This window comes from Carya illinoinensis, chromosome 1 (assembly GCF_018687715.1).
Source record: "Carya illinoinensis cultivar Pawnee chromosome 1, C.illinoinensisPawnee_v1, whole genome shotgun sequence".
NCBI classification, from domain to species: domain Eukaryota; kingdom Viridiplantae; phylum Streptophyta; class Magnoliopsida; order Fagales; family Juglandaceae; genus Carya; species Carya illinoinensis.
Window position 1 is genome coordinate 25,718,650 of NC_056752.1, and position 72,089 is coordinate 25,790,738.

At 37.5% G+C, this 72,089-nt stretch overlaps 1 protein-coding gene and 4 long non-coding RNA genes across 6 annotated transcripts; 1 reads left to right on the forward strand and 4 right to left on the reverse strand.

Annotated features, from left to right (window-relative positions):
• Window positions 1–7,285: 7,285 nt before the first annotated feature.
• Window positions 7,286–27,096, reverse strand: LOC122313957. Of its 2 annotated transcripts, XR_006243558.1 has the most exons (4): window positions 26,718–27,096; window positions 26,273–26,359; window positions 8,099–9,048; window positions 7,286–7,993 (listed from the first exon to the last, which is right to left on the reverse strand). XR_006243558.1 is itself a non-coding variant. In XM_043129305.1 (3 exons), exon 3 carries the CDS (start codon window positions 24,793–24,795, stop codon window positions 24,082–24,084), a length of 714 nt encoding a protein of 237 aa, XP_042985239.1. In that variant the 5' UTR covers window positions 24,796–24,821; window positions 26,273–26,359; window positions 26,718–27,095; the 3' UTR covers window positions 24,001–24,081. The 2 variants fall into 2 exon arrangements, 1 of the variants encoding a protein (XP_042985239.1); XM_043129305.1 differs by lacking the exons at window positions 7,286–7,993; window positions 8,099–9,048 and adding an exon at window positions 24,001–24,821 and having other exon boundaries at window positions 26,718–27,095.
• Window positions 27,097–28,698: 1,602 nt separating this feature from the next.
• On the reverse strand, window positions 28,699–30,848 carry LOC122302242. The gene is made up of 3 exons (XR_006240419.1): window positions 30,697–30,848; window positions 30,291–30,320; window positions 28,699–29,027 (listed from the first exon to the last, which is right to left on the reverse strand). It is a non-coding gene; the product is annotated as an uncharacterized LOC122302242 (long non-coding RNA).
• Window positions 30,849–44,985: 14,137 nt separating this feature from the next.
• On the forward strand, window positions 44,986–46,351 carry LOC122302244. The gene is made up of 2 exons (XR_006240422.1): window positions 44,986–45,073; window positions 45,946–46,351. It is a non-coding gene; the product is annotated as an uncharacterized LOC122302244 (long non-coding RNA).
• Window positions 46,352–54,401: 8,050 nt separating this feature from the next.
• LOC122313968 lies at window positions 54,402–54,929 on the reverse strand. The gene is made up of 3 exons (XR_006243562.1): window positions 54,879–54,929; window positions 54,634–54,711; window positions 54,402–54,496 (listed from the first exon to the last, which is right to left on the reverse strand). It is a non-coding gene; the product is annotated as an uncharacterized LOC122313968 (long non-coding RNA).
• An 8,608-nt stretch (window positions 54,930–63,537) lies between these two features.
• LOC122313973 lies at window positions 63,538–69,015 on the reverse strand. Its single transcript, XR_006243563.1, has 5 exons — window positions 68,715–69,015; window positions 68,267–68,353; window positions 64,501–64,593; window positions 64,324–64,419; window positions 63,538–64,228 (listed from the first exon to the last, which is right to left on the reverse strand). It is a non-coding gene; the product is annotated as an uncharacterized LOC122313973 (long non-coding RNA).
• Window positions 69,016–72,089: the final 3,074 nt, after the last annotated feature.

Consider the following 72,089-nt stretch of genomic DNA (forward strand, 5'->3'; position numbering starts at 1 on the left):
AATATTGAGCAATCCACAGCAACAATCATAACACGTTTACAATTGATGTCCAAAATAACAAAGTACACCATCCCAACAAAAATACTATATTAAATACACCATCGTTTTTGAAATAACACCATCAATTTCCCCCTAGCTTCCCAAATAGAAATGGCAATCTCATCTCTAATCGCAGCCATAGCTTGGCTTGCTTCAGTGGTCATGTCTACATTACAAGATGAGGATGCCTAGCCACCAACCTCAGGCTCAATAACTGGTAGTTTCAACCTATCACAATTTCTAAATATCCAGTCAGCAAGAGTCACCGTTCTAGTAAAGATGTGCAGTGCACAACACACTATAATAATTAATCCTTGCTGCCCATGCATTACCTCGAATAATAACGTTCTTTTATAATACCAAAAGTTCGTTCTATAATATTACGAATCGTTGAGTAATAGTAATTGAAATAATCTTTAGACCCCTGAAATTCCAGCTGGTTGTGCCGATCACTCGTGATATCATTCTCTTGGATATGGTAGCAATCCCGTAGTGCATGGGTAAGCTAAATCCACCAAATAATACTGACTTGAGAGTCCATTTAAATTCAAATCACACAATTCAATTAATATTGCGTGAAAAACAAATCAGCTCCAACTTTATAATATTTGAAAAAGTAAAAAAAAAAAAAAATGTTTACCCTTGGTTGGCCATGGAAAACAGGCTCATGAATCACGGCACGCATGGTGAAAGACACGGGCGTCATGTGCTAATCCCTCGGTTGTACCGTCTATCGCACCAATGCAACCCTATCAAGAAATAAATCCGTATATAATAAACTACCTCTTAGATGAAGTTAACATACATATTATTTTGTAAAGGAAGTTTGAAGACTATTTCTTACCTTAAACCAAGGATAACTGTGACGGTTGCTTGAAATATACGAGTACATGTTGTCCCTGTGTGTTAGCACAATCAAATGTCTCCTAACCTCACATAATGCTTTCATCACTAGTCTAACATATTTATTAATTGTTTGTGTGGAATGTTGAAACCAGTCCCCAACAACTCGCTAGACATTTCCGTGACCCACAAGAAGGCAAAACATACATAGAGATTCCTCCACCGTCACTTCTCTTCTAGAATCATGTAACAAGTCATGATTATGTAACACTCTAAACAAGGCGCGGAATGTGCATCCGTCCAACTAAAATATATCCTTGCAATTTTGTGGATGTCCATTTAAAATTCCTAAAATATATTCATGCCCGCGGATGCCTACATTATGTTGTGGCATTGGGTGATTCCTTCTCCGTCGACGGGACAGTATCCTAATTACATTCATGACATCAATTAGCTCCAAGGGTTCACACTATCACTCCCTTCAATCCAAAGATTGTTATCATCCATTCTCTAACATTGGAAGATGAACTGTACTAATAACTCATGAATACCAGACACTGATTAGATGTGGTCTCAAATGTGTTTACGACAACAATTTTTTTCTAGGATTTTTAGACAATTACTTCAAAAATAAATGTGAAGACCCTTTAAGCTTTCAAATTTTGTGGATTGGGAGGGGATAATATGTAATATGGTTTCATAGGAGAAAAGTTTCATGCTTCCAAAACCGTATATGGAATTAGGTAATGCTAATAAGAAATCTTGGTAGAACTTGGATTTGCTGGAACTCATAGGCTTTGAAAGTATCGTATTCATCAACAACATGAGCAAGCTCCTAAAGTAATGAGGTAGTCTTTGCTCAAGGTAAGCCAAGATTGATATTGGTTCTGGTTGTTTGTGTGTTTGTGGTTGGCTATACTAAGGAATTGGAAAGGTGATGATCCTCTTCTATTGTGCAGAAGAGGATGCACGCGAAAGGGCAACATGAGAGAGATGGAATCGAAATCAAAGAAAGATGGGGTCGAAAGGAGGAGGATGGAGGAAGATTCGCACGGTTCAGATGATAGTGTTGAGAAATAGGGTGTTCTGCCGAAAAGGCAACATAAGAGAGACGAGAGAGATGTGAGAGAAGATTCTGTGAGTAGGTTTCAACCTCAATGAACAGTATTGAAGTAAGTCAAGATCAAGTGAGATGAAAACAACTAGACCAAAACTGTGTTTGTTTTTACAAAACATCTAACCGTAAGAAAACTTTCAGACATTTTCAAAGTTTGTGTTTTATCCCTGAAAACAAAAGAGGCCTAATAGTTGAGGTGTGATCATCAATCTATCTATCTTTATGAGGCTGAGTTTTGGACTTTTAGACTCTAGCCATAAATGTTTTTTTTTTCTTTTCATTATAAGTTATACAAGCAGACCTGTATATTTTTAAAACAATAATGACACCCATTGAACATTCGTACAGGGAAAACAAATGCCATTTGACCTATAGGTCATGGATACTAAACTTTCTAGTTTTTAGCTAGTTTAAACTCCTCACGTTGTTTATCAAAATGTTTTTAAGCAACATAACAGAACCTAGAAAACAATCAAGGTGGGTAACTCAGTAAAACATGCAAGGGCCAACTACGTGAAATGTCCCATAGCGTGTGGAAATCTCCAACTTTGTGCAACAACTTCACAAATTCATATCCTCCAGGAAAAATGGCAGCACTTTCTTCAAGCATTAATGAAATTCACTTACAGTATAGAAGGTAAAGAAACGGGGCCATAAATTCTTCAAGAAAAAGCTTCTAATTCAGCAAAAACAAGCAATATTTGGTGAATTAAAATTATCTAATACCCATAACTGGTTGAGCAACTCAAACACGAGGCAGATACACAACATTAAACCTCAAATAGATGAACATGCACATCAGTTTCACAGCGGAAAAAAAATTATTGTATGGTCGATCATAGTGGACTGCCTAAAATATTAACTTTGCATCGAAATGGATGAACAAAATTGAAATTTGTAAGGAAAGCCAGAAGCGTAGGGCCTAGCTTCCCAAAAAGAGACAATATTCAAGTAGAGATAATGCGTTGTGCAAACTAGTGTAGCCGATTGTGGGATCTGAAGTTCTGTAAAATTGGTGAACCAAGAATGGAATGGAGAAGGCCGGTGTGGGGAAATGGGACTTAGAAAATGGGCCAAAGCTCACGATGAAGGAGTTGACACTGTGCGAGAACACTGGGAAGGAGCTTGAAGGCGACGAAAATGGAGTCTGTTGGTGTAATGGGTCGAAGTTAAGGGTGCTCATGCGTCAAAGTGGGCAAACATGGGGGAAAATAAGTTGGGGGGAAATTAAAGGCATGATGTGCTTTTGGCGCCCCTATGATGAAATCCCAACGAAAATCACATCGTCAAATTTTTTTTTTTTTTATCTGGCAACACAAAATCGTCATGAAAACCACATTAAATCGCCACAAAACACATTTCAATGAAAACCCAGTGTGCCATTTTAGACACCCGCAGCGAGTATGAAATCGACAAAAGCCTTTTTGCGTCGATTTTTTTTGCAGCGATTTTGTAATCCCTGGAAAATGCCTGATTTCTTGTAGTGAAGTTTTTTCGTGAATACAATTTCTAATGCAAATGTTCATGATGTTCAGTGTACAACATGGAGGTCATGAGGATGCAATCAGTGCATTTGGTGGAGCCCGTTCTAGAGCCTCTTATTTGTAAAGTGGTAAGTTTATCTTCTTTGCTAAGCTTATCTGTGCTAATGGGCTAGACAGTTATATATTCAATATAAAAAAATTGTGTTAGAAAACAATTTATCTCTATCCATGCCAAAAAGTGGTTGATTGTTTGTTAATTGATGCTTGTTGCTTATAATTTCGTGCTTGTAGGGATTCATTGCATTCTGATTTCTGTTTCTTTTTCCTAGTTTTGTTGTACCCGTTAACATGTTCCCTTTTGCAATGTAGAATGGCAGGCTCTGTATACCACACAAGTAACTCAAAAAGCCAAAAAGTATCACGATGGCTTCTTACAACTTGTAACATGTCCAGGGAGGCAGGTTGGCTTTGCCATATCTTTTTAATTTCTTCTTTAGAAGACAATCATCTTGTTTGGTAGAATGAGAAATATTTTAGGCATCATGCAGGATTTACAAGTTGATGGATATTGATTTTTGATATAATGCATTGAATTAGAAAATATTTTTTTGTTTCGAAGCAAATATGAAGTAATACATTAGTAAACGTATGTTTATAAATTAGGTTCTATAATATCTTTTTTATAGATCCGATGCTTCTTTAGTAAAGTTGGAGATCATACTATTTAATTCTTCTATTAATTTTTGCTAAGATATTTTCATATAAATAAATATATATATATATATATATATATATATATTCAAATTTCAGAAAGTAGAAAGGGTAAGCTGAATCAAAAAGTTCAAATCCTCAAACCCGTTTAATTGCATAAAAATAGTTCAAAGGTGAAAAATATAAAAAGGAATTGTTATTGCCTACGCCTCAGCAAATATACTACCTTCTCCAAAATAAATAAAATGGTGACCATATATGCGAATATTTGATACAGATCCTTGCGTATTCCCTATTTTCTTGGTAATCTGATGGTGACTCAACAGAAGCAACTGTCATCTTCCAACAAAACAATTCAAGTGGCTTCTAAGGGCAGGTTTGGGGGGTGAGATGAGATGAGAATTTTGAGATTTTCGTGAATAGTGTTAAAATCTTTGAGTTGAAAATTTTGAGTTTGATTTTTTTTAAAATCTTGTGGGGCCCATATAGATGTGTTTGGAAGTAAAGTAAAGATGAAAATTTCCATCTTGGAAAAAGAGACCGACTGATGTGGCCCCACCAGTCTTTAGGTCCCGAGGCTAGGCATTCATGGCAAACCCATTCTGATCTCCCTTTCTCTTTCTCTTCCCCCTTCCTCATCCCCCGCCCCCCCTCTTCGCTGCAATATTTTCACCGAAGGCCACGACAACTGGATTTTTGCATCAAGCGGCTTCCAACGAGAACGACAATCAGTAAGTTCTGATTTTCCTTTTTTGGTTTGAAATCTCCATTTATTAGGGTTATACACCAACTATCTCCATTTATTGACCGTTTCGCAATCATGGGTTCTCTCGGTCTCTCTCTGACGAATCTCACTCTCTCTCCCTACGACGTTACATGTGCGTAGATCAATTGGTTTCCCGTGTTTTTGGTTCGCAAGTTACATCTTTTCACAGTTTGCTTCTGAAACCGAATCGCTTCGAATGAAGACCGCGCTTCTCAAGGGTTGCGAAAGCGGCCTCTCTTGAGTCTCAAGGTCTCTTTCACTAGTCTTCTTCTTTCCGTTTCTCATAACATTTCTTATGGTTTTGCAAAGACATTCCCAGCAACATTGTTGCAAAGCATTATACAATCGAATTCTTCCACTTTCAGGGGAACCCTTTTTTTCCAATATTTGCAAGTTATTTGGGGATCCCAGATTTTACAATTACCTTCTTCCTTTGAAATTTTATAGAAAGCACTGCCAGTGAGATTAGTTTTCGCAATTAAGATTAGCTTTTAGGGTTTGAATAATGTTGTTTTTTTCCTACTTGGAGTCTCATAATCCAAGCTGATTTTCATATCCCGCAGCATGGTTATCATTCCCATTTTTGTCTATGAATTACTGGAATGGAATATTATCCAACTCTTGAGTAATGGGCGTTGATCTATTCAATATTTGTTTATGGTGGGATTTAAACATTGATGTGCGATAATTTCCAATATTATGCATACCAAACATGTTAATAGATTATACGTTCCACCTTATTGAGTCTTTGGCACGTTTTCTAGCAAATCTGATGGAATTTACCTTTATATTTTTGTTGGTGTATTTTACCTGTTTGGTTGGATTTGAACATAGTTCGTGAATGCTGTTTTCAAGCTAATTTAGAGATAGCATGAGTATCTGGACTTATGGACGTGAAAGCATAGTACAGAAAAATAAAACTAATATTGTGGTTTTGATTGAACATGTTTTCAATAAGAACAAGGGTACATGGATTACTATTTTATTATGGATCTTTCTTAACTAATTGTGCCGGGAACAATTCCGTTGGCAAACTGTGGTGCATGGGTTTAATAAGACCATGTTATGAAAATTAAGGTAATGTGGAAAGATGCGATTGATACATGTGGATTGAAAGGTTGTTGGAATATTGGTTTCGTTCGAATCATTTTTCATGTCCACCAATAATATGTGGTGTGAAATAATTCTTTTATGTATTCTTCTTGGAGGCCACTAAAACACCCCACATTGTGTATGGAGCTAGGAACATGTGTAGCACTGCATCACTGCATATAAGAATGTCTCAGGTTGGCTGTTTGAATTGTTGGCTGTTTGGGACATCCTAATTGGTTTAGCCATGAATTATTTGCAGTTTGGATCTATGTTGGCTAGTTGGTTGTTTCGGGTTTATATGTTGGCTGGTTGGTTGGCTGTTCAGTTGATGTTCATTGTTGTGGGTTTATATGTTGCTGTTTTGAAAAATATTTCGAGCCGTGTGTGCTGTATGTTCTGCCACTACCTTGCCAGCTTTGTTCTCTTTATTTTTATTTTTTCTATCATTTTTCTTCTGCAAGTGGCTTTTCCATTCTTCCCCCCTTTTATGAGGTGTATTTACTTCTTAGTTTGGTTTTTTTGCAAGAAATATGGGAAGTAGTAGCAGTGTATCCATAAACAGTTCATATCCAACTAGGGCAGAAGATGACATCATTTTGGGTCGAAGGCCTTTATGTTATTGTGGCCTTCTCGCCAAATTGCGGACCTCTGGCAACCCCAAAAGTTTTGGTCGATGATTTTTGAATTGTCGATATTATAAGGGTCTAAACCAGTGCGCATTTTTTGAATGGGTTGATCTTGCAATGTCACAATCGGAATGTTGTAAGCGCACCTTAGAATTAGCTGAACGAAGAAATGAAAGGATAGTGGATGAACGCACAAGAATATCAAATGCAAAAATTCGAGCACTCAAGAGGAAGTACAAATGCTGCTTGCTTGCATCTTGGGTTTTATTTTTTGTCTTATTAGTTAGTTTCAAACTTTCTAAAGTTAATGATAATGTAAATCCTTTAATGTTATATTAATATTTTACTTATAAATGTGTAAGTAGTTTAATGCTAGAAAGTCAGTTTTACTTATATGTGTAAAAGGTACATTAGTAATGGTCTTGCTGTCACCAAATCCCCCAATTTCTAAAATGCTATATTTTGTATACTCTATTTGTAGCGTTCTCTGATAGACAAGACCATTGTTTATCTCGAGTATTTCGATTATCAACCTTGAACATTTATTTTGGCGGTTAAACATGCCCTTACATGACTCTAATTTTGCTATTCTTTTCAATTCTTTAAATAGACATTGAGGAAAGATAAATTACTCCAAATATAAAAATATGTCTCGTACATAATAAATTTGAATGGAACATTGTTCCTTCCATTTTTACAACATAATAGCACAAGTATAAAAAAGAGAATAAATTACTCCAAATATACCAATATGTCATCCCATATTGGTATTTCGAGGAACATTGTTCCTTCCATTTTTACAACATAATAGCACAAGCATACAAAAGAGAATAAATAGTTAACTAAAGTATGTACTCATTGCCCATTCCTATGTGCCCACATTGGAATGGCAATCTCATCCCTCTGTGCAGCAATAGCTCCAGCTGACTCATGAGACATGTCAACCACTTTAGACGTCTCGCCCGCATCTTCTTCTCCAATAGAACCATCTCCATTTAGTTGCATTGTCAATGCATGCTGAATGAACTCATTATATGGCGTCACCGTTTTAATAAGATTATGTAGGATACAACATTCGGTAACGAGCATCCCTTGCCTGGTTGGGCGATAACGAGGCATCGCGCTCAATATTTGAAATCGATTCTTCAATAATGCAAATGTGTGTTCAATAATGTTCCGCAGCGATGAATGACGAAAATTGAAGTAATCTCTATAACCTCAGAAATTACGTCCACTAACACGGTCAGACCGATGATACCTCTCTCGTGCATAAGGCGGCATAAACTTCTCAATGCATGGAAACGCGGAGTCCATCCTGCACACATATTGATAAAATTGTATGCTCAACTTTTTAAGTATGGTCTAGAAAAATAAATACACAAAAATAATAACTCAACCATATTGGTGAGATTAACTTTACCTTGCGGGGGCCATGGAAAGCGATTCCGACCGCGGCTCAAAGCATCCAAGAAAACTCGTGCATCATGGACTGTTCCCTCCCATCCAGTATACACATACGTGAACTTCATATCAAAGTCACATAAGCACAAAACATTTTGTGCAATTCGATTATATCGATTTCTATATGCGTTGCTGAGACGAGATGGTGCAGCAGTTGAAATCATTGTTCTGTCCATAGCACCAAGACATTTCTACAGTTCCATTATTATATAACACACCCAATCATTATATAGATATTAAATGCATTGATTTATAAGAAAATTTAGAAGTAATGAACGACCTTTCCGGCAATTTAGGAAAATCATTATCTGAAACCATGGATAACAGTGGGGGTTTTCAGCAATGTAAGGATGGACGCCCTCTGTGTGTGTTGGTCTAATCACACTTCTCCCTGGTTGATGTAGAGCTCGCATAACTGTCTTTACATGTTGATTGATAGTTTCACTTGAATGTTGGAACCGGTCCCCAATGAGTCGTTGACCTTGTGCATGCCCAACCACAAGGCAAAAGATGCCTAGCGATTCCTCCACTGAGATTTGCTCTGTAGGGTTCATAATTAACGCGTGTTGTAGTAGGTTGCATACATGGCGAAAAGCGAGAACTTCCATTCGAAACATGTCACGGCAATTACAGGGATTCCCATTCAATATTTCTTGAATATATTGTTCTCCTCCTAGACCAATATTATGTTGAGGAATTGTTGACCGACCTCTTGGAAATCGAGCTGCCATCCACATCATATAAATTAGTTGACAATCCTGAGTCTCCGCTTCATCGCCAGACCCATTTAATGTCATCATCATATCGTCTAGGTCACTGTTATGTGACCTACCTGAAGAGACTGATGTGCCAAGTTCGCTGGTCGTCTCTATTGATAATGCTTCGTCCGAACTATTATCATCGTCCATTCTGAATATAAGAACATTTTTGGAGTTAAAAAAATGTTATAAAAGTGGCTGCACAATTCTACTGTGATATTTATGGAAATATGCCAACGATTGAATTATACGTTTTTAATTAGTTTAGTAGCCGTGACATTTTAAATAGTATATTACCCGAACCGTCTATGTTAGCAGGAAACAACAAATTGCCGTGACATGTCTCATACTGTAATGCATAGATTGAAAACTAAAATGATAAGAGGTGTCCGAGGAAAATTGGCTATCCCTTCAACTGATAGCCATAAATTCGAAGACTCAAGGAATTGCTGGTCCCCCATGGAAATTCTTTCAATGCTTGGTCGATCACTTCAAACTCCAAGCCCACTTACTTCTGCGATCCTCAGAGATAGACCCAAACGACCTTTAAACTTTTGTCAGCAACAATCGGTCGAAGGCCTTGTTAAATTGCTTAGTAGACAGGGGAGGAAGTACCTCTTCCAACAACTTCATGCAATGCATTTGGAGATCAAACGCTCCATCAGACTCCATGCTATGCTCTCCTTTACTGCGCTTCCTAGATCTGCTAGACTCCATCACCTCCATCGCAGCCTCCCGCCTAGCTTCCGCACTACGGCGAATCTCCTCAAATGTATCAATCATTTGCGCTTGAAGGCCTTTGTCCATCGTGAGACCTCCCATTTGGCATCTACGAGATCCACTTGCATATGAGGCGGAAAATGGTGTTACTAACTGTCTTGGAATACGTGACGATGGCCCTCTGTTATCATCAGTAACTGGCCGCCCTCAATTTAACATCTCCTCATCAAGCAACCGCTAATCGTCAGAGCTTGAGGTCGGATTAGTTGAAGCATGATGCATTGTCCCAGTTGCAACTGCACAACCGAAGATTGCGCAGAGCTCTTCATACCTTGGGCATCCCCAAGTCTTGAAATTCTTCCAAGTCTCAAATATTACAAGTCTCAAATATCGTTTCAAAACCAAATTACAAGACATATAAACTAGTAGAGATAATTTTTAACATAAAAACTCCAAATCAAAACTCTAGCAGAGCTGCCTCCTCGGACTCAGCCTCCTCCTCCTCCTCAACATCTGCATCAAAATCTACGGTACCAAAATGGTGCCGCAGGTAAGTAATAATCCAAACGCCACAAGATAAAAATATATTAAACTCAACAATATGCATGAAAGAATGCCAAATGCACATGTCCCATAAATCCACATTTTTTCCACGCACGCCAAAAATTCCATTTTGGCCCAAAACATATCCTTTAAAACCAGACATTGCCATTATCCCAGATAATGGTCTAAACCAAGAAAACCATCATTTTCCCAGAAAATGGATCACAATATCCTCATACAAAATCTCGCCATTTTCCTAGAAAATGGGCCATATCCAATATCCAAAATCCGTTCAAATTTATTGCATGCACCATGATCTCCCCTAGGGATCATCCGCACACTCTGCATCTCAGTCGTTTGTATCTTTCACTTTTACTCGGATATGTAATCTGGTTACGGGACCCTTGCCAAAATCATTAGTAGTGACTCTACCAAATGGTGAAGTGGTGTGGTGTTCCAAAGTTGCATTGGGTTGCCCTTTGAATTTTGGTGGAAGGTTTCTAGATGCAGATTTGGTTGAATTTAAGCTGCTGGGATTTGATATTATCCTTGGGATGGATTGGCTATATCGATATTCTGCTAGTATTAATTGTAGAAGTCGAGTAATTAGCTTTCAGCTCCCAAATGGTGATTATTTGGAATTTGCGGGAAGTAAGCTAAAAGAAAAGCATGTAGTTATATCGGCAATTCAAGCGAAAAGAGAGATTGCTTGTGGAGCGGATGCCTTTTTAGTCCAAATGGTGTCTACGCCGTCTGAGAAGAAGTCATTGGTAGATATCCCAGTTGTGGAAGAATTTCCTGACGTGTTTGTGGATGACTTGCCTGGGCTACTCCCTGTTCGTGAATTGGAGTTTGTTATTGATTTGGAACCTGGAGCGGCCGCTGTGCATAAAGCCCCTTACCGTATGGCACCAGCTGAATTAAAAGAGTTGAAGGTTCAGTTGCAAGAATTGTTAGATAAGGGGTTTATTCAACCAAGTACTTCGCCATTGGGTGCGCCAGTGCTGTTTGTTAAAAAGAAAGATGGTACTCTCAAAATGTGCATTGATTATCGAGAACTAAATAAGGTGACCATCAAGAATAAGTATCATCTCCCACGGATCGACGATTTGTTTGATCAGCTTCAAGGAGCAGCTGTGTTTTCAAAGATTGATTTGAGATTAGGATACTACCAGTTGCGGATAAGAGATAAGGATATATCCAAAACTGCTTTTAGATCGAGATATGGGCATTATGAATTTAAGGTGATGCCTTTTGGGTTAGCCAATGCCCCTGTAGCTTTTATGGATTTAATGAATCGGGTATTTCGACCTTATTTGGATTCCTTTATGGTAGTTTTCATTGATGATATTTTAATTTATTCTAGATTTTGAAGAGCATGTTTATCATCTTCGTTTAGTACTTGGGAAATTAAGAGAACACCAGTTGTATGCAAAGCTCAGCAAATGTGAATTTTGGTTGGAGGAAGTTAAATTTCTTGGGCATGTGATTTCCCGAGACGGGCTGGCTGTTGATCCTAGCAAGGTGGAAGCTATTTTGTCATGGCAGCGTCTAACGACCGTGCGTGAGATTCGGAGTTTCTTGGGACTTGCCGGATATTATCGAAGATTTGTGTAGGGATCTTCTCGCTTATCCGGACCTCTCACTGCTTTGACTAGAAAGAATGCAGAATTTATTTGGTCAGACAAGTGTAAGAGAAGTTTCCAAGAATTGAAGAAGAGATTAACAACTTCACCAGTATTGGCACTTCCAGAACCGCACAAGCCATTTATAGTTTTCAGCGATGTGTCTAAATTTGGATTGGGATGTGTTCTTATGCAGGAGGGACGGATTGTTGCTTATGCATCTTGTTAGCTAAAAGATCATGAAAAGAATTATCCGACGCATGATTTAGAATTGGCTGCAATTGTGTTTGCTCTTAAGATCTGGCGGCACTATTTGTATGGAGAAGTTTGCGAAGTATACACCGATCATAAGAGTTTGAAACACTTGTTTTCTCAGAAGAATCTGAACATGAGGCAAAGGCGATGACTAGAATTAATCAGTGATTACCAATGCGAGATCAAGTATCATCCAGGGAAGGCAAATATAGTTGCAGATGCTTTGAGTCGAAAGTTGCACTTGGAAGATGAAGCTGAATCGTCAGGATTGGATTCTTTACTTTGCGGGATGAGAAGACTTCTTATTGAAAGTTCACAGCAAGATGAAGTGTTATCTTCAATTCTTGATATTCGAGTAGTTGATTTTGAGGAATTGAAGACTCTTCAAAAGAAGGACCAGAAGCTATTAGATATTATAAAAAGAGTCAGAAAATCTATAGGGCCATTGCATTATAGTATGGATAAGGATGGAATTCTTCGGTTCCGAGATCGTAGAGTAATCCCCAAACATTTAGGATTTAAGGAGCGAATTATGGCAGAAGCTCATGCGGCCCCTTATTCAGTTCATCCTAGCAGTACAAAGATGTATCGAGATTTGAAAAAAAATTATTTGTGGAAAGGAATGAAGAAGGATATTGCCTTGTATATCGAGAGATGTCACACATGCCGTCAAGTCAAGGCCGAACATCAAAGACCCGCTGGTATGCTCCCCTCCCTATTTCTGAGTGGAAGTGGGACGACATTACGATGGATTTTGTAGTGGGCTTACCGAGGACTCCTAGTGGAAAGAATTCGGTTTGGGTGATTGTTGACCGGTTGACTAAGAGTGCTCATTTCTTGCCTGTTAATAACACTGATTCCTTGGGTAAGTTGACTCGCTTGTACGTAGAAGAGCTAGTGCGGTTGCACGGTATACCGAAGAGTATTGTATCAGATCAGGACCCAAGGTTCACATCTCAGTTTTGGAAAAGTTTGCAGGCAGCATTGGGTACTAAGTTGAAGTTTAGTACTACATATCACCCTCAGACGGACGGCCAATCAGAGTGCACTATGCAGACCCTTGAAGATATGTTGCGAGCATGTGTTATGAAATTTCAAGGAAGTTGGAAAAATCACTTGCCGCTCATAGAATTTGCTTATAATAATAGCTTCTATGCGTCCATCCAATTACTCCTTATGAAGCTCTTTATGGGAGAAATAGTACTCCCTTGGACCAAAACGCTTAACTCCTTTCATGGGAGAGACTTTGAGATAAACCCAATCACCTTCCTCAAAAGATAATTCTCTCCTCCTTGTATCTGCGTAGCTTTTCTGACGACTCTGAGCTGCCGCCATTTTATCTCTTATAATCTGAACTTGACTTTGCATTTCTTGAATTAATTTGGGCCCAATTATATTATTCTCCCCAATTTCATCCCAACACAATGGCGATCTACACTTCCTCCAATAAAGAGCTTCATAAGGAGCCATTTGGATGGACGCATGGAAGCTATTATTATAAGCGAATTCTATAAGCGGCAAGTGATTTTTCCAACTTCCTTGAAATTCCATAACACATGCTCGCAACATATCTTCAAGGGTCTGAATAGTACGCTCTGATTGGCCGTCAGTCTGAGGGTGATATGCAGTACTAAACTTCAACTTAGTACCCAAAGCTGCCTGCAAACTTTTCAAAAAATGAAATGTGAACCTTGGGTCTCGATTTGATACAATACTCTTCGGTATTCTTTGCAACCGCACTATCTCTTTTACGTACAAGCAAGTCAACTTTCCCAAGGAATCAGTATTATTAACAGGCAAGAAATGAGCACTCTTAGTTAACCGGTCAACAATCACTCAAACCGAGTTCTTTCCACTAGGAGTCCTCGGTAAGCCCATTACAAAATCCAACGTAATGTCGTCTCATTTCCACTCAGGAATAGGGAGGGGTTGGAGCATACCAGCGGGTCTTTGATGTTTGGCCTTAACTTGACGGCATGTGTCACATCTCTCAATATACAAGGCAATATCCTTCTTCATCCATTCCCACCAATAATTTTTCTTCAAATCTCGATACATCTTCGTACTACCAGGATGAACTGAATAAGGAGCCGCATGAGCTTCTGCCATAATTTGCTCCTTGGATTCTGAATCTTTGGGGATTACTCGGACGATCTTGGAACCGAAGAATTCCATCTTTATCCATACTATAATGCAATGACCCTCTAGATTTTCTGACTCTTTTTCTAATATCTAATAGCTTCGGGTCCTTCCTTTAAAGAGTCTTCAATTCCTCAAAATCAACTACTCGAATATCAAGAATTGAAGATAACACTTCCTCTTGTTGTGAACTTTCGATAAGAAGTCTTCTCATCCCGCAAAGTAGTGAATCCAATCCTGACGATTCAGCTTCATCTTCCAAGTGCGACTTTCGACTCAAAGCATCTGCAACTATATTTGCTTTCCCTAGATGATATTTAATCTCGCACTGATAATCACTGATTAATTCTAACCATCGCCTCTGCCTCATGTTGAGATTCTTCTGAGAAAACAAGTGCTTCAGACTCTTATGATCAGTGTAGACTTCACAAACTTCTCCATACAAATACTGCCACTAGATCTTAAGAGCAAACACGATCGCAGCCAATTCTAAATCATGCGTCAGATAATTCTTCTCATGATCTTTCAGCTGACGAGATGCATAAGCAACAACCTGTCCCCCTTGCATAAGAACACATCCCAATCCAAATTTAAACGCATCGCTGAAAACTACAAATGGCTTGTGCGGTTCTGGAAGTCCCAATACTGGTGCAGTTGTCAATTTCTTCTTCAATTCTTCAAAACTTCTCTCGCACTTGTCTGACCAAATAAACTCTGCATTCTTTCTAGTCAAAGCAGTGAGAGGTCCAGATAATCGAGAAAATCCCTCCACAAATCTTCGATAATATCCGGCAAGTCCCAAGAAACTCCGAATCTCAAGCACAGTCGTTGGACTCTGCCATGACAAAATAGCTTCCACCTTGCTAGGATCAACAGTCACCCCGTCTCGAGAAATTACATGTCCAAGAAATTTAACTTCTTCTAACCAAAATTCACATTTACTGAGCTTTGCATACAACTGATGTTCTCTTAACTTCCCAAGTACTAAACGAAGATGATAAGCATGTTCATCAAAATCTCGAGAATAAATTAAAATATCATCAATAAAAACCACCACAAAGGTATCCAAATAAGGTCAAAATACCCGATTATCAAATCCATAAAAGCTGCAAGGGCATTGGCTAACCCAAAAGGCATCACCTTAAACTCATAATGCCCATATCTCGATCTAAAAGCAGTTTTGTGTATATCCTTATCTCTTATCCGCAACTGGTATTATCCTGATCTCAAATCAATCTTCGAGAAGATAGCTGCTCCTTGAAGCTGATCAAACAAATCTTCGATCCGCGGGAGAGGATACTTATTCTTGATGGTCAACTTATTTAGTTCTCGATAATCAATACACATTCTGAGAGTACAATCTTTCTTCTTAACAAACAGCACTGGTGCACTCCATGACGAAGTACTTGGTTGAATAAACCCCTTATCTACCAATTCTTGCAATTGAACTTTTAACTCTTTTAATTCAGCTGGTGCCATACAGTAAGGGACTTTATGCACAGGAGCCGTTCTAGGTTCCAAGTCAATAGCAAACTCCACCTCATGAATAGGGGGTAACCCAGGCAAATCATCCACAAACTCATCAGGAAATTCTTCCACAACTGGGATATCTACTAAAGACTTCTTCTCAGACGGCGTAGATACCATTTGGACTAAAAAGGCATCCGCTCCACAAGCAATCTCTCTTTTCGCTTGAATTGCCGATATAACTACTGGCTTTTCTTTTAGTTTACTTCTCACAAATTCCAAATAATCACCATCCGGGAGTTGAAAGCTAATTACTCCACTTCTACAATTAATACTCGCAGAATATCGATATAGCCAATCCATCCCAAGGATAATATCAAATTCCAGCAGCTTGAATACAACCAAATCTGCATCAAGAAACCTTCCACCAAAATTCAAAAGACAGCCCAACGCAAATTTGGAACACCACACCACTTCACCATTTGGGAGAGTCACTACTAATGATTTTGGCAAGGGTCCCGTAACCAGATTGCATATCCGTGCAAAAGTAGAAGACACAAACGACTGAGATGCACCCGAATCAAACAAAGTGTAAGCATAAAATTCATACAAACGGACTCTTCCTGAACCAATCACATTAACCAATGAAATCCAAAAATAAGAAGAAACCAAATCACACTAAATATCAAATCCAAAATAAAATTAGATCCATACTTGTAATCACTCCAGCATCATGGGTCGCTGGTGCCTCATCATCAACCTCTCCGGGTATAACAGCATATACCCGAGCTTGCACTGTTTGCCTCTGATTAGTTCTTCCACCACGTCGACCTCCACGGCTTCCTTGAATTGGACTAGGACACTCACAAGCAAAGTGTCCCTGCTGGCCACAATTATAGTACTGAGCCCCACCCAAAGGGCACTCACCCACATGTGCTCTATTACACCTTCTGCAAACTGGCACCCGTCCTCCCATACGCACTCCTGAGGCTGCTTGTAGTCGAGTCCTGGTCCGTTGAACAAACTTCTGAGGCGAACAAGAACTACTTCATTCGCCAGTAAAACTCCGCCTCTTATGTCCTGGAAGGGAGCCCACGCTCAAATTAATCTCTCGCTTTGCAAGAGTGGCCAAATCAACTAAATCCTGAAAAGTTATAATCCGATGATAGACTACCATTCTGCGTATATCAGGTCGCAGACCATCCTGGAAACGCTCGGCCTGCATCTCCTCCGTGGCGATGAGATGAGTAGCAAATCGTCCAAGCTCTATAAATCTCCGGGCATACTGTTCCACGGTCATACTTCATTGGACCAAGCTTGTAAATTCTCTTGCTTTTTGCCGCCTCACAGAAGCGGGAAAGAAACGATCATTAAATTCTTTCTTAAAGCGCTGCCAGGACACAGCGGCAAAGGACCCCAATTCTGACTATAACATTTCTCTTTTTATCTCCCACCATTCAGAAGCAGTACCTTGTAACAATTAACTGGCATAAAGCACTTGTTGCACCTCAGTGCAACCACAGACTTCAAATGTCTTTTCTAAATCTCTAATCCACTTTCCAGCCCGAAGTGGATCCTCTTCTCCCGTGAAAGATGGGGTTCTATGCGCTATAAAGCGCTCATAGGTGCATCCAGCTTGCACCGCTCTACTAGGCTCTCCTTGTTGTGGCTTAAAATTTTGCTGCAAAAATTCAGTCATTTGTCTTAACGCTTGAGCTATGGCATCGTCTCTCGGCAAATCATCCCGAGGCTCTTCAGTAGGCCTTCTTGGTCTTACCATCTTCCTGTCATCACACTACCTTTGACCCCATTTAAATATCGAATAAAAAAAAACAACATAAAACCAAAACCAAATAACAAGAAAATAAAATATCATACAAAAACATAAGTAGATAAATAAATTACAAACAAGCTAACTCAAATAAATTCAAATTAAATAAAACAAACCAAATAGCAACTTTAAATAAAATAAATTTCAAATCACCACTTTAAAACTTTCTGGTACTACACCTACGGGACATGTGGTTTTACCCAGAGCCAAACCACTCTGATACCACCTGTGACGCCCCCATCTCCCACGTACAGACACATGGAAATCGAGGCATCGGGATGATGACAACACGGGTCACACATCCCATCGCCAAGTGCCAAGTGTGTACATGCAACAAGTGTACAATAAAATCACGCAGCGGATAATAAAAGTCTTATAACTAAGTACCAGAATTTTTGTTTAAATACAAACTCGTTTAAACTACACATAATAAAATATTACAAGTCTCAAATATCGTTTCAAAACCAAATTACAAGGCATATAAACTAGTAGAGATAACTTTTAACATAAAAACTCCAAATTAAAACTCTGGCGAAGCCGCCTCCTCGGGCTCAGCCTCCTCCTCCTCAACATCTGCATCAAAATCTACGGTACCGAAATTGTGCCGCAGGTAAGTAATAATCAAAACGCCACAAGATAAAAATATATTAAACTCAACAATATGCATGAAGAATGTCAAATGCACATGTCCCATAAATCCACATTTTTTCTACGCACGCCAAAAATCTCATTTTGGCCCAAAACATATCATTTAAAACCAGACCTTGCCATTATCCCAGATAATGGTCCAAACCAAGAAAACCACCATTTTTCCAGAAAATGAATCACAATATCCTCATACAAAACCTCGTCATTTTCCCAGAAAATAGCCCATATCCAATATCCAAAACCCGTTCCAATTTATTGCATGCACCATGATCTCCCCTAGGGATCATCCACACACTCTGGCTCCTGTGCCACACCGCAGGTAACGACTACGCATGTGACACCTAAACGAGCAATGTTCAGTCTCGCGCCCAGCGCGTACTTGGACCAGGCCATCCTCTAATCCCCGCCAGCCTAGGGACCACGGAGTCGACACGACAACGTTACCATATCGTGCGATCCGGTCATCGCCCAGCGACAACCCAGGGGATATCACTCGGTATTATCCACTCCTGAGTAACCAGAGGAACTCCACCGGGATAATACCCCATCCCGGCTTGGGGTCGTGATACACACACAACCGAAAATCCATTTACACTGATAAAATCAATTTTTCTCAATTTAATACATGCACATGAATGCACCATGCAATGCACACCTCAAGACACAATTTATCCAACAAAGCTCAACATCAACAATAACCAAACAACTCCACCCTCAAATCCATCCGACCCCAAACTCCTCGGACTCAGTCCGGAATAACCAACCAGTCAATAAATTTATTGTAAAAATAATAATATATTTAAATCTAAAATAGAGTTTGAAAAATACTTACAGCGCTATATAATAATTTTTGAATGATCAAGGAGCTGCAAACGACGGAGAAAAAGCAACGTAATAGTGTAAAATACACTGTGGCCGTGGGTTGTAAAATACCCACTTTTGAATGGGGACAAACCAAGACTTGAGATTGATAGATAATGGCTTAGAGGTGTTTATGAAGCTAGTGGAAGTGAGAGTTGGCCGTGGGTGGCGGAGGAAATGGCGGTGGAAGAGAAAAACGGCTAAAACGAAGATGAGCTCATGGGGGCTGCTCCGGCAACAGATCGGAGCTGGAAATAGGTGGTTTAGGACAGCAAGAGGTCGGTGATGATGTGGTGAAGAGGTGGTGGCCGGAGGTGGAACGACGGCGGCGAAATGGGAGAAAAACCGTACGGCTTGGAGGAGCCCACGGCGGCTAACGACGGCACGGGAGGGGCTGGACTTTGGTGGGGAGGTGCGTCAGCCGGAGGGGAAGAGAACTGGGTGGGTGGTGTAGGTCACGGCGCTGGCGAACGGCGGCTGAAGGAAACTGGCGAAAATGGAGGGGAGAGAGAGAGACGCGCGCGGGAGAGGTCCAGAGAAGAAAAAGAAAGAAAAAGAGAAAGAAAAAGAAAAGAGAAAAAGAAAAGATGGGGAAAAGATATGAGATCCAGTCCTCACCTCTGGAGTCCAGAAACTGATCCGACGAAAACAACTTTAAAAGCTATAAAACGAATAAAATAATTTAAACACCACATCAAGCTAAACTATAATAAATAACTAGTAAATACTAACAACATAATTTTAAATCCAAAAATAAACTAAAATAAATTAAACAGTAATTTAAACACAAGACAATAATTAATAATAAGAAAACTCTACAAAATAATTTTCACAGCTAAATAAGTCCAATTAAAATACGATAATTTAAAATAAAGGAACCAATATTTTAATTAAATTAAAATACTCTTCCAGTGAAAATACACGTAAAAACGGGATATCCCATTATGGGGGAGAAGTGCTTACCCGGTACGACCACGTCCTGGGAGCCGTGGTGGTTGCTGTATGACGGCAACGTTGAAGCTTTGGAGAAACGAGACACTCGCTGTGAGGCTTATGGTGTTTTAAAGGGATGGTTTTGAATGATTTGAGAGGTTTACCTTTATAGACCATTTTGCCAACCAACCGTCCACTCCCAAGCTCAGTGGAGATATTCGTTGAATATTGCAATGAAAGGAAAGCAGACCTTGACTGAAGGGACAATCGGTATTCTGAGGTGAGGATGCACTGCAGGGAGTGTAGATAGGTTGGGGGCAGAGATTCGCCTGCCAATGTCCTCTCGGTTTGGGCAGAGATTCGCATAGATTCAAACATCAATCTCGGGTACAGGGGGATTAGGGCGTGAGATTCTCTATTTCGGGCTTTCTTTTTCGCCCAAATGGCAAGTTGGCACCAGACACATCTTCGTTTCGCTTCTCACCGTTGCTTTCGTAAGCTTTCGTTCCGAAGAGGGCGGGGTTCACTTAATTCTGAATTGCTACACTGCGTCGGGTCAAATTGCAGAGAAGACATCCCTTGTGAGGCTGATGAAAACGAGAGATGAGATTGGTATTTACGGAATGGAGGCATTTCGGGGAGTGGGGGTTTGGGGCGTCTGGTGTTTGAGGAAAGCTGTGATAATTTTCATTTGCAAAAGTTGGGGAAAGAGAAAGGCAGTTGATAGGCATTACAGCATATGGTCAATAGTCGGTCATTTCAATAAATAGTAACAAAATATTTTACATCCAGAAATCTCATCCCAGTTACAAAATTAAATGGTGTTTGGTAAAAGGAACTCATCTCAGTTTTGAATTTGTTTGAGATTTTCGTATCTCATCTCGGGGGCCAAACTAGCCCTAAATATGTGATACAGATCCTAAGCACCTAAAATAAATACTCACATTTCTAGCATTATAGTCAGTAATAAAACTGATTATGCTAACAAACTAAAATCAATGCGATTGCTCAGTTCTTAAAATATTTCCAAAATTTTCACGATGTTTCTAAAACCTAAAGAAATTCAGCTACTAAATTTTTGGCAAGTTGTTACAAGGTCTGGGCTCGAGATGAGCTAGAAGTTTGGGCTTGCAATATGGGCTCGAGTTTGGGCTTACGTTATGGACTCCAGTCTAGACTCTAGATATGGGCTTGCGTTTGGGCTTAAGGTATGTCTGGGCTTGAGGTATGGGCTTGCAGTATGGGCTCCAGATCTTGGCTGGCTGGACTCAACCGATGAGTTGCATGGAGACTGGCCACGAAAACGAAAGCAGGGAGCTTCTTAGAGAACAAAATTGGTTGACCGTTCGAGGGTGGGAAAATGCCGTGCAAAGGAAAATGCCGTGTACGTCTGGGAGAGAAAATCCGTGTGTACGAGGGACCTTCTGCTGGTTTTGGGCGAGCTTCGGAGAGACCAAAAGACTTCTTTTTAATAAAGATTCATCTCACTACAAGCTTCTGACACGCAACGTATTGGTGGGCAAAGAAAGTGTAAACCTTGGGCAGTGTAGAGAAAGAATGATAAAAAAGGGTAGGCTGAATACGTAAGGGTATCATTTCGTATGAATTTTTTAATACTTTTTAGGTCTAACTGATCACTTTCTTCTTTGAACTTTTGACTGAAAAGTGACTTTTTTTATAAAAAATAAAGGTGAGTAAATAAAAAATTATTTAAAAAAAATGATCATACCCTCAACGAAATAAGCAAAAACATTTGCATTCATCTACAAATCTAGTGGGAAATTTTTTAAAACCCAACCAAATGGCTCATACGGCAATGACGGAGTTTGACTTTTCCTCTATTTTCCTCATAAACCAAAGATGGAGTTAATATTTTGCTAATGTGAGAGCATCCTCATTCGGTTCCCCATCCCCCCGTTTCTCTATTATTTGTTGAAATTTTTAGGATTTTCTCTAAAACCAGCCCTCCATCCGGTTCCCTAAAATGGGGTTCTAATTTTCGGGGTGTACAGGAAATCCCCATCTTTGGGGACCTACTGTACATCCCCAAATCCCATTTCCCCATCCTGTCCCGCGTTCATCCCTCTCGACGGTTGGTGCTCCAATAATCACCTCTCCTGCTGACCGACCCTCTCTCAGTGCGAATTCTCTTTCTTTTTTATGTTTGGTATGTGCGAATATGATTACCGTTTGAAGGGCATTTGGGATCTGTTTTAGGGTTTTTGAAAATTTATTTATGATGTGCTTGGCTGCTAGGAAATCGGTACATCTTTCTCATTTTCTCACCCCTGTTAATTTCTTGCGTGTTTCTTGATGATGAAACATCTAATGCTTTGGAACCGATGTTTGGTTGGTGTGAAAAGTCATAGGGTTTTCTTGTGGCTATTTCCCTGAGTTATCCGTTTGGTTGCTATGAAAATTTCTGTTCGGTTTAGATTTCTTTTTTCCTGAGTTACCTGTTTGGTTGCTGTGAAAATAGACTGGAGGTTTCCTTTGATTTTTTCCTGAGCAACCCGTTTGGTTGCTGTGAAAATGTGCTGCGGTTTGGTGTCATATTTTCTTGAGTAACCCGTTTGGTTGCTGTGAAATGAGATGAGGTTTGGCTTGCGTTTTGATGAATGGTGCCCTGTTTGGTTGGTGCGAAGTTCAGAAAATGTTTGCTGCCCTGTTTTTCCTTCTGTGATTGTTTGGGAACCCCGAAAATCATCCATGATGTTTCTGTCATATTTTCCTTCCTCTATTGTTTGGTTGCTGCGAAAATGTATACTCTTTTCCTGTGATGATTATCTAGCTCACATGTATTGTTTGGTGGGCCAGAAAAGATTTATGATTTTGAATCTTTGGTGATCCAAGATTGGTTTTCAGTTGCTGTGAACATCTTTGCTTGATGAATTTCGGATCTAGATTTTTTTCCATATCTTTTTCCTTCAAAGCATGCTTCTTGGGCTGCTGTTTCTTGGTCTTTCATATCCAATGTTGAATTTGCCCCTGAATGTTGTGATCTCTCTTCTAAATTCTGTTTTCATTATGCAATTTGTAAAAATACATTATGTAATCTTTGTAACCTGTGATTATTTGAGAAGACAATTAATTTCACTACAACTACTTTCTAGATTTTAATTTTTATCTCTGATTAGAGACTTGAATGGATTAATTTCATACGTGGTGGACATTTGATCTTTATCTTTTTAGAGATAGATGAATACTTCACATATATAATAGTTGATCATACTTTTATTAAATCTTGTTGGAAATGCAAGAATGCTTTTTAAAATCATCTTGAATTGATGGTATTTTTATTGATGCTCCAATAACATGATGCTATTAAGAACTTGCTCTTGCTCATTTAACATGCTGTATTCAGCCCCTTTAATTTAGTCTCTTACTCTTGTTTGTTATTAAGAACTTGTGTTTGGAAAATGCTTTTTTTGGACTTTCGGACTCCTATTTTTTAATATAATTAGAGAGTGGAATTTCTCTCCACATAACTCTATATTGTGGAAGGTATTAATAGCCCAACATGCTTATTTTCTATATGCTTGAATTGATGGAATATTGCAACTGTCCTTGGAATAAAATAGTTTGCTCATTTTGATATTTGATGTTGGGTCAGTATACTTTGTTGGAGGAGTCACGCGCTCAGGAGAAAAAGTTTTTTCGTCTTAAAGCCGAGAAGATGGCGTATGACAAGTAGACGGAGGCCAGAAAATTACGTCAAGAGGACGAACGGCTGCGGTTGGAGGCTGAGAAAGTGGAGCTCGCGAAAAAAGAATCAGATCAGCGCATTATGATGATGGATGTGAGTGTCATGCCAGAATTGCAGCGGCAGTTTTTCCAGCAACTCCAGAGGGAGGTCATGGCGAGACGCAGTCGGTCCGACGATTTGGATTGATTATTTTGTATTTGATTTCTTATTTTATGTTTGTAACAATTATATATGTGTAAAAATACATGTAATTAATCTTTTTTGTATTTGATAATATGGGAAGTATGATAGGGTTGTGCAATTAATGACTCAATGACATTTTCAGAAATAAACTTGATTACCATTAATATATTCGAGAAATTGATAACAATAACGAAATACAAATGCAAATCAGATTAACTTAAAAATAGGTCACCAATTACATTAAGGAAATAATAAAATCTAAAGCAACCCTGACTAATGCTGTGAATATAAAACCCATTGATGTTCAATTAGATCTTCTTGAAGCTGATGATGTGCCGAGCTGTCCCTAATATCATGATGACGCTGGATGAAGTCCGTAAGCTCAGTTGTATGATTGCGCGACAATTCGGGGAGATTATCATCAAGTTGATCATATTCAATGTTCAGACTCTCACTATCATCACGCTCGTCTTCAATTATCATATTATGTAAAATAACACATACTTTCATTATATTCGTTAGTTCCTTCACTTTAAACATTCGGGAAGGTCCACGAATGATAGCAAATCGTTGTTGAAGTACCCCGAATGCACGCTCGACATCTTTCCTTGCGGATTCTTGTGCTTTCACAAAATTTTTCTTCTTATTCCCACGTGGTGATGGAATCGTCTTCACAAAAGTTCGCCACTTGGGATAAATACCGTCCGCAAGGTAATAGCCCATAGTATAGTCGTTGCCATTGATAGTGTAATTGACTAGAGGAGCACGCCCTTGGGCAAGTTCCGTAAAAATAAAAGATCTCTCTAGCACATTAATATCGTTATGTGAACCGGGCATACCAAAAAATGCATGCCATATCCAGAGATCATATGAAGCAACTGCTTCTAAAATAATAGTTGGTTCACGGATGTAGCCTGAGTACATACCTTTCCAAGCTGCGGGACAATTTTTCCACTTCCAATGCATGCAATCAATGCTTCCCAGCATTCCTGGAAATCCTCGTTGTTCACCAACTGCAAGCAATCGGCCTATATCATTAGCAGTTGGAGACCTTAGATATTCTTCTGAAAAAACAGTTACTACTGCCTCAGTAAATTTTTTTAGGCTCTCCATTGCAGTGCTTTCACCAATACGTATGTATTCATCCATAAAATCTCCAGTAACCCCATACGCCAGCATTCTAAGTGCTGCAGTGATTTTTTACATACAAGATAAACTGAGTCGGCCGGCATGATCTCTTCTCTGGACGAAGTACGGGTCGTAAGACTCTACTTCATTTAGAATACGAAGAAATAGGAGACGACTCATCCGAAATCTCCTTCGAAATAGATTCGAGGGATATACTGGATTTTCAGCAAAGTAATCACGAAATAGGCGCTCGTGTCCCTGAACATGATCACGTCAAATAAACTTACGACGTTGGCTATTGCCACGTCGCCTCGATGACTGTCCATCCGCCTCCAGGTTTTGAACATCGCTATCATCTTCAGAGGATACGTATGTCAATAATTTACGAAAGAAAGTACGAGCCATTTGATGAAAGGAGTAGGAGATCAAAGGATACAATAGAAGTTTGGTTCTATAGAGGAAATGAGGCTTGAGTTTGCATATTTATAGAGGAATTACTCCTATCGTTACACATAGGAGTAAAAATGTTACCGTTTGAGAGAAGACAAAAAAAGTTACCGTTGGATAAAAGATAAAAAAATTTACCGTTGGAGAAAAAACAAAAAATATTACCGTTGGAGAAATGACAGAAAATATTACCGTTGAATAAAAGTTGCTGAAATATTACCGTTTCATCCAATTAAAAAATTTTATCATCAATACGTGACTTTCGATTTTTCATTAGAGATATTGAGTACTCTTCTAATTAAATTTGTCATCACGTTAGAAAATGCACTAATTAATAAAAAAATTTTATTTTTATAATACGAATTTTAATTTAAAAAAAAATACTGTATTGGATAGTCAAAATCTCCAATAAATATTTAGTAGAAAGTGATATTTTAAAAAAAAGATAATAAGACAAAAGAGTTAGTAGTTAAGATTATAAATGGAAGAGAGAAAAAAGTAATAAAAAAATAATAGAGAAATATTATTTAAAAGAATAGAGATAGGGATGGGGGAATGGGATGTAGGAGGCTTTTAGAAGATAAACAAATTTTAAGGATAAATTTGAGGAAATGAGTATTTGAGTTAAATTATAGGAATGAGGATGTAAAACCGGATGGGGATGCTCTGATGCTATATATTATTTTGCAAGTTTCATATTGCATGATTTTTTAAAATAAGATAGCTATATCTCATGAAACTATCAACAATTTAAAGATACTAAGGAAGTTTTTTTATAGGTAAATACGTGTATGGAATTAAATATGGATGCAACAAATAAACTAACTAAAAATTATTCGTGTAATTAGTAGCGTAAATATAAAAAGACAGCGATAAAGGGCAATATTACCTTTTTCCCAAATCCGCCCATTCCAAGTTAGGACTAAAAGCCTTTTTTCTCTGCTCTCTGGACTCTTCGCAACAAGAATCTCGTTGCCTAATAAATTATATAACTAAGAAAATGTAAGATGACGAATATCCATGCAAACGTCTAGTTACAGGTCGGTATATGCTTCTTATTGGTTTCAAGCTAATAAAAAAAATAAAATAAAAGCCCTTGAGCACTTTACACAGCTAAACATACAACCAAAGAAAACAGAAGGCATCGTATTAAACACCAAAAAACACATAAAATTCGATTAAAACAATTTATAATTCATGATCTCGTAATTATAGTTTAATAAAAGCATCAGTACCAAACAAATATTAAGAAAATAGATGCGCAGAATATATTTTCAGAACATGCATTAATCCAAAACGTACGCTATTAGTCAGTAGAGAGAGGGGGGAAAGACCTTCGCTGAGCTCACTATTGCAGCCGTGGGGCGGTGAGTCGGGGCATTGGGTTGCAGGACCTCGACGCCAGTTAGATCTACACGAAAGGAGAGTCGGGGCATGAGTAGGGGCATACGTCAGGAGATTGATGAACGTTTCTTCGGCGATAAGATAGAGCAGAATCAGATCGTCGGGTGGGAGAGCCTCGGAGGGAGGCTTGGAGTGTAAATGTGATGGTTGGGATTGTCAATGTGGAGATCGAGCTGTGTTATTGTACGTGGAGAGAAGCTGACAGCGAAAGGAAATAAAGAGCTGAAATGAAATAAAGCTGAAGTCGTAGTAATGGGACTGATAAAATGGAGGACAGAAAGCTGAATTGATACGAAAGAAAGGCTTGGTGCAGTTGGCGTGCAGTTGGCGTGTTCTGAAGGCAAGAGCTGTAACTGTAAGGCTCATTTCCGTTATTCCATATGAAAAATAAAAATAAAAAATACTTCGTAGCGTTTAAGATCTAGTTACATAAATAATTTGGTCTATTTTATTTAATAATTATAAATTTTTTTAACTTATAATAAAATATAATAAATCATTCATTTTTTAAAAATATAAAATAAAAATAATATTATAATATTATATTTTATTTAATTTTCAATTTTTACCATTCTCATTTTATAATCAAACAAGACCTAACAACAAGATCTAAGACTTAGATCAATTCCACGATGACTCGACACTACTTTGTCTTTGTGGACTAATGTAGTTGTTTCAATTGCAAGCGTCTTTGTGGATTAATGAAAACCTGATAAACCAAAATAGAAATTATATTTATAGTCGTGAAATATATAAGCGTTGCACAATCATTTTGAAAAAATTGAGTAAATACAAGATCCATATAAAAAAACTAAATTTTAATAATTGATTTCACTCTTTTTCAAAATAATTATATAGCACTTACGTATTTCATTACTACATGTAGCATTATTCGTACTAAAAATTTAATGAAGCTAAAAAGTGACGAAATTCGTGAAGCAGCATATGCATTTGTTGATAGCTAGGAAAGTTTGTACAAATTGCATTGAATATTTATGATCAAATATTTCTAATAAGTCTTCATTCCTTCAAGAACAATTATTCTCATCAGCCACTATTCACAATCCACACCCTCACACCCTATGAAAAATACTCACATCTTAGGAAAAGCTGTAAGTGTGGGGTGTGTAATATGAATAGTGACTAATTCGAAGAATTTCTCTTCCTCAAATGTTTGGAATTCTTTTGTTATGTTATGGTTTCTATTGTTTAATCATTTGTGTCATAAGACATGTGCAGTGGCGCAATAGGTGCACATAATAGAGGCTCGCAGCATCAGGTTGGCTGTTGGCCACCCTTCACTAGCAGCTTCGTCTGTTCGGCACTACTCTAAATTGCTGGACAAAGCCAACAAAGGTCATTGTGCCTGGAACTCACCGTGCAAAGTCTTGGGGCCAACGGGGACCGTCCCATCAGCCTACCACGAGCTAGTGAGGTAAACACTGGCCACCACCAGATACATTGGAGTTTTTTGCTATCGGTACAGCGACCTGTGCTAATGGAAGCTCCACGTTGAAAGAATATTGACACACCCAATGGGCACCTAGGTGTTTCGCACAAAAGAGCACCACCACCGAAAGTCCACATCCAAGCATCTGTGAGCCGATGTGGCCACCACTAGTTGCCTCCTGACCCACCAGCGTTCTATGCTGCCGGCAAGGAAGTCCTCAGCCATGGAGACTCCTCCACACAACTTGGTCACCCACAGCAAGTAATGTGACGCCCCCATCTCCTACTTGGGATTTGACGGTGACTGAAGCGTCAGGACATACAACACAATATTACATACCCCTCATACATGACAGTTAAGATGCAATGTACCTATTATCTAGCAATATGCAGTAAATCGTAGCAAAAAAATTCTTTGACTACTTAAGGACGGTGGAAATAAATAAACATGGTACTGAATGTAAAATCCCAAAAGATAACACTTCCATAAGCAAGTCTTTCCAAAAGACATAATTGTTTCAAAACCATTTCCCCAAAACAAAGGGGCCATCAAAATACTGTTTTTCCAAAATATCCTCAAAATACTATCACCAAAAGATATTGTTTTAGGCCCATTCAGTAGTAGAGGGCCATAGAAACTTTCCTAAGTTCTCGCTTTGCTGCCTCCCCAAAACCAAAGATCCATCAAGGGATAAAATCCAACAGACTCCATACGACTTTCGTAACTTAGGTTATATAAGTCCAGTGTCTCTAGCAAGCTTCTTTCCCTCAACATAGGCCCCACTAGCTTCCTGAAGAACACAAGTCACATGGCCCATATGCCAAGAAAACTTCAACACCCATAAGGGATCCGAAAGCAAAGTACCAAAATTAGGGTCGTTTAGACCGTCTTAACATTGTTTGAAAGCACAACTTCTACCATTCCGAGAAAAAAATGGTAGTGGAATATGCAACGGTGAGATTTCAAGAAATCTCAGCAGGTAAACAGTCAACAGACAATAAATAACACAGGCATATATAAGCAAACCACAAAAATTGCAGTTTATAATAAATGCATGGACATGAACTTTTACATAGAAACTTTCACGCGTGCAACGTAAACTTTTCATAAAACATTATTTTCATCCTTTAGACTTCTTAACACGTGTTCATATCCTTTGAGCTCGAGGTCTTATACTTGACATATCGTATTATAGAGCTCACACACCTTGATCATTTCATGATTCACATGAATGGATACTGGCTCCCCTAAGCATCGTGAGTTTCCCACTAGTTACCATATCATCCATCGACCCCTTTGATCGATGTAACTACGCCTTATCATAAACATTATATTTTACGGCAGTTCACTTACTTTGGCTTCACTGTAACACTTAGCCACTAGTTTTAGGGGCAACCTCACTCTAGTATCTTTTCATAGGAACCTTTCAACGCCCGTCGACTATACTTCATCGATTCAAGGGTCTCCATTCAACTAGGGCATTTCCCTGTCCTAGCATTTGGAGTCGTGATAAAAATACTTTGAATCTTCATTTTGTAAAACATATACTCCAATGCATAAAACAATGACACAACACTTCATCAAACTCATGCAAATATGTAGAACCAAAAACATATATGAATCCAATCACCATGTACATATCACAATATGGTTTGAAAATATTAGAACATGTAATTATAGGATGCATATATGTAAACACACTTGAATCACACTCCATCCAATCCAAAATAGATTTGGATTCACTTAATATATCCTTAACCGAAACATCCAAGTCCTCCAAACATGGATTTTCATAGTCACATTTCATATTCACATGCTTCCACGAGTTCATAGATCAAAACAAGCATACATAGCATATATATATGATAAAGCCGAAACCCTAATTATGACATATTCGAAATACACTTCAACAAACCATCATCCATGATTCAATATTCATATCAAAACTGAATATACAATCCATAATATAACAAGATTCAAGCATTAAAATATCAAACAAGAGTTTGCAACACATATACAAGAGTTATCTAAAGTAAGTTGAAAGTTTACTTACAAAAATCCGATTGTATAAACTTTGCAAAATCTGAAAAATACATGCAAGACATATTAGAAACCACTAGAGAAACCCTAGTCTTGAAGTAAGGGTGGACAAGTGTGTGCATCCATGATATTCGAAAAATGCCTTTCTAATAAAACCCTAGAGTCTGAAACTCTTGAGGATAAGAAACCCTAGCTTTTCCTTCCAAGTAAAAACCGAACCTAAGCCCTTCTAAAAACTTGTGTTTCCTACATTCAAAATACCAAGGATATTTTGGGTTTCTTCTTCCTTGAAGAGAAAACTCTAGTTTCTAGAGTGAAAGTGTGTGGTAGTGAACAAAGCCCTAAAATTGAATGAAGATAGTGGGTTTTTCCCTCATGGGTGTGTGTGTATGTGCAAGAAATGATGGAATGGTTCTCACCTCCTTGGGTGCTTCCTCTAGTCGAATGATGTAGGAGAAATCCTTATGATTCTAGAAATAGTTAGAGAGAAATAGTGGTGTTTGGTTGGTGAGAAAGTGCAAAGACTTGGAGAGAAATGGTGAGTGCCAAAAACCCTTAGAACAAGAATGAAACTTTGAGCAAAAGACATTCCCCCTATTCGATCATGCCATTATATAGAGCTTCCAACTTCTCTCGAAATGACAAAGGCCCTTGCATGGATGCCACTTGGCATCAAAGACAAAAGGTCTTTATCACTTCCCTAGGTTGACATAGGAAACCCAAAAGCTTCTTCCATGGTTGGCGTGTAGCCTCCAAATCCGAACCCCTTCTCTTGCCTCACTTTCCAATTTCACCCTTCCTCTCTTGTCTAGATACAATGCACTTGGAGGTTCAAAAGTAAAATCACAATTTCAAAATCTTCTTGGAACTCCTCTACTATGTGCATGGTTGCCATGTGGCAAAGTGTATGTGTGTGTTGCTTGCTTTGGCTGAAAACCCTAGATCTCCCTTGGTGATCCTTGGCCTTCGCAAGACAAATCCCTTGGCCTTTCCCATGCAAGCTGTCACCCTCTCTCTCTCCCTCTCTCCCTCTCTCTCTCTCTCTCTCTGTCTCTCTCTCTCTCTCTCTTGCTCTTCCAATATTCTTCTAGAACATAGCTTTTCTCCTTCCCAAGTAAGATCTCTTTGGAACCCCAAAGGTTTCCCTCTTTCTCCACACATGCGTGACAAGTGGCAACACCTGAAATGACATTAGCAAAGGGGCGTGTAAGCCCTAGCTTGAGTGACTTCATCCTCCACTCAAGTCTTCTAGAAACTCATGCATGCAAGACAAGTGTCTCACATTACCTTCTTCCTAGGTTTCTTGCTAGAAAAGACCAAAAAGTCCCTCCTTGCCATGTGGCGCCTACCTCAGCCTTAGAAAACATTTTGGACCTTCCAAACCTATTGCTACCCTAGTAGGCTGAATTCCACATGGGCCTTGTTGGGCTTCTCTTCTCTTTTCATCCCTTATAGCTTTCTAAACCTAGAGTCCTTAAGGTCCAAAAATAATAATACATACTATGGGTTTTTCTTCCAACACTAGCTTATTTATCTCTCATTCTAAAAGATTAAGAGACTTCTGTAAATAAAATAATAAAATTGAGGACTTGATAAAGTCTGAGTTCTCACAAGTAATGCTAGCGAGACACCTCAACAAGTACGTCTCACTTGGTCACCTGCAAGCTCAAGGACCCCATTGCCGCCCACCACCAAGATCGTCAGAGTTTTCTATCACCGGTAGGGAATTCCTTGCCCATAGAAGCTTTGCTCACCACCGAGGAGGTTGCTTCCGTCACCTTTTCTCGCCATAGAGGAGGCCGCTGCCATCACCTTTGCTCACCATAGAGGAGGTGCTCGTCCATGGAAGATTCCACCTGCTTGAATTCCTCACCACCACTATGATTCACTACGAGAGTTCCTCACCACAACTAAGTGAAGCCACAATCATTGGCCAGGAAACCACCCATGAACTTTGTCTCGCCATGCACAGTGCACATGAAGGGTGAACGCCAACGTTTAGCCAAAAACGTCACTTGGTAGGCATGAAGCCTGCCATCCCATGCACGACGTGGGCCCTGTCCAAACACCTCACTTGACTACCAGACGAAGACAACAAGGGTTTCCCCAAGTTTCCTCATAGCTCAAAGCCTCAACAATTGCCAAGAAGGGACCCACCAGCCGACCACGGGCTAGTAAGTAAGGCAACCAGTGGCTACACTGGACTCGCCAGCACTGTCTACCATTGATGTGGTGCTCTCAAGTCCCTTGATGTAACAACCCACTGCTTTCTTTCTCTGATAGTCACGAGTCTCGTTCTACATGCTGAACCTTGACGGTGTATTTTTAAAGATATCAAGTGATTTTTAAAGCAAGCTCAGTGTTTTAAAGCCCTCGTGTATTTTAAATGTCCTGAAAATATTTAAATGGGGCATCTTCAGTGTTATTGAACCAAGCCTGATTTTAAGAAAGAAAAAGCTTATTAAGAAAAACTCCACCTCATAATGTTTTAAATGAATGTATGTCTTATGTTTTATAGTATGTATGGAGTGATAAATGGATGACTGAAAACCTATATTAGTATATGTTGACTATATGCTTACGAGTCTTCAACTTATTTTAGTTTTTGTGTATGCCTCTCCCAAGAACAAGATGAGCAAAAAGCGTAATGATGGACATGGCCCAAAGGGAAAGAGCACGGAAGCCTAGGCATGATGTTTTGTATGAAAGACTTCTAATTGTAAAGTTTAATACTTTTCGCTGTAACTTTCTTTAAATTAAGAATAATATTTTATTTTATAAACATGAAGCCTTTTGTATCCTAGGTAGGAAAGGAAAAAGTTTTAAAATGAACGGTAATTCCCATCTCTTTCTTAAAATCATTATCTAAAAATCCCACCACATGGACGGGCGTTACTTTGTGGTATTAGAGCAATACCCAGGTTATGAGAGACTCAACTTTTTTTCAAAGTAAAAGAGAGAAAACTTTTTACATGAAAGAAAACTTTTGAAAAGAGAACTGAAAGAGAAGGAAAAACCTAGGCTGATGTCTTCCAAGGCATGTCTCATCCTATAGTAAGTATAAGAAAGTATTTTATTTTAGCTGTTACGGTATTTTATAAGTATAAAATAGTTAATGTATGCATGTCAGAATGGCACCTACTAGAAGAGACTGTGTTAAGTGTATGTCATGAAAGAAGTGATGTAGAATGAACGTAGCTAGAAGAGAAGGAATGAATGATGAGATGCTAGGAACGTATAGAAGTAGTTCCATGTTATCAGAGGAATAGACTAAGAACGTAGATAGGCTGCGATAGTTATGAAGCGCATGGACAACCATGAGCCGAGTTAGGATCAAGATGAATAATGACATGACAACTTCAAGCTTTTCTGGCAAGAATCCTAGTATGGGAGGCGTAAGCGCTACCTGATGGATGAGGTAAAGCATAGGGAATTGACTTGGAGCCTGTCAATGGAGTGACAAGAAGTGAGGAAGAAGTTTCGTCCAAGAAATAACCAAGATGTGGAATGTGCACAAAGACGTGAGGACGACATGAGGGCTAATGAGAATGGGTCTGTAGTAAGGTTAAGCAAATTTCGAGGACGTTGAGCAAGTTCTGAGGATGGAATTTATTATAAGGAGGGGAGGATGTAACAATCCGCTCCTTTCTCTCTCTGATGATCACGAGTCTCGTTTTACATGCCGAACCTTGACAACGTGTTTTTAAAGATATCAAGTGATTTATAAACCAAGTCCAGTGTTTTAAAGCCCTCGTGTACTTTAAATGTCCTGAAAATATTTTAATGAGGTATTTCTAGTGTTATTGAACCAAACCTGATTTTAAGAAAGAAAATTATAATATGTTTTAGAGTTCCAAAAATATTATAATTGTAGAAAATCATTTTATCTAAATGATTTTAGTTATTTAAAAATATTATGAGATTTGAGTTATGTTGAAAACTCTAATTAATTAAATCGTTTTATTCTCCTAAAAGTAATTAGTAAAACTTTATCATTTAATTAATGATGAAAGATTATATTTTATAAGCTAAAGTTTAGTTTAAATAATATTATCTAAATTGCTCTCAGTGTTTTTAAGTTAAATAAGTGTTTTAATCCTCTCTGTCAGATCAGATTAAAGAGCCCAAGATGAAGAGATTGGATTAAATACCCAAGTCCCTTTCCTTTTTCCCCATTTCCTCTCTTTCCCTCTCTCTCCTCCCTCTCCCTCAGCTCGTGCGCGTAGCTCCTTACCCATAGCCCTCCTCCTTGCGTGGCCCAGCTCTACCGCGACCCAGCCAGATCACCGCCACCAACCGGCGCAGCTCATGCCGACTACCTCCACCCTCACAACCTCTCTCTCTCTCTCTCTCTCTCTCTCTCTCTCTCTCTCTCTCTCTCTCTCTCTCTCTCTCTCTCTCTCTCTTCGTAGAGTGCAGGAAATCCATACTGGTTTCTCCTCCATGCACTGTCATGCTTCACCCTACAACATCACCGACCACCAGGGCAGTTGTTCCTCATGCTAGCCAGCACTCTCAATCGAACCCATCCCCTCACAACAGCTTCCTCTACCCCACGCGAGCTCAACTTGAAATGGGTTTCTCTATCTCACATAGCCATAGCGCCACCGTAAGCTAGCCCTGCCTCTACACTGGACCACCTACGACTTCCCCCAGCCACCTAGCACCTCCCCTTTCCCTCACGCAGCCCATAGTGGCTCAAAATAGCCACCCCAAGCCCTTCCTCTTCACACATGGGATCTCTAGATCCACCATCGTGCGCCGCCACCCACGGCCTTCGGCTGCCACCATGAGCTTCTCTAGCCACCAACAACACCCCTCAGCCACCCCTATGCCCAGCCAAGCTCCCCTTCCATTTTCCTTGTTTGAGACCCACGACCCAAGCTCCTCCACAAGCCATCATGGCTCCGACATGTGCCATCTCGGCACCACTACGAGGCCACCACCCCAGGACCTCAACCTAATGCCTAATAGCCTAGCCCAACTCCCAAACAGCTCCCAAATGCCCAAAACAGTCAATGTACGTGGTTTAGTCGCTACGTACGACCCTTCCAATGCCATTGACTGTGCCGAGCAACGAGCAATGCACGGGTTAACCCCGACGATGTTATAACCCTCTCTCCCTTTCGTTGTTATTTATGTTAGATGTTGGTTGGTTGGTTGTGAACTGTGCTGGGTTGTGGAGTTCGCTGTGTAGTTGTGACATGAAGTGTTAGGCATAGTAGTGTAGTGTGCTAGATAGTATTGTGGACTGTGCTATGAAGTGTGGGCATGAAGTATGTGCTGTAGTGGTGGTATGACATAGTGTGGATGGAAGGGAGTTAATGTGGAGTGTACTCTGTGTGGTGTAGTGATGCGTCGTGTGGCGTGTTGTGAACATATGGATGGTTGCATAGCTGAGAAGTGTAGAGCGTGATGAGAAGTGTCAGCAATTGTGGAACAGTGTTCCAAAGTAGCAGTGATGTAACCGATAGTCCCAATGTTGGGTGTCATTGTGTAGCCGTGTTATGTCTAGGAGTACGTGTGAAGTGATAGAGTGGTGTAAGAGTGTAACAACCCCGCCCTGGGAAAGGTGTAATCGCTACGTACACCTGTCCTTCTTTCCTTCTTTTCTTTCTTTCTTTTCTCATTTTTTTTTCTAGTAATATGCGATCAACAAGAACATGACACACGTGTACTCTAAATTTCTAATTTAATAAAGGTAACATATGATAGACATTCTATTCAAATATTCCTCCATAAAAGGCTCTCAGAGTCCATCATACGTTCATAAAAACATAACTATTCTAGTTAGGAATGGATTCCATCTCTACCATACATACAAGAAGGCACTAAGTCAATGTATCAGGGTTTACCATTACCCCACCATACCAAAAGATACATGGTTTAAAGTCAAATCCGACAAAACGTCCCGACAAGGGACCCATCCAAACATAAAAATAACATCCATAACATAACCCATCATTCATGTAAGGTCGAACAATAAGGAAGACACTAAACGTCTACCTCTCCCTATGCAGTAATGCCCTGCTCCCCAGCTTTTTCATCATTACCTGGACGTTTAAAACATAAACACAAAGTGAGTCTAATAATCAGTAAGCATTATACCATGCCGTTAACGTACTAATCATCGATTATTTTTCTTTTGAAAACATGTATACATAAACATTTAAACAATACTTTCATGCTAAACATTTAAGAATTTAGTCATGCTTTCATGCAGACACTTATTTCATACTTTCATGCATACGTTTAAATCATACTTTCATGCATACATTTACATTATACTTTGATGCATACCTTTACTTTCGTCTTTCACTTTCATTTGGCCCGTACACACTATTACACCCCGTGTGTTAGGGTTAGCAGTCTTTTGGACCTGACTCCGCCTGTAGCCGCGGATTAGGAATCACTTTCCTCTAGGGTGCAGCACTGGGTGCACCGCCAGTACTACTTACTCGGCATTGCAATCTGCCCAGTCCTTTGGTACCATCATCATTCATTTATCAGTTATGGCCATTCTGTAGTTTCATATACATTAAAACATTCATTTCCTTTCAGTCATTCCTTCTTTCATTTAGTCCTTTACTTTTTAGTCATTTTCATTTAACAGTTTATTCATGAAAAACCGTCATTTAAAAGAATGAGCTTAAACATAATTTTTCATGCAGTTACGTATTTTCATACCTTAACATTCATTTCTTTTCTTTTCTTTCTTTGCGGTCAAATATTTTCATTATGTTTTCTTGATCCGATGCATATGCTTTTATTTTGAAAAAAAGAGCATTCATGTCATACTACATATAAGTAAGGCATTAATACTTTGAGAGAACATGTATGAAAATCTCATGACTTAGCATCTACATGCATGCATTACCTTATACACATACAAATAATTATAATCGATAGGGTACTTAACAGGGGCTATCAAGAAAGGCTTGTACATAGTATATACATTTACAATTTCTTTACAAGAACATTTGAAGAGAGAGAGACATTCTTTCATAAGAGAGCTTTGTGTGTAAGAAACATGGTCATAGCTACTTACCTCTATGTTCCTTGATACTTCAATCGTCAATATAAGTCCTATTCCAATAAATAACATAAACGTGTTAATACTCATACAATATTTATTTAGTCCTCCCTTTAAAAGAGAAAGCCACGATATTACAATCTAACAACCTTTCTATCCTTAACGTTATCTTAATTAACTAACATCTCGTCTAACCTTTACAAGAGTAATATAATTAATACTACAACATATTATACTCTAATCGCACAAGCAATATTTAATAGTTTAGATAACATATCCCATTAAAATTAAATATAGCATAAAGTATAGTAAATTATCCATTAAACAAATTGTAAAACCTTTAAACACTCAAGCGTATGTTTTACCCATTTAATACCTTTTTAAAGCAAGGTATAAATTATAAAACCCAAGCAAATCTCTAAATAAATCTCAACATAGTACACATGGCATCAACATATATATATATATATATATATATCAAAAGATCAACTAACATCAATTATGACTAATCAAATTAGTTATTAAAAGTACCATTCTCAAATATAGGAGAAATACATAGCAAATTCCCTAAATAAATTTCAGTTTGGGCAAAAAACAAAGCATACATGTTTATTTGCAACATAAGAATTTAAACACATCAAAACATAAGCTAAATAATTTAGTTGGCTTCTAAAATACATCAAAATCAAATGAGTTAAATTATAATTTTTACCTTAAGCTCCTAGATTCTTTTAAGAGGTAAAGTGGAGGACCAAAGCTAGAAGAAGATGAGGGGAGCTTGATTTCTTGAAGAGGAGAAGAAGAGAGGGAAAATGGCATTGGCTATGGCTTGGGGAAGGAAGAAAAATTTTCTTTCTTTCTTTGTGAGCCACACGGCTTGAAGGGGTGGAGAGGGAAGCTATGGTTTTTCCTTACTCTTGAAGATGAGAAGAAGAAGAAGAAGAGAGGAAAAAGGAGAAGGCGTTGGTGAGGTTTTGAAGGAAAAAGGAAATGAGTTCTTTCTTAGCTTAGGACCGACGGTTCAAGAGATAAAGGCTTAATTGTCTTTTAGTCAAAGCTTGTCTCACAAGCTTGGGATGTAGATTGACTCAACAAGGAGATAAGGATTTATGTCACTTGGTCAAAACTTCCCTTAAAAGTTTAAGCTTGATGACCAATGGTTCATAAGGGAATAAGGCTTAGTTAAATTTTTGATTCAAGCTTGCACTGAAAGCTTATGGAAATGGATGACGAGGATTAATTGTAGGAAGATATTGACTTCACCTACCACATCTAATGATAGAAATCAAATTGGGCTATTTCTAAATTAATTAAAGTTAAGGGTTTAAGAGAAAATACTATAAGGCCTTAAAAATCATGTACTTAATTTATTTTAATAACCAACATAAAAATAATAGTATTATGTTTATACCCTCCTAGAGTTTTCTAAAAGATATGAAAATAAAAATGAAATGATTTTCCCTTACGATGCTTAACGAAATGACACGAACGATGTTTTACGAAAGTATGCTAAGTATAAGGTTTTAAAGTATAAGTATGCAATGACCCTTTTTGGCGTCTCCTTTTTATGCACCCCAAGTATGTAATTGTAAGCATATGAATGGATGACTATACATAGTAAGTATTGTATGTACTTTCCCGAAATGAAATGTGAGGCTTGTGCCTTATGTTTTAAGCGAAGCTTTAAACGATGTGAAGAAATGTTTTAAATGCCCCTATGAACTGATACTTAAATGATGTCATGAACTGACGTTTTAAATGATGCATTGAAAGATGATGTTTAAGCTCATACTTTAAATGATATTTACGAATGAATGGACTAAAAAGAATGAAAGAAAGAAAATGAACTGTAGTGATGGTGGTAAGCATGGACGGTAGTAGAGTTCCTGCCTATGATTCACACCTACAGCGCAAGCTGTAGGGATGGTGGTAAGTCCTGCCTGTGATTCTCGCATATGCTGTAGAGATGGTGGTAAGTCCCGCATGTGATTCTCGCCTACAGTAACTAAATTAATAAAAGTTTTAATGTATGAAAATACGTAACAACCATATGAATGAATGAATGGGTACCCAATGAATGCCTGGCCAAAGGAAAGTGATAATAAAATGTATGTGTGCTTAGACTCTTTAAGAAACGAAGGCATGAGGAGTGAGGAAATATTTTACGAAAGAAAACTCTTTTTAATAAAAGCTCCACCTCGCAATGTTTTAAATGAACGTATGTTTTATGTATAGTATGTATGGAGTGATGAATGCATGACTGAAAACCTATGTTAGTATATGTTGACTGTATGAAGTAATGCTTATGAGTCTTCAACTCATTTTAGTTTTTATATATACCCCTCCCAAGAACAAGATGAGCAAAAAGCATCAGGACGAACATGGCCTAAAGGGGAAGAGCACGGAAGCCTAGGCATAATGTTTTGTATGAAAGACTTCTAATTATAAAGTTTAATACTTTCCATCATAACTCTCTTTAAATTAAGAATAACGTTTTATTTTATAAACATGGAGCTTTTCGTATCTTGGGTAGGAAAGAAAAAAGTTTTAAAATGAACAGTAATTCATGTCTCTTTCTTAAAGTCATTTTCTAAAAGTCCCACCACATGAACGGGAGTTACACTCGGCATGCCCAAGACCATGGAACACCTAAGCTAGACAGTGGCAAACAGCCAACCCCATGCAGTACAAGCGTCGACGAAGGCAACATGGGAAGTTCCTCGCTATCCCATTATGGTAGCATGGTGGCATGAGCACCCACAGGTTCGCCCTGAGGGGTGACAGAGACCATTGATAGGCTTGCCAAGAGAAGGAGAACACTGCGAGCAAGAGCCAGCCTTGCCTACTTTTCCTCGTCCACGGTAATACTTAACCATAGAAAAACTTCCTTGCCACAATGATGATCAACTGCCACTAAAAGCTCTAGCTCTACGCCACCCTCGCCATAGGTCACCATAGGAACTTCCTCACCCACAAGTGTTCCTCACTGTAACTAGTTGCTCACACGCACAACCAACTTTCCCACATGCTTGATTGTGGATATTCAATACAAATAATCACGTCTTTGGACTCGTGGCTTCATCGCCACATGCATGACTCTTTGAATGCCATGCGCAATGTATCACCTACAACCAAATAGCTTAACATGTGAATGGTTTTGCACAAGAATGTAGCATCGAAGTGATTTAATAAAGGAATGGCGGATTTGGTATCATCACAATCAAAGCAAAACATCATAGCACACAAAAACTACAGAAACTGAGGCAACATATAGGACATTGCACACAACATTAACCATGATCTATGATAAGCACATACCGATGGAGCAAAGGCATATGGAGTCATGTTCCGTGCGCTATACAAGATACGAGAAAAAGGAAGAATGTTGTGTGTGATATATACGTAAGATAAAATGATTTTAACTTTTTATAAGAACTGAAAAAGTGGTGGATCTCATAAATAATTGAAATGTTTTATAATGATTGATTAGTTATCGATGAAAATAATTTCCAATATCAATTTAACATGGAAATTTCATGAGTTTATTTGATAAGTACTCATACCAATAATTAGAATGGTGTATTAAACTATTATATAATTAATTATTTTATACCTATATGTGGGAAATTCGAATTTTTCATTTCAAAGTATTTTTGGCCTGGTAATTTTCATAACCCACTTTATTTAAGTAGTAAATAATTAGTGATAACCATATATATTATAAATTTAAGATGGAATATGTCATTAGATTTTGTACCAACTATTATTTAAAACAATGATTCCATTTAAACCAATGATTCTATTTATAAAATCAACCATGGTACGTAGTTCAACACAACATATGTGCCATTAAACAAATATTTGCATAAAAAAGGTAAATAGGTGGCTCAGCTACTTATGTTTAGGGAAGTTTGAATAGTGAGTTGAGATAAGATGAATTGAGATAAAAATTAAAAATTAAATAAAATATTATAAGAATATTATTTTTTAATATTATTATTGTTTTAGAATTTAAAAAAACTGAGTTATTTATTGTATTTTATGTAAAAATTTAAAAAAATTTATAATTATTAAATGAGATGCAATGAAATAAAATACTTTTTGTATCCTTCACTCTTATAGGATAAGAAAGATTATTGAAGTTCACGTAGACGAAACGCTGTATCCAACATAATTATGCAACATAATAATGAAAAATATAATTTTTAAGAGTCAGTACTCCATATGCTCGGATAAATGTTGCAATCCTCATTCCTAAGCTTCTACTTTTTTTTTTTCCTAAGCTTATACTTGTGAGTGATGCTAGAGCCACTGAAGAAATGTACGGAATATTTTACCGATTGTGAAATTTTATTTATTTTTTCGTTTTTTTTTTCAAACATTTTTTAAACCCTTTAAAGAATTCTTTTTAAAAAATAGAAAAAAATCATAAATTCATTAAAAAATATTTACTTAATCATTAAGTAAAAAAATAAAAATAAAAAATAATTTGATACATATTTTGGGTAGAAATTTTATGTGAGACTAATCTTTTTTTTATACTTATATGTACTTGAAAGCACAGGATATCATATTAAACACCAAAAAAATACATAAAATTCGATTACAACAAACTATAATTCATGATCTCGTAATTATTACCCAACAAATATTCAGAGAAAAGATCCCCAGAACATATTTTCAGAACATGCAATTCAAAACCTATGCAAATAGGAAAATGTTAGAATGACTATTAAATGTATCTACTAAATATATTAATACATATATTTTATTTATTTTTTCTTTTTTTAATACTTAAAAAAATGACTATTAGTAAATTTATGCATATATTTTCCTTTTTTTTAATGATTAAGAATGTTTAAAAAATAGTTGAAAATGTTTTTAAAAAATTTAAAATAAAAAAATCATTTAAATTAGTGTGCATATTTAAAATGTATATTTAACGTATGGGTGTAAACAATTCAATTCACTACAAGAAAAGTGAGCTTTTGTGACTAAATTTTTATGACCAAAAAGATTATTTCCTACAAAAATCGTGGGAAATAATCATTTTGGTCATTAAATTTTGGTCACAAAAGCCCGCTTCTCTTGTAGTGATTTGAACTGGCAACACCAGCGGACCAAAAATTTCTGTCCGGACCGGACCAAATTATGGACCGGCCTCTCACGGTCCCAAAATATGTGGACCTATGACATTCGGTCTCGGGGTCTACAAATTTTGAACCGGACCAGACCCAACCCTTATATATATATATATAGTTTAAAATATTTTTAATAATTTAATATATTATTTTTATATAGTAATTATATAAGTTAAAGATATAATTTTCATCTAATTTATTATCATTGGCCATATAAAATATAAAATAATATATACTATCAATTAATAATAAATCATAAACCATAAGATATTTTATGTCATTATATATAAATAGTTAATACATCATACGTTCATACATACTTTATTATCTACACTTAATTAAAGTAATTAGGTAATTTTTTTTAAATACTTATGTTTGAAACAAGCATGGATAATCTATATATAATGAAATTATTTAATATTTATTAACCATATATAAAATATATGACATTATTAATAATTATACATAATAAAGAGAAAAATCTAAGTTAGGAAGTAATAATTATTAATATATAAATATAATTATAATAAAATATTTTTTTAATGAGATAGTTATATAATCTATATTAATAATTTATTTAATTTTAATTTAATAATTTAAATAATTTTTTTATTAATTGATTTAAAAAAATGAAAAAAAATAATTAAATAATTAAGTCAGACCAAACGAATCCGATAGTTACCGATCTGATTCGTGCCTTATAAATGTTCGGTCCCGCCTGAAAAAAATATGAACCAAGGGAACGGAGCGACTGATTTAGAGCCATTTTAACGTGCACCCTAATATTCTCCAGGCAAATAATGCCGCGAGTCAGTAGAAAAAGAGAGGAAATGTGATGGTTGGGGTTAGTGAATGTGATAGATGGGGTTGTCGTATGCGGAGAGGTGCTGTGTTCTTGTAAGGAAAAAAGATAGAGCTGAAATGGTAAAGCTGGAATCGTACGAAGGACTAATAAGTGGCTGAATTGATACGAAAGAAAGGCTTGGTGCAGTCGGCGTGTTCTGACGGCGAGAGCTGTAAGGTTGATTCCCCTTATTCGATTATAAAATATTAAAAATAAATAAATCTACAGAGCAGCCTCACACTTTTTTACACTATTAAAAAATGTGAATTTACTATTTTACCTTCTGTTATTTTACATTAGTGTGTTGGGTGTGGGGCTGCTGTGTAGCATTGCTCATTAAAAAATCATTCATAGCAATTAGATCAATTCCTTCCAATGATTCGACAATCAAAAATGCTTGCTGCAGTCGCCTCGTCCACAACGGGGCAAACAGGGTCTGACGTAGAACAAATAAAAATGTACCGTTTTAATGAAATAACAACGTACCATTTTAATGAATTTGGTTTCCTTTTTAAAAAAATTTCAGATTTACCCTACTTCCTTCCGTTTTTTTTTTTTTTTTTTTTTTTTTTTTTTTTTTAATCTCTCCCTCGATTTCTATCCCTTGAAAACAATTTTCATTTCGCCATCTCAGAGACTCAATGTTTCTCTCCTTCGAAGACGAAGGCCTTTCTTCCCAAGACAAATAAACAAGTTTCGATTCTCCAAAATGAAGAAAACAAAAGCAACTAAAGTCACTTGCGAAAATATCACACACACTTAAACTCTCTCTGCCCCGCCCAATTACAAGAGAAGCCCACGAAAGAAAACCAATATTAGCCTAATTGATCAAGAGAAGATGTACAGAGAAGGTAAAAATTTGCAGAGTAGCTTAGAGTGTGGACACTCTTTATGGTGAATCCACCTAAGAACTGAAAGAGGGTCCGAGTAGTTCGCCGTGCTCCTGATAGAAGCATCTATCGGAAGTGGTAATTACACTTATAAACATACACAGATACATCTTTGTAATGTATATTATATTCATATCCCTATTTTTTTCTTTTTTCCTTTTAGTTTTTGTTACTCTCATTTTTCGTCAATGTTTTAGCAACAGTTGTGGAGTTTTGGTGGAAATTGCTCGAAGGTGATGGTGTAGAGGTTCAGAGGAGTATCAGAGAGACAAAACGTTGTGAAACCGACCTTTGGAGACCAACCTAGATTGTCCTTTCAGGTTTTCATGTAAACATTCTCTTTTTTCATTGTACGAGGCAATTCCATTACTTATATTTTTAGTTTTTTTGTTTTTGGAGTCTAATTTGACATTGATTTTAGTTTTTGTGCTGCATGCTTTATAAATGTATAAGCTCATGCCCTTAATCATGTAGAGTTGCATTCTATGCATAATAAAAGTTTGCGTGTGCTGAAAATCACTGACATATATGCTTTATAACGTTTTTGTTATGTTTGGTCATTGGGAAAATGGATGATTAAGAAAAGAAACAATATTTTGAGATTACTGTTTGAATTGGTATTTTTTGACAAATATCGAAGTGAAGTTTCATTATAAAATATTTGGAATATAATTTTTTTATAAGATTTGGAATATATTTGAAAGATATAGGCATGTATTCATGTTTGGAGTTGATGAATGCTTTTTTTTTTATTCTTTCTTTCTTTTTCGGTGGGTTATAACTCCTTGACTTTTTTATAGGAGAGGAAACCATACATCATCGAAGCTGAAAGGGTAAACCATTCTTATGGGGAAAGCTTTGCTTGAAGAAGTTGACAATTTGCAAGAGGTAATCTAGTTATACTAGGTGTTGTCATCGTAGATACTCATGATTTTTTACATTTGCTGGGTGGAAATAATTTATTGTAACAATCATACATTCAGTTTATTCTCTGGTGCGCTTAGGGTGTAAATTTTCATCTACACGGTTGCATACTTTATTTGTTCAATCTATTTACTCTAGTATTTATGCTGGAGATTGTGATACATTTGTCCCATTTGTTCTAAATTTTATTGATGACAAGAATCAGAAGGTCATGCCATTACATATGATAGTGGCTACATATAGTTCAAAGATATGCTTTGGAAAACTTTGAACTGTCAAGCTTCACCTGGTGATTCTCTTTATAAACTATTAACTACTCTTTATAAACTATTTATTACTGTTTACATATTATCTGAAATAGTATCCAAATGGAGCCTACTAGACTGATTCTCCTAGTACATCTAGTTGTTTGTGTTGTTGGGAGATTCCATAGTAATATTTTAAAGATAGATCATATCCTGAAGTTCATATATGCGGATTTTTTTATTTTTATTTGTTAGCGAATAATACAATACAACCAGGAAGCATAAAACACTACCAGCATGGCAGAATGCTATTAGTTTCCATAGGATATAAGATAACAAAAGAGAAAATAAACACTACCAGCATGCCATTTCAAAGTTCTTTGGGCTCAACTAGTCATGATAGGGGCTAAGAAAATGAGTTGTTTCTCATGGTCATGTCACTGGAAGTATTTTAAATTACCTTAATTTTACTGCTAGAGAACAAAGTTCACCCTAAATTCATCTGTCTCAAATAATTTGTTAGTGTTTACAAGACGTCAATGTTTTTCTTCTTTGATTTCTATTAATATGATGACTTTTTCAAGTGGACAGATAGTGATCAATGCATAAAGTTGGATCTACAAGTAAGAAAAAATGAAGTGGAAAGGAAGGAGAAAGAGGTAGAGAAAAGACTCGGCGATATCGTGAAGATGGAGATTAAGCTCTGTAAGAGAGCGGCTGAGATTGAGAAGTGAGAGATGGTGCAATCCATTAGAGATGATGCATTTTTGATGGAGTTGGTGCTTCTTGAGCAAGAAGCTGGAATAAGATGCTCACACACGCTAATTCGAGTGTATTGGGCTTTCGTAGTTGGTGTTTTTTTTTTACTTAGTGACTTCATAGTAGTGTAGTTGGTGTATGTATAAGTGTTAGAAGTTTAGTTAGAATGTAATGTAAATGCAATTTAAATATTGGATTTGATGTTTGTTAAGCTTTGTAGAATGCAATTATATTAGCACTTCGTTGGTTTGTCTTGGTATGTTGATTCACTAGACTAGATGGTGTTATTTTATTTATTTGTTTGCATTAATATTAAATTGTCCAGAAATCTTCACTAAAACAAATAATATGCATCACCTGTAATAGTGCTTTTCCAAAACACACATATGCATCACCTGTAATAATGCATCGCATTATGCTTGTCCAGAAAACACATGCATTACCTATAACAGTGCTTTTACAATCTTAACTAAAAGAAATAAATGAGCTCTCCAAAAATCTCCCAAAATCAAGTCTCCAGCATTCAATTCCCTAGAAATCAATTCTGGAACAAATAATGATGGTCTCATCAAATCTTGACTAAAACTTGCACGTCAAGTGCTTTACAATTGTTCCAAGATGAACATACAAAATAACAAGACTCTTAACATTTTCGACTCTTTAACATTTTCTCCAAACTATCCTACCTTGTCCATTGAGTAGTTGCTTCAATTGTGTTGGTTCTCATTGCGATGATTGTGTTCCATCCAACCTGGTTCTCATTACGACGATTGTGTTCCATCCAACCCATCCTGCACCGGCTGTGATCCATCCAACCCAAATTGCATCTGTAAGAATTAACTCGCAAATATTAATGTAATGTAAATATTACTAATAAATATTTAATAAATTGAAATATTACACTATCGTGACTTCCATTGACTGTTTCTTGGTGTTGGGTTCCACTACGGTTAAAAGGTGAGCTATCTCGAATAGGCTGTCCATGAATAACAAATTTTAAAATATTATTACTCTAACGGTTACTTCTTCCATATGCAAGCAACGTATCAAATCTAAAAATATAACAAATAATATACCTGCACGAACGCATCAAACAAACTAGAACCAAGAAACAAGAAAGAAAATATATTTTCCGACTGATTCAAGGCACAAACAAGTGTCAACCAAGTCACAAACAAGAAAGAAAATATCCAGATAATTGATTGCATTTTGAGGTTGAAACTCTGAGCACATTTTGATTTTTATTGGTTCTATTTGTAAAAATTTCATTCACGATAATTGATTGCACAAAATCAATATTCAAAAATAGTGAGATAATGCCTATTCCGAGTCTCACATTTTAGAATCAAATCGCATTGATGCTTGCCATACTTCTGCATGAGCTTATGCTAGATGGAAAGTGCCATTTACGATACTAGCGCAGCTACTCATTCTATAATGGGACATATTTTCTATCTAGCCCATACGTACATCCTATATATCTTTTTTATGAGTGAAAATTTAACAGACCTTACAAACCAGGCAAGAAAAGCTAAACATATCAAATTCCCTATCCAACAAAGAGTTTTAACAAATGCCTAAAATCTGAAATTGCTCAAAAGCTTTAGGAGGAATACCTCAAAATCTGTAATGCGATATAGTTGTGTTCTATAAAATGACTGCCATCATTGGTTTATGTAGGGAATGCCATCTTTGAATTTCAACCCATAATGATTGAGAATTTATATTGCCTCTAAACTTTTTGGGTTGTAAAAATATGGTCAACATATTAGCTTGTAAATATCATGCATTGTCTAGTTGAAGGGTCTACATGCAAGCACAAATGCCCCAACTTTCCTGCACCAATTACATTCTTCAAAAGGTCATATATAGAAGTTGTACCTAAAACCCACTTTTTTCAATTCATGATCCGATACATTGTGCACAGTGGGTACTACAAGGTCTTAGTTTACGGATTAAACTTCTATCTTTTTTGCAATGATTTGACATCTGTAACTCTACACGTGCACTTCCATATAGTAAGGCACGCCTAATCCCGACCAAATCCTCAGTGTTGATGATCCTTTTGGTTGGCACCACAAATCCTCGCTAATTCCTTTATAGAGAAATAGGGTGCCACAGTTCTTGAAGCATGTCCTTTTTCTTTTTTTTTTTCAATTTTTTCCAAAAGGAGGGCGGCACCTCCGGCACTTTATTAAAAAAATTCTTCAATTATAATAAAAGAAAATCGTAGTTACAACCTAACACATTTTTTAAGCCTGTCCTTTTGAATTTGTGCCAACACTGCAATTATTGGGACATCGGGTCGTCATTTAGGGAGTTTATTCATTTGTTTATGTTTCATGTAATATGCTTTGTATAGCAATTCAAATAATACTATATCTTAATTTGATCTCCACTTGTTGGTTTTTTTTCCTCATTAATTGTCGTATCAGTCCTGATGTTTTCATTGTTTAGCATGAAACTTTTTCGATTTTCACTTTTTTTTATCGGTTACAATCCTAAATTTTAATGAACTCCCGTTTTAATGGTTAGTTTTCCTACGAAAGAATTATCATGCAATATAAAAATGTCATGCATCTGTTAATTATAAGCTAACATATGGTAACTTGATGTCACATCAGTCATTAAAAAATTAAAAAACTAAAAGTCAAAAAATAAAATTATTTATTAAAATGAAAAATAACAATCTAACAAAATAAAATACTCCTGAAAAACAAGAAAAGGAAAAATAAACTAAAATTAAAAAAAAATGAAAGATGAAATCTTAACAAACTAATAATGATAAAAAGCCTTGCACGGGACAGCACGGACAGGCCGCTATAGAGTAGTGAGCCACCTCTCTCTCTCTCTCTCTCTCTCTCTCTCTCTCTCTCTCTCTATATATATATATATATATACACACACGTATAAAAAGTTCTCTCACCACGTCATTTTCTACTTCAAATTGTCAATAAATTATTTATTATCTTTTTATGGAAATATTTAATTTTCACTTTTAGACGGAATCCGGACTCCCCGAGATTCTTGACAAAGGCGTGTGCCCCAGGGTCTAGAAGGAGGGAGGCCAAACTCAGGGTGTGCAAGTCTGTCCTGGGGTGCTCTTGCAGACATTCATGCAGCCGCTTGAGACCCTCCCTATAGCCCATACACCCAAGCAGCATCTTGAATGGCCTGGGTATTCGCAATCTGAGACATGATCTCCCCAAAGTATTTGGCAGCGGCCTCCTTGCTAGACTTCATGACCAAGATCTCAAGATCCCGAGCCATGATGGTGTTTGATTTTTCGGCTAGCTCAGCCATGAGGGTGTCGACCTTGTCCTCGACCTGCTGCACTTTTCCTTCCAGTACCAAACTTCCTGGATGAGCTCAAAGTGCTTGAATAGCAACTTCGAATGTCGCCTTGTAGCCAAGGCTTGCTCCCGCTCCCGCTGATCATTTTCCCCTCAAAGCTCCAAAAGCCCCTTTAGGGCCAACTCCAACTTCGCCTCCCACTGCTTCAGCTCCTTCTCCATAGCGGCACGATAGTTCTAGAGGCCCATGCACTCAGCCTAGAAACAAGCGAGATCCTCATTGACCTGGGCCAACTCCCACTTCACCACCTTCTTCTTATCCTTGCGCCTTTAAGCCTCCTTCTGTAGGAGCTTGTTACAATTCATCAACCTCCTCGATTAGCCCTTCACATTGTGCGGAGAAGCTATCAAGCTTCCGGCCTGCCTAGTTGAGTTTATGGCAGCAGAGACTAACCAGAGACTCAAGTGCCCTATTCATCTCCTTGAGCTCCCCGCCCTCCTCAAAGACCATGCCTGCCAGCTACTTCGCGGCCTGCAATGCGAGGAACCATTAGAGGTGGAAAAAGAGGGCTCAAAGAACAAATACAGTATAAGAAATGCACCTGGGCAAAGAGCGGTCCTAGTTTTTGAGCCTCTCGCTTGATCACTTTAGCTCGGGCTTTGTCAAAACCCAGGCCAGGGGCCTAGCTCGTCCCTGTCTTGGCCTAATAGGAGGCACTGGCACTCCCTAACTTCCACGAAGTCCTTGGCATGTCCTCCACAAAAGAGCTCGAGCGAGGGACCTCTGAGCCCCCGGCCTCCTCCTACTGATTGGGGACCGACTTGAGGGCCTACTCCTCCTGCTCGGGGGCCTGCTCCTCCAACAAGAGCCCTCCACATATTGAGAAACTGGTGAAAGGCTCCTCGATAGCCCTAGGCCTTTTGTCAGTTAGGGGGCCCCTCGTAAGTCACATGATGTGCCTCGCCCTCGACTGAGCTCGGGCCTCTCGACAGGGGACTTTGTTGAGATGATCTCTCCAGAGAAGTGAGGTAGGAGTCCACCTCCAATTTTTGGGAAAAGTGTGTAGAAGATGGCTGGGCCGATTCATTGTCGTCACTTAGCTCCACAATAGAAGGGGAGCCCTAGCTGGCCTCCTCATGGCCCTCGACCCCTGGGCTAGCAAAAGAGGAAGGGGGAGGCTCAACTTCAGCACTCGGGAAAGTGGTGGGGGCAGCTTCTTCTAGGCCCCTGGCCTCTGTAATAGTCAAGGGAATGTCGAGAGTGGCCTCTTGCTTGAGCGTGTCTTCAAAAGACACAAACGACTCCACCACCTAAGCCTCACGAGATCGGGATTGATGAAGGTATCGAAGAAAGCAGCTTGGAGATCACCAGAGTTGTCTTCCTCCTTAAGTGTGAACTCCGATTAGACAGGTGCTATGGCAGACATCATGCATGCCCCCCTCCCCCAGGGAGGGAAATGGTCCTGAACTTTATGCGTGGGCCCATCGGGGATGAAGTGGACCTAAACATCTTGCACAACCCTCCTACTCCCCCATGTTGAAGGAATCAGAATCTCTGGGCAAACGAGCTCCTCACACCCTGATCCTTGGGCTTAGTCTTAGGACCCCTTGGCTCCACCACGGGACCCCCCGACGTGGCTCCCGGACTCCCCTGCTTGGCCCTGGGAATCCTTGTCCTCCCACTGGGGGCCTCGGTCCTTGCCTCTTGACCCCCTGTGAGAAGGAGAGGGTCTGGATACTCTAGCTCCACCCCAGGGAGCATCTTCTGCACCACGGGATCCACTAGCCTTGCTATGGGGAACCCCTCTGGCTCCATTATGATGCACCTTTGGCCGCTTGCCCTTGTTGCTGGAGGAACCAGAGGAGCACTTCTAGCTGCAAGGCGATGAGGAGTCACACAAGAAGTCTCGACTGACCATGTACGAGCTGATCGGGCGTGGTAAAGTAGCTCTGAATCTTGACATCGAAGAAGGCCTGGTTAGTCCTTAAGTCAAAAGGGTTGGCTGACACCCAGGACAGCATGGTTGCTAACCTGGCCTCCTCATTTTGAGTTAGGGTAGTGGATAAGCTCTTGTAAAGAGGGACGAATGTCCAGATCTCCCAGACTAGGTACTCCTGATGAACCTCGTCTCCCTAGGGGGTATTCCCACACCAAGCCAGAAACAAAGAAGTATTTCCGAGCATAGTCTTTGATGCTCGAGGTTGACTATCTTCTAATTGGGGATACGCATATAGAAGCTGCATATGCTCCTGTCGAGGCGGTTAACGTGGTACATCAAGAAGAACTCCCAGTTAGTCAGATCGGGATACTCCTATGTAGTAGAGCTGAGTGCCCTTTGGTTGATAATGCAACTAGCCACTAGAAGCTGCCAAGTGTTCGTATGATGCTACGTACGGGCCAACCCCAGGAGGTTAAGAACGTCTCAAAGGGGATGCAAAATGGGAGGCGAAGACCATTCGCAAATATTAGGGGGTAGAGTGCCACACTGGACACCATTCAGTCGAGACCCACAATGTGCTCTCCCTCTCTAGGAACCTCCAGGACTGTTAAGGCAGGGATGTTGTATTTTGACCGAATCGCTCTATGGTCGGAGTTGGTGTCCGCAAAATTCCCATTTCTTCCCAACGAAGTATAGGGGTTTAGGAGTGGAAGAACTCTTTGAGGCCATGGTGAACTCTGAGAAAGCTTGAGGGACAGAGACAGAAGAGGATGACGAGGGAAATGTTGAGGAGGAGCTTGAGAAATAGAGAAGACTCAGAGAAGAAGGGGGCAACAATGGCTAAAAAGAGGATGGAGAGGAACCTTATATATATATAGTCATGGGAGTCTGACAGGTGCACGAAAGATGAGGCATCACCTGACATTGATGATGCCAGCAGAATGGTTCGTGCACCCTAACCAGCGTGATTTCGCCCAAGCAAAAAAGGCCATGTCAAGCACATGGGGAGCATGAGTCAATGCATGGCTCGGGACATGGGGGGCCTCCTACCAGTCAAATCAATTGTCGGGAAGACAGAGGGGCCGCAGGAACCTAGGCGACACGCGCACTAGTGATGGGGACAGGTCACCTCGGGAAACTCAATTGACGTAAGGGGGTAGTAAGGGACGTGGGGAGAGCATGGACCAATCCACAGCGCAGGACATGATGAGGTGCTAAACCGAGCCCAACCATAGGGAATTAGAGGCGATGGAAACTCAAAGGCCCTCTAGCATTAATGAAGAGACTAACGGTCGCGAGGTACGTGTCCATGAAAGGTGTGCCAGAGATGTTTTGAATTCCCATCACATTTCTGTGATGGAAACTCGTGAGGTATTGTATGGGCCTTATGGGCTCGACCCGTTGAGCACTAGAAGGCCCAAGGTCTGAGAATGAGGAAGGAGTCATGCCAGGCTGGCCTAGGGAGCCAGGTACCAAGAGCAGCTGGAGAGTATGCACTGTTCGAGAATCACCTGACACCATTACTGGTTGATAGGGCCCTATATAAGCAAGGGTGAGAACAGTGCCTGCCCCAGAACCCCGGCGGCTGAACATGTCTAGGAATGGGGCGCACTTGACCAAGAACACACTGTATTAAATGGAACATGGAGGAGGGCACACCATAACCAAGGACCACACCGCATTCAATGCTCTCTAAGGGGGACATGCAATGACGTGCTTCTTGTGGGGTTCCAAAATGCGAAATCCCCCCAACAATACCTGTTCTTCTCCACTTCGACGAAACCCATTAACAAAACCCACTTTTCCAAAACATTCCTTGTGCTACCACCTGCAAATCCGACGGTCACCCCTGTTTGCGACCGACGAAACGCCACTTGAAGGCTTCACTGCGTCAATCCTCCGCTCACCTTAGTTTCACTTTTTCGAAGGCCCATTTTCCCACACCCTTCTCCCCCTAGTTGGTGTTTCTCCATGGACAGCCCCCTGCAAATCCACCCAACTCAATACCCCAGTTTGCATGCGGCTTTCTCACTTGATTGTCCTCTCACTTCATTTTCGAGTCGTTTCCTACCCTAGAAAATCAGGGCATAGTGCCTCCATATTCGGCTGGGAGCTAACTTTTTGCTTTTCATTTTGTTGTCGACCGAGGCTGATTTTCAGGGAATATGTATATAGTAAAGGTATATTTTCTTGTCTAATTTTTCTATCACTCCTCCCTTCATGCATAACTTTTTGGGCTTCATAGCTTGCTTGTTTGTTTGTACAATAATTTTTTACACTACACTATCAATCTGATTCCCATGTTCTTCCTTTCGGTTTAATTTGTATATATCTGCCTTTTGTGTACGTGGTGGTCTAAGTTGTGGGTATTAACGTAATGCAAAATTCGTAGGTGATATTCTTGCAAAAACATAGCCTTTTTCTTGTAGCGTTTATAGCCCTTTTTGGTACCTTCTAATATGTTATGAATGTGATTTCTGTGAAGAATGTTGCTTTATTTGACTGTGCATATAAAATCGTTTATTGGTCGTTGTGATTTATTTATGGCAACTGAGAAAAACCTAGGCTATCATTGCCAAATTTAGCTTGTGTGGTCTAGTTCTAACCATTTCAACAATTGTGAAATTTCATTGGAATTTGGTGTTGAATTTCAACCCTGGGGATCGAATTGGCTCATAAGTTTGCCAGTTAATTAGTGATGAGCTGAAAACTGGTTCATATGCCAAAACTGGTTCCTGTGCAGAACAAAAAACAGAATCATGAGAAATGTTAGACATGATAAATGATACATAAGGGGAAAATATATTCTTTTCCAGAATAGCAAATTTCCTAATCAATAACTCTTTCATCAAGGTGACAAAGCTTAAGACGAGATGAGTTTTTCTCCCTTTCTCGTCATCTGTTAGAGTCAAGTTTTAGGATCAAAACTATGAATGAGTTTCAAATATCTAAGTGGTGATATATGGCTCAGATGGAGTCAAATATTCTGAAACATATTAGTATGTTTGCACAGACATGCATAGCTGATACATACATCAGAGTTAACTGTGTTGTGCGCACGCAGACACAAAGACAACCATCAGTAGGGACAACAGCATTCTTTGCCCCAACTTCAATAACCATGTTACATAATGTCATCCTTTCTTCCATCTATACAGTACAGAGGATTAGAGACTTAAATTGATCCACTTGAACAATCACAAATAATAACATGGTTAGCATCACAGATATTAATTTGTACTGATACAATAGATGCTGTAAAAAACTGTCTTTTAAAATTTGCTTACAGTTAAACTTTCAACAGTTGTGCCAACAAACTCCATAGACTTATATGTTGCACCAGATAAAGATATTTCACCAATAATCTGTAACGTAAAGATTGTTCAGTAATTCAGCAAAATGGGAAAGGGAAGATATATTTACTTACACGAACCACTTTATAAATAGTGGCTCATGCAATAAAAGTGCTTTATTGTATAAGTCTGCATCAGGAACATTTAGAGGAAATTCTAGATTGAAGGACCAGTTTAACTTGTAAAATCAAATCTTTTGCAAGCAAATAATTTTATCTCGCCATCCATTACATATCTCAGAGTTGGGGGAACCTGAAGGTGAAAGGGAAAAGAGATTGATATAAGGATGCAAAAAATGCAATTTGACATTAGACAAGAAAAAGTCGTCTTAGATATAGCACAGAAACAGATTGCAGAAATCAGACAAACACATCCAGCAGGGTGGTGAATGCATAAATGGGTCCCTCCCCATATTCTTAAGGTTTCTAGTTTCCTTAGAGTAACAGTAGCAAGGTTTGAGACTTGGAGATCCACATACTCACATAGAGGTCTCTTAACTACCTTCTAATCAGTAAAGAAATGCAAAAATAAGTGACTTTGATTCGAACACCGGGTTGAGCTGAAGCGTTTCATAGTGTTAGATTGGCATGCTCACAAATAAATCCACTAATATTTTCGCAGGTCAGAGCTTGTTCATAGGCTACTTCATTTTCATAAAATACTTCATTTATATTAGTTTAGCAAAAATTGCGACAGTATGTGTTTTGATCTTTTGTTAGTATCTTTAAAAAGTTTATTTATACATATACATATATGAATAATTATATTTAAACAATGTTCAAGTGACATGCTTAGTATTAGTTAAGAACATGATATCCTCTAAGCTCTTTAAATATTATAAGTATTATTATGATGTTAAATATAGAGATAAATCTCTTAATACATTGTGAGATGGCAAGAGGGTTATGGAATGAGGTGCTGGGCAGAATTGACTTGGCTTGGGTTATGCCTGAGAACGTGGTAGGAGTAGTGGCTAGCTGGACAAATTTGAGAGGCAACCAACAGATAAAAGAGGTATGGAAAATGATACCCATATGCATCATGTGGTGTTTATGGCAAGAACGCAATGCAAGGACCTTCGAAGACAAAGAGACATCGATGGAGGAACTGAAAATTTTCTTTATTAGAACTCTTTGTATTTGGACCATAGCGGTTGATTTTAATGGCTTAGAGCTACATGATTTTCTGATATCCACCGTCCATACCTAGCGATGGAAACTATACCTTGTACAGGGCATTTGCCTATTCTTTGATAATATAATTGATTTACTTATCAAAAAAAAAAAAATATATATATATATATAGATAATACTAAAAAAATAATAACAAATATGAGGTTGTATGAGTTTATACGGATTAGGCCATTCTATACGAGCAGTGCCTCTTAATAATCGGTTAATTTTTTTATTCTTAAATGTTTAGAATTGAGTCGGACTGAATTTTCTTCAAACCAAACTTTTGCTTCTTCTTGAGTAGCCTTATTTATTTATATGCCTATTTATTTATTTTCATTTTCCCTTACTCGTGTGTTACATCATTCTCCCTTAGAATGAGCTTCATCGACCTTGGAATTGGAATGATGTACTTGAGTATACATTTTTATATGATGTTGCTTCCTTCCAAGTCGAGAATTATATGACGTGAATGAGAACAAGTTGTTTGATTTGAGCTTGTAACAAGAGGATATTGCCTACTTATATCTCTGCGTATTTGTAGTGATAAGTTGTAATACACGAGGGGAACACAAGTGAAATGATGAGTCATAGTTTTCAGAAATATTGATAAAGTTTGTTCTACTTGTGGTTTTATTAAAATCTGAACATTTTGAAGTGGTATTAGCAAGTAAATATGTTCATGCAGATATGCTTCTTTGAGTTTTGAGGGTGGGAGTTTCGGTACCAGAGCGTGGAAAAAGGAAAGAAGCATATCTGCATGTTCCTCACTCATTTATCCTAGTTGTATTTTTTTTTTTAAAGAGGGTCACATGTCTAAGAGTGACCTATTCTCAATTTTATTAAAAAAAAACCCTCACTTATGGTAGAGAAATACCATAAAACAAATCTCCTGAGAACATATAGCCCACAAGTATAAAAAAAACCAACTACTCCCTCCCCCCCCCCCCAAAACTAATACATCAACCACATCTAAGATAAGGAATGCCAAGCTTGTCCATACGAATGATTCCTCAGATAGGGCCTTGAATGGAAGTATCATTGCCAAACTCTAAATTTACCCATTGCATCCCCTGCTTAGTCAAAAAATCAACCACCATATTAGCTTCTTTGAAAATATGACGAATGCGAACATTTAACTCCCCAACAATAGCTATAATTTCCTCCCAAAAATCGCAAAGGAACCAATATTTGCACACTTCCGAAGCCAACCATCCAACTATGACCATTGAATCCGACTCTACCAAAATATCCCTCAAACCTAATTGCTTGCACAACCGAAGCCCAACAAGTAAAGCTCTACATTCAAAGATGGTGTTGGTAGCATGACCATATGAATGAGCAAAACCCGCCACTGCTCCACCGTACAAATTTCGAATAATATACCACCCCCCCTGAATTTCCCGCGTTACTGCAAGATCCGCCATCTACATTCAATTTTACCCTCCCTCTCTCTAGTGGTCACCACGTAATTGATTTCAATTTTCTTGCAGCAACTGGAATAATTGGGCATACTAATTACTCCAGGATTGTCCTCTCATGGCCGCATGTCTACCGAAATTCTTTTATCTTACTCAACAACTCTCTAATTAAAATTTTAACAGATCAAATAATAACATCCATATTAAATTTCATACCTTCCATTCTTGCTGCACATCTAGCTCTCTCCATAATGCCCATGAAATAACAATCAGAAGAACCCCTCGAAGCCATCCAACCTGCGTGCACATGGAAGCTCGTTGCCACCGGAAACTCATCATCCTCTCCTAATTCCGAATCTGCGATACTCTCATTTGACATGCGGATGCAAAAAAAATTCTAGATGTTTTGAGCTCCTCCTCCCCCACATAAAATATGATTCAAAGACTCCATTTGAGGGTGATCACAACACTCACACTTAGAGGCAATAGGAATGCCTAACTGCTGAATAATGTCATCCACCGGTATTGCCTTCCTCTTAGCTCGCCTAACAAAGAATGACCACTTTTTTGGAATCCAATTCCTCCAAAGCCATTTCTTCCAGGGGCATATTTCACCGTGCTGACAAATCAGATTCCAGGCAGACTTGGTTTTGAACTGTAATACCCGAGTCCTACTACGTGGGTCCTTACGTTATTTTATTAATTCTTTAAGTTAAATATTTTAAGATAAAGATTCTTAATCATTTTATTTATTTTATTTTTATTTTAAGATGTGTGTGCTTTTATTTTTATGTGGGTTATTAAAATAAATTAAGGGCATGATTTTAAGACCTTAGAATATTTTTCTCTTATGCCCTCTGATTTTTAATTATTCAAGAAATGGCCCAAACTTCCTCCACCATTGGATATGGGTAGGTAAGGGAAATATCTTTCCACACTTAATCCCCACCGTCCCTTTTAGCTTGTGAAGTAAGATTTGACCAAAATGTCACTTAAGCCCCTTTCTACTAAGGGTGTAAAATCGTGTTAACAGGTCGTGGTCGTGTTATGTCAAGGCATGTATATTATACCATATAGGTAAACCCAAACCTAACCCGTTAAACTTGTCGTATCAAAATATTAAATCGTAACACAACCTAATAACATAATGAGCCGTGTCGTGTCAATCCGTTTCAACTTGTTTATATAAATAAATTGAATAGACCCGAAATTAATTGGTTTGACTTGATTAAATTTAGTATAATTTTATATAAATGTTAAAATCACAATATCTATAAAAATTATAAGACTAACTACAAGTCCAAAAGTACAATCCAAACAATAAAAATATCAAAATTAAAATTTTAAAAATATTATTTTTAGGTATAAGGGTATAATTGTAACTTTAACTTTCTTAAAGGGTCATAACGTGTTATTACATGTTAAAACGGGTTGACTCATTATCAACCTGTTAAACAATCGTGTCTTAACAGGTTTTGACCCGAACTCGTTAAGACTAAACCCAAACCTGCCATTAGCATGTCGTGTTCGTGTTGGTTTAATAGTTCGTATCATATATTGCCACTCCTACTTTCTACCCTATTAGTCCGTTAGCTTCCAAGGCAACATTTGACCAAAAAGTAACTTTAAGTCCCTTTCGTTTTGAACCTGACGATTTCCAAGGCAGGAAAAGAAGAAAAAAGTTCTCAAGCACTCAAGTCCCTAACCGTTCGACTCTACTACCCTTCTCTCCCATTTCCATTCTCCTTCCAATCTTAAGCGAAGTACCCAATAGTTCTTCCTCTCAAGAGGAAAATAGCAAGGTAAGAGTAGTACCCTTAACCTTTCACCTTTGTGCATTTCGAACCTAGCCATGGTTTAATCAAGTGGGTTTTCTTTTAGTTGTTGTTGATGTTTCAGTTTTGGACTTCTAGCCAAGGGTTCGTGTGCTCTCTAGTTTCCCAAGCCGAACCCACCTTTCCTCTTCTCCATTTATGTGTTTTGGGAATGGATTCTCCAAGGTATAAACCCTAGCTTGAACCCCATTTGATTGGGATGTTGTTTTGAGGCTAACCGAATCATGTAACAAGCTTGTGTTCCAGATTTTTTTCCTTATCTCTTCATGTTGTAATTTCTTATATATATGCCCTGTTTTGGCTTAGCCGTATATATATGGGAGCCATTTTTTGTGTTGTGCATTATTATATTTCGAAATGAATGGGGTTTTAGCAAACAAACTTGTTTTAAATCTTGGATGACTCATGGAATACTTTGGGTATGTTGGAAACGCTGTATATAAAAATATTGTTTTGTTATGGGGTCTTCCAAGTAATGAGGTTTTTTCAAAAAGGAAACTTAGAGTAGTGTTAATTGGTTTATATCATGCTTTTAAAGGTGTTAAACGATTAAACTATAAACTTGATGTTTAAAGATTTTTAAGTTTACTTAATGTGTTATTCTTGCTATTCTCTATGTTATGCTTAATTAAATAGTGTATGTTAACTAGGCTATTTATTATACTTATGTCACTAGATTTATAAAATGATATTGGTATTAAGAAGAGGTGACCAAAGGTGAAAAAGTTACTATAGTATGTGTAAATGTAATTTATGTTTGGCTAGGATTAGATGCGTATGATGTTAGGAATAAATGTAATCTTAATTAGACTCTAGTGATCTGATAAGAATAAGTATTTGAATTGGAACTCTTATCACATCTTGTTTGTATTATAAAATAAGAGTCAACAAGAGTCCTAAGTATGTTTAGAGTCTAAGCATCAGTTGAAGAGATAAAGACGCAAGTCATATTGAAGAAACTGAAGCTGATCTAAACTCGATGCAATCCATAAGGATAATCCAATTCAAGGTGCTTGCAAGTTGTTAGAAACGTATCTAACTGAGATACTGAATAAACCTGCCAGCTGAGTCCTTCTCCTAGTCAATGACAGCATTACATATCTATAGAGGAGTCGACTAAGGGTTTATCCTCAAGACTTGAGTTGCACATATTTACATTGATCGAGAGCTTGAGGATCTGGATAGAACTTCAAGAGATCGTGCAAAGGAAAATTCCCGTGTGAAGGATTTTTTCCTAGAAGCCCAATTCGTGGAATTGAGGGGGAGTTGTTCTGTTCAAGATTCAACCATGGGAGGTTCCAGTAGGAAAGGCAACGGTTGGAGAGTGTTAGAGATTCTGATTACCTACTGCGGTAGAAGACGAGCGGGTCACATGTCTTGAGTAAACGCGTCTAGTTACAAAGGTTTTATAAACGTTTTACTTGTAGTTCTCACAATTAATGAATTGACTTTCCTGTGTTTGGTTGCCCCGTATGGTTTTATCTTTGAGGAGTTCTTTAGAGACTTTCCCTTCGTAACCAAATAAGTGTGTTAACGTTATTAAAATACATTGGTTACTAATCGATGTTAACAACTTGTATTTAGTGTTAACGTGTAGAATCAGGGGTACTTGGGTAATTTCAATTGGTATCAAAGACAGGTTCACTCAATCTGAGTGTGATTCGTTCCTCGGGAAGATCATGGCAACACTATCATCACCACCACAATTTGATGGTGATAACTATGCCTACTAAAAGGTAAGGATGAGAGCGTTTCTAAAATCACTTGATGAGAAAGTATGGTTAACTGTGGAATCAGGATGGACAAGGCCCACATCACCTATAAAAGAATGGACCAAAGAACAATCCAGCAGCTGCAATTGGAACAACAAAGGTCTAATTGCCATTTTTATGGCAGCTTCACCTGATGAATTCAAGATAATTTCTATGTGTGAGAATGCCAGCCAAGGATGCTTAGGATATTTTGGAAACCACACACGAAGGGACCAAGACAGTAAAAAATTCCAAATTACAAATATTGACCTCAAAATTTGAGGAAATAAAATGCTGGATGATGAGACCTTTAATGAGTTTTATGCTAAACTAAATGATATTGTTAACTCCAAGTACAATCTCGATGAGAAGGTGGAGGAGGCACGAGTTGTGAGAAAGTTTTTGAGATACCTGCCTGAAATGTTTCAAACAAAGGTGACAGCCATAAAAGAAAGCAAGGATTTAGACACAATTCGGGTAGAAGAACTGGTAGGCTCTTTGCAAACCTATGAAACTACTCTTCCACAACAGAGGAAAGGTAAGTCCATTGCACTCAAAACTACTAAAGAAGAGAGTCATTCTGATGATGAAGATTTGTGCAATGATGACCTAGCCCATGTGGCCAGAAAATTTAAAAAAATCATGTTTAATAAAAAGAATTCTGGAAAAATGAGAAAATGTAAGAATTTTATTAGAAAGAATGAACCTGAAAAATGGAATAAAGACAAAACCGAGACTAAAGAGAAAGTCCAATGTCATGAATGTTTTGGTTTTGGTCACATAAGAATTGAATATTCGAATTTCAAAAGCAAGGCAAAAGCTTTGAATACTACTCTAAGTGATGATTCTGATTTTGAAGATTCATACACAACTTCTGATAGTGAAACTGCTTTTATTGCTTTCTCTGCATCCATTACTGATCATGCTGACAAGAACAAACAATGCATTGATGACAACATGGGTATGTGTGACACTGATTCTGATGTTGCCACAGAAGTGTCTGATCATGAATTAAGTGTACAGGAAGCATATGAGGACTTATGTGAAGAGTTTGTAAAAATCCAAAAAGTAAACAAAAAGCTGTACAAAAATCTAACCACCATGGAGAATGAGAAGAACAATTTGCTGGAGGCACTGAAGCTGATAGAACTAGAATTGACAAAGCTGCGTGACCAGAAAGAGGTGATGGAAAAGGAGTTGGTAGCATGACATAACTGGAATTGACAAAGCTGCATGACCCAGTGTTGCACTCTGATAGAAGAATTCCCAACTTGAGGCCACGGACGAAATCAGGTCTAAAAGATCGTTAACCCAACACATGGGGCGTAATAGTGTGTACCGGCCAAAGGAAAGTGAAACATGAAAGCATAGTTATTTCTTAAAATGTTACACATGAAAGCATAGTTAATTCTTAAGATGTTCATACATGAAAGTATTGCTTATTTCTTAAAACATTTACGCATGAAAGCATAGTTATTTCTTAAGAGGTTTATGCATGAAAGTATTGCATTTATTAAAATACTTATGCATGAAAGCATAGTTATTTCTTAAAATGTTTACACATGAAAGTATAGTTATTTCTTAGAATGTTTATGCATGAAAATATTGCTTACTCCTTAAACTGTTTATGCATGAAAGCATTGTCAAAGTAGCAAATGTTGATGTATGCATATTTTCCAAAGAAAAAGATTAAATGATTAGTAGACATGGTATATTGCTTACAGAGTATTAGACTCACTTTGTGTTTATGTTTTAAACGTCTAGATAATGACGAAGAGGCTAGGGAACAGGGCATTACTGCAAAGGGAGAGGCAGACACTTAGTGTCTTCCCTGTTGATTCGACCTTACATGGATGGTAAGTTATGTTTATGGATGAATATTTAAATAGAATATTTATCAAGTGTTGCCCTTTATTAAATAAAGAATTTAGAGCACACGTGTGATATGTTTATGCTTATCACATATTACTAGAAAACAAAAGAAAGAAAAAGAAAGAAAAAAAAAAAAAAATAGGTTAAGTAGTGATTCCACCCTTCCCAATGCGGGATTGTTACAAGTTTGGTATCAGAGCAAAGGTTATAAGGTCCAGTAGACTTTTGGGATTAACTAAGTTGAAGCCCTCTCTCTAAGGTATACCAAGCTTCGCAGCAAGTTTAAAATGTATCTTTTATTGTGCATAATGAATTATCTTAGAATGATTGCAAGTCATGCATATTTGTTTCATATGAGTCCATAAGCACCATGAGTAGTTTTCATCTTTTCTATTGCATATCCAAAGTAAACGAAGTGGATTTTACCTACTTCTAACTACTTAGTGTGTTGTTTATCTTAGCATTGAAACTAACCAAACTCTATAACTTATTAATGCCTGAAACATATTAATTCCCACCATCAAGACAATAGGGTTATTTTTCATAGATCTAGAATTTTGCCTTCAAAACTTGATAAACAGTAGTTGCAAGTATTAATAGTTACTACTATTGAAGAAAATATAGCCAAGTAGTTGCAAGTATTAATGGTTACTACTATTGAAGAAAATATAGCCAACTAAATACCTATTACCTAAAAATCCTGTTGGCATCTCCACTAACTCAAAAATTTTATTCCACGATCCATATGGCTGAGCTGATATGCAAACTGTGAACCTATAAACAAAGAGACTATAATATCAGCATTTTCACTTAGTTTTGCATCTTTATGCAAATCACAAAAATTAGCATTAATATTTTTACAATGTCTGTTTTAGAAATTACCCTTTCATAATAATCAAAGACTACCAACAACTCAAAAAGTCAACCTCGCATCTTCCCTTTGAATACCAGTTTTTTAGATATCTACCCTAACTATAATTTTAAAGTAACTATACCCTTAATTGAGGGACATAAGTCCATGGCCATTAGATTGTTACATAAGTATACCACAATCCACAAAAACTAATCCCCACAAAAAAGATATCCCACAAAAATGGCCTCCACAAAAAACCCCATCATGTGAGATGCCTAAGCATCTCGCTGAGTTTCTCTATGAGACTCACTACCTCCCTCTAACTCAGTGCTCCAATTTTCTCATGCTCAGAAAAATTCTTCTTCAACGCTTCAATATCAGTCATCATAGCATCTAGTTTGCTCTTGTACATTTCTGCATCACTCTTGTTCCGTTGATTCTCTTTCGATAGACGAATAAATGCTCTACTCTTCTTCATTAAGGGAGAGGGGTCCGGAATGACCATGTGCCCCATCCCTACTGCGTACCCAGATCTGTGTCCCAAGACATCTTTGAAGATAGTCTCAGCCACTTCTTCAACATCCTCTTTGGACTCTTTTTCACCTAACCTCTCCACCATTAGATTCTGAAATTAATGATGAAAGGAAAATCAGCTTAGCATGTTAAACACCCATGCAGCCTGTCAATATAACTTAAATTAAATTGTAATATCACTCTTACGTAATTGTGTTCAGTTGATGCATTGATGAATTTTTCCTTCCGTTTTGATCAATGTGTTTTCTTATAGAATGCAACCATATTTGGCGCCGTCTCCCGCTGAAACACACAATTAATAGGAAAGTTAAAACATCGTATACAGATTAAAGGACTTATATTATACCTCTTACTATAACAAACCTTCTCCTCTAATATCCGTATAAAAGATTTTCGCCCACCGATATATTGTACCTTCAGTTTTTGCCTATTGGAACTGTTTCTTTTGGACTTCTCCTGCATTTGTTTCCAAGAAATTAAATCCCCTTTATAAGACATGTTTCTCAAGTTTAAAGTTAAACTAAAAAGATTTTCTCTATTTAATAAATATGAGAGCAGTTTTCAAAGATTACATACAGATTTCCTATCAATATATATATATATATAGTACTACCATTACTAGTAGTCTACTACTACTCATAACTTAGAAGATCGAAGTATTTTTTGTGTTTGCAAATAACAAACCATTCTAGTTATAGTCCATTTTATTCATGTTCTATCCCATGAAAAATTATCTAAAGAATAATACTTACAAAAAAGTCACATTTTGTTTGGGTCTATATACAGTAGAAAGACCCATAATTTTTAATGGAGGCAGTATAACCTAGGTGCATGGTACGTACATATTTAAAAATATCAGGTATTATTGTAACTTCTGCTTCTTAATTGCTAGCTAGTCCAAACATGCTAGCTTTCCACTAACAATAATTACTACTTTCTCATTAAAAAGTATATAATATCAATTAACAAAAATAAAATAAAATATCAAACCTTCCTTGAGGAAGCCCGGCCACCGTCAACTAAGATTAAACATTATGATTTTAGGTCAACAAATTCACCTTCCATGATATCAAGAAGTCTGGCCAACTTGTTTAAGATGATTTCAAAGTGGGTCGTACTACTGCAATTTGCATATTCTGGCCAACTTTTTAGCATATTCACACCAGATTGTTCCACTTCATAATTTGATATAGTTTGGAAGAATTTTTAGGAAAAGTGGTAAAAATAGGGGTGAGCACAAAATTATCTACCTTCCAAATCAAGCTGGCTAGATAAGGATCTAAAAGGTAAAATGTCTAAAATAATTTGAAGTTTGACATTTTTACAAGTAGTAAGATGAATTAATCATTGATAAGGGCTATCTAAACCTGTACATGAATATCAGAACCAAGCACAGCATAAGAAAGCTAATCTTATTACATGCATAATGTCTTATACAAGGAAAGACAACCAAAAGACAAAACTTCATCACAAACTGTACGAAGATACTAAAAAGAATATACATTTTTATGATCTTCATGGTAAAAACATCAGAGAAATCCTGATGATAAAACAAAGACAGAGTTGAACATTGAGCCCCATGGCTTTGACATTAAAGAACTGCATGAGATAAGAGCATATGTTTCATAGCTCAAACAGAGATAAGATCCCTAGCTCAAGTTAAACAAGAAATGTATCCAAAATTCTTCCTCAGTATGAAAGAGATACTAACCTACAAGAAAGACTGCTACAGTTCATGTAAGGTATCTCCCAAATAACTCGTGAATTATTTTATTTTATAAGTTGATTCCAATATCAACATTTCTAGAATCAACAGCATATAACTATTTGCATTGGATCTTAAAAATATAAAAATTTCGGTGTTCATAACCTAATCGAGATAGAAGGCACAAAAAGCTTCCATTCATACACCATAAATCATCCAATCCATTTGTACATAGTCAAGAAATGAAGTAACTGATAACATAAATGAATCATAAAACTTAAAGATTCAATAAACTTAAGGTTTACAATTAAAACTTAAAGTCCCAATGATTGCCGATATATGATGTGCAAACTATATCGACATTCACATGGGCTCTGTTCCACAAGACAATAAGGTCTTGGGGCATTGGAAAATAAACGACTTATTAAATCTTGGACATATGTATGCTATTTATTATGCATTTTAATTTGCACTCTCAAATCTGTGGCCTGGAGAATTTCCCAAACCAACTTCACATAATTAATTTGTCATAAATTGGGGGATTAAAATGTACCAGCAAATGAAGGCAAACCAACTGATCCTAGAAAACATGGGGTTAATACCTTTGGAATACTCATCACCACCCAATAACTGTTCTTAACATTCTTAGATAATGGAAGTTTTTGGTTCGTAGCCATTTAATTCTTCTCAAAACTCATGATTTCCTTTTGTCCTATTTAGTGACCTAGATAGGTTTTATCTCTTATTAATATTATCGTCTACTTATAAAAAAAAAATCTTCTCAAAACAAAATCTTAAAACTAACACAGGTTGGTCAGTTTAACATTCCAAAAAGTATACCCACACAAGTGTATACATATATTCATAACAAAGCACAGGTCCCACAAAAAATTAATCATAAGAGTATCTACAAGAATAGATAATGTTTTGGTTGTTTGGAAATTATGGGTCAAGGAAATGTTAGTTTGGGACGTAGGAAAGCAAGTGACAGTGATGTGTGGCTATTAAGAGTATCTGGGAAATCCTTTTAAAAAAAAAAAAGCGTATATGGGAACCAAGTATAGATGATGTTTTGGTTGTTTGAAAAAAAGTCCCAAATAAATTCATGCATCATGATCAACAGAACATATAAACCCTAAAATAAAATTATTAAACCACAATAAAATTATAAACCCAAAAACAAAATTATTAAAACACAATAAACCCGAAATCATATTTATTAAACACTCCAAAATCAAAAAAATATAAGCCCTAAATCAGTTTTCGAAATATGTAAAAGCCCCTAAATCCCAAATATATAAATTCAAAAAAAAAAAAAAAAAAAAAACCTAAATGGAATGAAGCAATTTGCAATGACTTGAAACATTGTAATGATTTGTGAAGTAAATGTAACATTTTGAAAATTAAAAAGCATAAATCTATTCACATTCCGATTAGCTCGCTGAGAGAGAGGAGAATAATATATGTAGCCTCAGGGACAACTGAAGTGGAGGAGAACGAGACGGTGTCAACGACAAAGGATTGCTGAGTCGTGAGTGAGGGGTTTGGTGTGAGAGAAGGATGCAGGGGCTGGGAGAGAGGAAGCCAGCATAGAGATGAAAGATAGTGTGAGCGCGAGAGAGAGAGGGGAGGGAAGAGAAAATCACATATGGTTTTCATTCTTACGGCCAAAATGCTGCCGTTTAGGTAGCCTACGTCCACAGGCTTTAATTTTTGGGCTGGAGTGTTACAAAAATGCCATTTAACTTTTCCAATAAAACAAAACCCACGTACTGCATTGAAGAGCTTAGTATTTATTGCTCTTGAATTGAAAATATGACAAAAAAGTGACTGCGTACAAGATTTGGGCTTGATTTCACTTAGAATTTGTTTTAGTTCCCAATCTATTTTTACGAGAATGACACTTAACTTTTATGACAATTAAAATATATTACTAAGTATTGATTTATAATTAGATTATTGTAGTAAATTGCAAAGGATTTGATCGAATGATTAAACTATCAACGTTGAACGACAACCCAACATCTAAATGTTATACACGTTACATTGAACGCTTTTTTGTTAAAATTCGAATGCTACGTTCAAACGTTTAAGGCAACTAACGTTCGAATGTAGTAACGTTAATGGGAGAGTTTGACTTTTCCTCTATTTTCCTCATAAACCTAAGATGGAGTTAATATTTTGATGTGACGCTATATATCATTTTGCAAGTTTCATATCCCATGATTTTTTAAAATAAGATAGCCATATCTCATGAAACTATCAACCATTTAAAGAAACTATGAAAGGTTTTTCTATAGGTAAATATGTGTATGGAACTAAATATGGATGCAATAAATAAACTAACTAAAAATTATTCGTGTAATTGATAGTACTGTAAATATAAAAAGACAGGTAGAAAGGATGAGGTAATGGTAATATTACCTTTTTCCCAAAACAGCCCATTCCAAGGCAGGATTAATAGCTTTTTTTTCCTTCTATCTGCAGGACTCTTCGCAAAAATCTCGTAGCCTAATAAATTATATAATTAAGAAAATGTAAGAGTGGGCGAATATCCATGTAAACGTCTAGTTACAGGTTGGTATATGCTTCTTATTGGTGTCAAGCTAATAAAAAAAATCAAAGCCCTTGAGCACTTTACACAGCTAAACATACAACGAAAGAAAGCAGAAGGCATCGTATTAAACACCAAAAAACACATAAAATTCGATCACAACAATTTACAACTCATGATCTCGTAATTATAGTTTAATAAAAACATTAATAGTAGTACCCAACAAATATTAAGAAAAAAGACGTGCAGACTATATTTTCAGAACATGCATTAATCCAAAACGTATGCTATTAGTCAGTAGAGAGAGAGGGGATAGACCTTCGCTGAGCTCACTATTGCAGCCCCACGAGTCGGGGCATTGGGTTGCAGACTTGCAGTACCCCGACGGCACACAAAAAGAGAGTCGGGGCATGAGTGGGGGCATACGTGAGGAGAAGATTGATGAACGTTTCTTCGGTGATAAGATTGAGCAGAATCCGATCGTCCGGTGGGAGAGCCTCGGAGGGAGGCTTCGAGTGTGAATGTGATGGTTGGGATTGTCTGTGAGATGGAGCTGTGTTTTTAGCATTTGGAGGAGCTGTGATCTTATACGTGGAGAAAGGCTGACACCGAGAGGAAAGAAAGATAGAGCTGAAATGAAATAAAGCTGAAGTAGTAAATGGAGGACAGAAAGCTGGATTGATACCAGAGAAAGAGAGAGGCTTGGTGCAGTTGGCGTGTTCTGAGTCCTGATGGCAATAGCTGTAACGCTGATTCCCGATATTCGATATCAAAAATAAAAATAAAAAATAGTTTATATAGCTTTTAAGATCTAGTTACGTAAATAATTTACCCTCATTTTATTTAATCATTATAATCCTTTCAAACTTATATATAAAATATAATAAGCCATCTCATTTTTAAAATTTTAAAATAAAAATTAATATTCAAATATTATATTCTAATAACATTTTATTTTATTTTTAATTTACATCATCCTGATTTTATAATCAAACAAGATCTAACAACAAGACCTATTAATTAGTAAGACTGTTCATCTGGTTAAGCCAAGTCAAACGCGGTCCAAAACCTAGATTATGTGTTTTGGGTTGAAATCATGTTTATTTTTTTAATTTTTTTTAAAACTTGTGTCAGATTGCAACCACTCTGTTTATGTGATTATGAATTTAACTTGATCACATTTTGCCATTTTTACAACAACTGTCAAGATCCAAACCAACCATAAAAATGATGTAATGCTATAAAAGTTATAAGCACCCACTTCATTAACAAATAAAATGACAAAACAAATCTGAAAAAGCATATCCTTAATACAACTAACCAAAAGTAATACTTAAAATATGCTTGAATCCGTAGAAGAGGACCACATGAGCAACAACATATGAAAACCTATCAGACTACAAAACAATAATCAAAGAAGAGACATTGGTTTATTTATAGAAGGTTGTAGTAGTTTTCTCAGCATAATATCGACTTATAGCAAGAATTATGTGTAAATTTTATCAAACCTATTCCATTTATTCTCCACTAGATAAATACTTTTTTTTGGGAGGGGGGGTTAGTAGCTTGAGTACCTTACCTGCATTAACCACATGGCATCGATCTTTGTTACCTCTGGATATTTACTTATGCCTGAATTAAAAATATGTTCTCTGCACGCCCCATAACAAAAGAACCAATCTGATTACTACATAGATTGGAACATGCAGATTAACCATTTGAGATTAACAAAAAAACCAAATAGAATCTATAGAACCCCAAAGGTTTTGAAATATTAAAAGATTTTGAGATATTAAATATATCTGTGAAAATATAAAGTTGCACCATAACAACCAATCTGCCTGATTAATGCATACAACAAAAGTTAGTCCTTTTATAAGCATGTAGAAGGCCTAAATTCCTAAGCATCTCTCTCTCTCTCTGGAAAATTCAGACACCCAACATTAGAATTTAGAGAAGTGAAACTTAAATACCAAGAGAAAACGTTTGTCTTAATGATCAATCCTCATGCATGTAGAAGCACTTGTTCTCTCGAGTTGGACGGTGCATATGAGCACAAAACTTTTCTTTGTACAGTACTACTACCAGTGGTGCTCATTATCCCTTATTCAAGGCATGCTCTCTATATATATGATGCCTTATAAAGCATGTTTAGATTTCTTTTCTTTCCTTTCCATAGGCATGTTTAGTTTTTTATGTTGTTTTCTTATAGGCTTGTTTAGATTGGATTATGGTTTTATTTTCTTTGGTTGTTCGGTTTGCGTTTGGGAGGTCCTTTAGTTTCTTTATTTGTTAACTCCAGAGGTTGGTTCTGTAATCACGATTTTTCTCCGCCACAAGTGAGGATTTTTTAATAAACTTGGGATTGGCCCACTATTGGACATGTGGCTACCAACTCTTTAAAAAAAAAAAATGCATGCATGCATGCAATAGTTTCAAAACTTCCATAAACATCATAAATGCGCACACATATTAATTGTCCAAATCATTTCACATATATATCTTCCATACTGAAAATTAATTAATAGATAAACAGAACAAATAAAAGTTTTACTTACTCTATTTTTTTTTAGCATGATTGGGAAGGCTGATTCACAGCAGCCTTAGTTGAAGATAGAGCTACATAATCATCCAAAAAAATATTAAAAAAACAGAGTCAGATATATAATAAACTAAGTTAGATAGATATTAAAAAAATATTTCAAGTTTCAAACTTACCTTCAAGCTCCATCAATTCTATGTATTCTTCCAACTCCCGAATATCAACAAGTTTGGTCCTTAACCAATTTTAGGTGCAAATGAGAGCTTCGATGGTCTTTGGAGACAATGAACTCCTAAAAGGATCCAAGATGCATCTTCCAGTATTGAATGCAGACTCTGAGGCAATAGTGGAAATGGGGGTGGCTAACACATCACGTGCTACCTCAGCAAGAACAGGATAATTGGCGGCATTAACTCTTCACCAATCCAAGATATCAAAATTAAGTGATTTTGGTGCACATCCCTCCAACAAATATCTATCTAGTTCTAACCTGAACTCTATAAACCCTTGCTCCTCAAGGTATTTCTCTAACTTACTATCAAACTTAGTCTAGCTACTAGAAGAAGTAGAAGTAGTGTTTGACCTCCCTTGAGCCACATTAGAACTCCCCCCACTAGCCATACGAAATTTGTTATACTGCTCAATGAAGCGGCTTAACAAGAGTTTAACCTTGGCCTCTATCTTATCCCCCAACTCATCCCCTTTGCATCGTCGCAACCAAAACCTCATTGACAATATTTTGTATCGTGAATCAAGCATAAAAGCAACATATATCGTCAAGTTAAATTTATTTGTACTACCCCAATACTTTTCAAACTTATTTTTCATATTTGTGCCCATGGTCCTAGTGATGCTATCATTATTCATGCACATATCAATTAATATATCTTCGATTGTGCATAGTTCCTGGAAATATACGTTAGTTGTCACATACAAAAAACTAGAAATTTTCAATATAACATCATAAAATATTTTCAGTAACTCTACAAAACTCTGTGTTTTTTTCCAATCATCACTAGTGGGGTTCATGAATTCATTATCCACATACATATAATAGAGTTCAAAGGCTAATTTGTGTTTTACAGTGGTGTTCAACATCAAATATGTGGAGTTCCATCTAGTGGAAACATCCAAGCCTAGCATCATCCCGC

Coding starts and splice junctions, on each gene's coding strand:
- LOC122313957 (XM_043129305.1), bottom strand. CDS start 24,795: ATGCTGGGAAGCATTGATTGCATGCATTGGAAGTGGAAAAATTGTCCC.